The 72,089-nt window shown below is 41.2% G+C and overlaps 1 protein-coding gene across 1 annotated transcript; it reads left to right on the forward strand.

The window, feature by feature from the left end:
* The first annotated feature begins 24,207 nt into the window (after positions 1–24,207).
* KCNV1 (potassium voltage-gated channel modifier subfamily V member 1) lies at positions 24,208–34,818 on the forward strand. The gene is made up of 4 exons (XM_054815807.1): positions 24,208–24,748; positions 25,236–25,949; positions 27,705–28,231; positions 33,977–34,818. Exons 2-4 carry the CDS (start codon positions 25,468–25,470, stop codon positions 34,486–34,488), a joined length of 1,521 nt encoding a protein of 506 aa, XP_054671782.1. The 5' UTR covers positions 24,208–24,748; positions 25,236–25,467; the 3' UTR covers positions 34,489–34,818.
* Positions 34,819–72,089: the final 37,271 nt, after the last annotated feature.

A 72,089-nucleotide genomic window follows, 5' to 3' on the forward strand; every position in this document is an offset into this window, starting at 1 on the left:
ATAGGGTATCTCTGAGGCTATCTGAATTGAAGGCTACTTTTAAGACAGATGAGAAATTCTTCCTAGATTTTAAATTGGAATAAGGTATCTGGGTTTGGATGCTTAAGGAGCCTACCATGGGTCTCTGAGGTTTCATTGTTATTGTCCCTTGCTAAGATCTGCTCTAAAAAACATTTACCTAACGCTGCTCTTCCCTGCCCCTTAAGAGGCACCATTATGCATAGTGCTTCCTGATTAACTGTATCCTCACATTCGATCAGGCTAAAGAATTTTCTTTTTCAGGAGATTTTAGTTGTTATAGAAACTTGTTAAATTAAGTGAGAAAATTTCTTTCAACTGCATTCAAAACTACTGACAGCTGAGACAGATTAAATGCTAAACCGAATCTGAAATATTTAATCAATCACAAAGTAGTTTTCTGTGAATCTGGAAGAAAGCAGGAGAGGAGACTACATTATGTAACTACGATGTATTTGTGTGTTTTTATAACACACTTCAACCAACGATCTTAGAGAACTTCCTGACAACTTTCAGAAAGCTTTTAGAATACAAAAGCAGTGGCGGAGTCAAAGAAAAATAATCCTTTTCATTCCTCTTAATGCAGATTTCCTAGAATGTGGTACTTGTTATTTTCTAACCCAGACATATCAGAGACATGGATAATGAATTATTTCATAGAAATGAAATTCAGTTTTAACTGAAACTAGGCAAAATCTTCAGGAAAGAGTAATCTTCTTGGAATATATGTCACAGACTGTAGCTAGCAAAATAAAATTAATGTCAATGTCACTGGTGAAAGAACAACTGAGTTTCCTAAGAAGTTAATAAAAAATGAGATCTCATCAGCCTACATCCTGTTTAAGTTTGGAGTTATATATCCAAAAGCCACTTATTTGAAGCAACAGACTAGTCTGCCTGTTTACGAGGATATTTTGGTTTTTACATACCTACCATACTAAACCCCCTTCACATTAGCTTGGAAATCTCTTGAGTCTATCTGCCACGCACAATCCAGCGTTCACAGAGAGACCTTCTCTGGTAAGATAAGAACATTCATCACAATCCAGGCTTGGGGCAAAAAGCACAGAAGCTTCATTTACGTTCCTGGAAAAACACAGTATTTTAGATTTGGCAGGACTTACACTAATTTCATTTGACATGGTGGTGATATTTCCCTTCCATGTAATCATTTTCTGGTTAGGAAACTTATTCAGAAGAAAGTAATTTAGTAAGTTCTTATTAGAGCAGCACTCAAAAGACACAGGTCAGCTGCAAGCTGACTTGAGCTTACCATTAATTATTGTCCAGTCCTGATTTGTTTAGTTAGTGATAGCTTTTCAGGGGGACAAAAGATGAGCTGGGCAGCCCAGCCACCTGAACGTGGATAATTTCATTAGTTTGTAGACTATTGTGCAAAAAACAGGAAGCCATATCATCACGCCTTTTCAATTCTCAGGAGAAAATTAAGTCTACTGAATCCCAAATGGACGGAGGCATTTGACATATAGTATTGGTTCCCTATATTCTCAATGGATGTATCAGAAATGTATTTTAAGTAGACTGGGTTGTTTTATGGAGACATTCACATTTTCTGTACAGTCAACTGGTAGAAAGAAATGGATAGAAAAAAACACCTAAATTAATCTGAGAGTCCCCTTCAGAATTCCGCAAGCATCAACCCCTTTCCTCTCCCGTTTTAGCACAATGCTGTGTGCCATCATGACAGTACCTGTCCAGTTTTGATTAACACACATTCATCCAAAATACCAAAAGCAGCAATATGATCTTTTCTGTAGGGGATGGTGAAAATATAGTCCGTGCTATTCTATAGTGGTTTTTATCCTGTTTTGCCAAAGCAACCACCTGTTCCAACGTTGTAGTCATCCCAAATGTGCCAATTTGGAGGAAGCATGGGAAATGGAGAGGAGGTGGGACAAAAACAGTGGCTCACATGTAAGCAAGCTGTTGCAGTGCTCTTTTCTCTTTGCTCTGTGATGGGGAGTTGACTGGCTACTGAACTTCAACATGGACCAGCCAGGGCAGATAGAGCCAGGGTCAGGGCTGGAGGCTGGACAAACACAGATGTGCGTGTGCCGGTGGACGAAGAGAGTTGGGGTGAGGCAGGGAGGGAATGCCCGCTGGGGAACCCCTGCCTTGGTGAGCTGGAGGGAAGAAAGAGCACTTGCTGCCGGCACTGTTGATGTCTGCGTGAGTGCTGTTGGTGTTTGTGTGGGTATCGGGAACGGCACTGCTTTCTGAGCTGATCTCTGCAGCCAGACGTAGTGTGCACTCAGTGTGTGTGTGTGTGTGTGTGTGTGTATCTGCATGGGACAGAACTCCCCTGAGTCTTGAACTAGACTTGGCTTCCTTTAACATATCCTCATGGCTGTGGCTCAACTAATGTGGGTTTCTGCAATTTCCTTGCTTGTAACTCAAGGTCTCTGATGTCTGTTAAGAACACTGGCAGTCCACTACTGTCAACAGTTATACCACTACAAATGCTTATTGTAAATATGTTACACTGACATACATCCTGTATTTTTTCACCTGTACACAAGAGAAAATTACACCTTGCTCAAGTTTCATTGTATTAGATCAACAATTTCAACCCCATTAATGTAGTTACACCAATGGGAAAATTGCTTGGAACAGTTCTTGGCTGTGAAGAATCAGCTCCTTAAATTACTGAAAGATTTAATTTGTTCATCTTTATCATATTAGCTCTGGCCATGTTTCACATTCTTAATGGTATGTAGTTTTGCTGAAGAGAGCTGCAGAAAAGGATGCATGATCAGAATAAGTACTTCCATCAGATCATTGTGTAGTAGTCTGGAAACCCATTTGAATTGTTAATTGTCTTTTTTTTTAATGTGTTGTGCACGTCATGCATTAAATATCTGGCACAGTTTAACTAACAGATGTGGGTTTTAGGTTGCTCACTCTTTCATTATTTGACTAAGATTAGTTAGAATTATTAATCTTTTTGTGATGCGTATATATTTTTAGCAAAGAAGGAATGAACATTATTTCTTATAACTGAATGTACTTTAATTCTGGATTTCTCACCAGCTGTGAAAAAGGTTGGCTTCTTTGTGCCCTTACAAAGGAGTATCACCAGAATTTTCAATATATTCACATGGGGACTACAATTTCTATTAGGTCTACACAAGAAATAATAGATAAATATGAATCAGGAAGAGATCTATGCAAATATAGCTTTTCCTTCTACTATTTGAAGATCTCCCACAGAACATTTCTCCATATATATCTCTGCACATTATACTGCATAACAGAATACAGATTCTGTCTTGCAGGAAGATTATTTATTGACACAGATATTCATAATGTTGTACTTTGGTCCGCACTGGAAAATTACAGGGGGTGTTTTGTCACTTTGATATCCAAACATAAACCCCCTGTCTAAGAAGAGCAGAGGCAATCGCAGTGCTTCCTGCAGCAACACAGAGAGCACTGGGGGATAGCAGAGAGAAGGCAAGGCTTGTTACTGTGTGCCATAGCCCCGTTTGCCCCCTCTCAGCTGCCCTCTGGCCGCCGGCCGGTCCCTCCGCAGCAGTGTGGTCCAGCGCCTGGCCAGCACTAAGACGAGTTACGCTGGCTGACCGGAATAAAAATAATTCCGTATCTCCTCCTTTCAGAAAAGGAATGGTTTTTACCTATCTTACTGAAATATATTATGCTGATTTCACTAATGTTTGCAGGGTGCTTTGGTATCCCCCAAAAGCAGGCTGGATGGAGCTGTAAAATATAATCATCATCATCATCATTAACACCTAGTATTAAATGTGTGTAAGTCCTGTTCTTTATGGATAAAATGTTGAACTATATATAGTGTCACCTTCATTTTCCTTTTCCAGCACTGCACATATCAGGCAGCAGGCTGAATTTTTTTAGCACATGTGCACAGTGCCACCCACTGTTCCACAGAAATTTCTCTCTGCTCTGTGCTGTCCCTCTTATGCTGCATTTGTCTGGCGTCTCCATTTCCTCTTCTTTATTTGCTGTACCACAGGTATATGTCACAAAATGGCAATTTATCTCCTGTGCGTGTTCACCTCACTTGAGCTATCAGGCTAGTGCTTGTTCACGCATCTGAGCCAGTAATAAATAGTGCGGCTATTGTATCCATGCACTGATTCACGAACAGGCTGTAGACAGTTTGTGAAACAGACTTTTCAAATGGAAGTAGCTGCCTGTGTTCTAAATATGTAAAGTCTGTTTAGTTGTCTTTTTTTAATGAAATCTAAAATCCTCCCTTCATCTCTGCAGATGAAGCTGTGGAATGATGAAGAATGTTTCAGGTTTGTGGGAAATAACCAGCTCCACGAGGTATGATCCAAAATTTACTGAAGGTAACGGCGGCTTCTAACCTTGAATCTGCCCCTCTCAGGGGGAGAAATTGCCACACAACCATACATCCATTATTTTCTTCCAAACCTCCTTGTGTGCCAAACAAGAGCTATTCAGTGTTCAGCATGCAGACACTCTTACCTTGTTATCACACTTCTTCTTCGTCTGAATGTATGAAACCATAAACTTTTCTCTTCTGTGGGGTGGAAGGCTGAAGTACACTAATCTAAAAATTAATTACTAGGTTGAGGAGAACTGTTGTTTGGTATGACTTTCACCTTCTTTGGACAGTATCAGAAAAATCTGCCCATCTTAACATGCCAAACAAACAGTGATTTATTCATCATCTTGTCTCTCTCCAGAGCAAGTTTGGCAAAAATCAACAACAAACAACATGATTAAAGAAAAACAAAAATGTTGCCCTATTCTCCCTAAGTAATTAGCTAGGCGTTGTCTAGACATACACTGTGGTTTTCTCATGATTTGGCACTCTCACTACAATTTATGTCCGCACAGGGAAGTGATTCAGTTAAGGGTCAACCTGCTAAACTGGAGACAAGGCATGAGTAGAAATGAGCAAAGGGAATGAATGACTGGATAATTAATTTCCATCTTCAAAAGTGTCCTTAGCACCTAATGTTGTGGAAACCTAGAAGGAAACCAGCAAGTCTAACAAGACCCTACCGCGTGTTATGATGTTACAGAAACTATTGCTATATCCTGTAAACATAATTCATATAAGTGGAGTTACTTTAAAATGTAATCTCAGGTACTCTGTGTACTCGTGTCTGAGAATTTTAGCCAGAGCTCTCTATAGCTGCTGAGGAGAATTAAAATACTGCTAATGAAACTTCGGTAGTACAAAACCTGTGAGGACTAACACTAAAGCAGGTATGCATAAACTCCATTAGTCTGAGGCTTTTTAACACCATCAGCGACATAGGCATGCCATTAATAAGAATGAGGAATTCTGGAGATTTTACATACTGATAAATAACTGGGAAGAGTTTGTCTACAGAGTCCTAGGAACAGAGGAATATACACGTAAGAAGATAGGACAACACTTGCCTTAGTTTGAAAGCACAGACAGTGAAAAGGAGGGAAATCAGCTAATTTGTGCTTGGAGATGTCCACATTAAGGAAAAAATCTCAGGAAAACTGAACACACGAGGGTCTCTGAAGTTTCCTCAATGTGTGTCATTAGTCTCTTAAGTAACGGTACATCTATTTGACTGGTTGTGCATTAAGAAAATATGTTATTGTCCATAACTATGGTTTTAATAACAGTAAACTTCCTAATGACTACCAAAATTTTATTTGGTAAGGAAGGAAAATGGCTTTCTTACATTCATAATTTGAAATGCATCTAGATAGGTGTCTGAAAATGCAGATAAGTGCTTAACTGCATTTTCAGAAATACTCATCACTAAAGCCCACTGATTCCAAAAATCTTATTGGCACATATTTTTGCAGAGATGTTGCCGTTCCAGGACATAAATTATATGGGACAGAGAGACACTGTTGTACTAGTAACAGAGCGGTAGCTTATAAATGTTTACTTAAAGTCAAAGCAGATAAATGAATTGGCTATATCAGCTCATAACACAGAATATCTATTATAGGTAATAATATCACTATGGTATAACTGCTTGACCGAGAGAGCATCAGGTGCCATGCTGTGACATGCTACGATAGGTTTAAAAAGGTGCAAAACTAGGAGACAGAGTATGTGGGATTGCTCAAATATATAATTATGAGACATCCCTGCACAGACAATTCTGAGGCTACATTTTTAGACACTGTAAATGGAGCAGCTAGGCTGAGAAGACAGCCAAAGAGAAGCAATACAAGTTCTAAAGGAAATCAATTCACTGCCATGTGTAACCATGCACTTAAAACCGTCTCAGTCTCAAGTGTAGAAAGTAGTAAACGTGATGACGGTTTTAAAAAAGGGCTCCGGGAACTCCAGAGAAGTAAATCTGAAATTGTACCAGGCCAATTCTTAGAAAGTATAATAAACAGTAGAATTAAAGAGTTGATACATGGATAAAAATTTCTTGAGGAAGAATCAATATAGCTTTGTAAAAAGAAGCCATACCTCATGAATCAATTGGAAAAAAATCTATATTTGGTATAATCTGCTAGGATCCCCAGAAAGCATGCAACAGGGTTGTTCACCAAAGCCAGTTACAGACAATAAGCTGTTGTGAAGTAAGAGGCAAAGTCCTCACATGAATAAAAATCTACTTTAAAGCTATAAAACAAAAGACAAAAGTAAGAATAAGTTACTTTTTTTTTTTTTTAGTGGAAGGAGAATAACAACAGGATTCCCTAGATATCTGTTGAAGATTTGTACTATTCAACATGCTCAAGAATTATCTGGAAAATGGAACAAATAGATAAGTGATATGGTTTTCTTATGCCACTAGGTTATTCAGGGCTCTAACAGTAACAGTCCAGTGAGTGGGATTGGGGAAATAACAGGAGGACCTCATGACATTAAGCAATAACACATGAAAATCAGTCCAGATAAAATGTACATAGAGAAAAACAATCTTACCTTTACATTTTCATTGTAGGATTCTGAATTACCTATCACTACTCCAGAAAGAAAGATTCTGGTATTTTAGCAGCACTTATGAAAACCTGAGCTCAGTAGAGGGCAAAAACCACACAGAATGTTAAAAAGTGCAAAAATAGAAATAGAAAATAAAATAGAACAGATCATTATAAATCCAAGGTGCATCCACAATGTAAATATCACGTGCTGTTTTGGTCCCTCCCCACTCTTCACTTCATAATGGGTAGAGCAAAATTAGAGAAGGTTGAAGAGGACAATGAAGTGTGGAGAATGAGATGCTCAGCTGCTCCTGTAGGTTCTTCAGTTCAAACTCTAGCTTCTTAAAATTCCCATTCAAAGACTGTTGATTCATAGAGATGCTTAGGCATCTACAGATGCCTGTTTTATCCTGTAATGGCACCCTGAGTACCAACAGATCTGCTCTTGGTCTGTCCAGAATTGCCTAATGGTACTGTAGTAATCAAGCCAAGGAATGAAAGCTCCTCAGCTCCACCATGAGCCATGAGCCATGCTTCTGCAGACTTTGCACACTTGCAAAATACTGTGGGCACTCAGAGAGAACATGTACCAGTCGACGTCCTGAATCAAATGAGAAGGAAATGGTATGGCTTCCATACATTCTGTCAGTGAACTCCACCTTCAACAGGCCATGAAGAGATATGAATGTTCATCAGTCATCTCAGAGGAATGAGTGTGTTTCAGTCCCTCCCAATGAAGTTACTCCATTCTCCCAAATTAACTAAATAAAAGACTAATGTTAAGATAGCACCAAATACCAACCCAAGGCTACCAGCTCAGCACCACAGCTCGCTTTCCTGTGTGTTTGTCTTTTTAAAGTGGGAGTAAGTCCCTAAATTACTCAGAAAATTCTATACAAACTGCATAATGTAACAGCAGGTGGCACTGTCATGTCAAAACTTGTACAATCATCTCGTCTTCATATTTAATCAGGTTTTATTCATAGATTATGGAATGGAAAAGTGAGTGACATGCAAATTTGCACAGAATAATTAAATATGCTTTGCTAGATATTCTTATTCATCTCTGATTAACTATTTGAGTCTTGCAGTGTAATCCTGGATTTGAACTGTTACCTTTGCCAATACACTTGCACGGATTCCTTTCACTCTGTTCAGCCATGGTGGCAGTTCTACATTTCCAGTAAAAATAAGCTGAAGCATACATAATTATTTCTTCTAAAACTGCTCATCATCACATAGCTAATAAGACAACAAAACTGAAATTTCCCCTCCTTTCACATACAGTACTATCTATGACAACTGTAATGACAAAGGAAAAACAGCTTTCACTATATCTTAAAAGCAACAGCTTCTTACTGAAAGATTTATCAAATGGCTGGAAATAACTAGGCAGTTCATGAATGAGGAGCAGGAGCAGTCTGGCCATTCTGAAGCACTGATAGCTACAGCCCTAATAGTTCGTATGTAGAAGCGTCAGCTATAACCACCTCTGGAAAAGGTCCCAAAACACAAGCTCCCTGTTTGGTATCTATGAGATACTTTCGAGTGCTTCTGCTCTTTACATTTGTAATGCAAGCTGATACGTGTTTTTCAAGCCCCTTATTCCCACACTGAGGCCAAATTTCTGAAGCACAAACACAAGTCCCTTGGCCACACGATGGATAACTAACTACAGGTCATGATTATGAAGCCTAAGTCAGCTATCAGAAGAGAAACTGTCTGTTTAACTGCCAGTTCGTCTCTGCCATGCAAAACCATTCCATTTCCATTAATCACAAGGTGGGCTTCAAACATAGACTCTCTGCCTTCTCAGGGTAGGTGACTTGGACCATAATCTTGAAGACAAAACCAGTCTGTCAGAGATGACAGCTCTCCATCCAAAGAGCACTCCTGGCCCAAGGGAAGGTTTTCATATCATAGAATCATAGAATCATAGAATCATAGAACCATAGAATCATGTTGGTTGGAAAAGACTTTGAAGATCATCAAGTTGAACCGCTAACCTAACACTGCCAAGTCCAACCACTAAACCATGTCCCTAAGCACCACATCTAAGCATCTTTTAAATACATCCAGGGATGGTGACTCAACTGCTCCTTGGGCAGCCTGTTCCAGTGCTTGACAAACCTTTCAGTGAAGAAATTTTTCCTAATATCCAATCTAAACCTCCCCTGGCACAACTTGAGGCCCTTTCCTCTCATCCTATCACTTGTTACTTGGGAAAAGAGACCAACATGCACCTTGGTACAGCCTCCTTTCAGGTAGTTGTAGGGAGCGATAAGGTCTCTCCTCAGCCTCCTTTTCTCCAGGCTAAACAACCCCAGTTCCCTCAGCCGCTTCTCATAAGACTTGTGCTCTAGACCCTTCACCAGCTTTTCCAAATCAAAAGTGTGAGATTCCTGGATGGGAATGAAGGATGCTTTGGTCTATTTTTTATTGGATTGAACTAAGAAAAGTTCAGTTTCATCTTGGGTCAACCATCAGCATGTGTTTGTAAATGTGACTGATTGTGACTCCTCCCTTGTGCCATCACCATAGAGCAGGGCACCCACTCCAGCCAGCCCTCCACCATGAGGCCTCCTGGAGCAGAGCACCAAACACCACATCCTCCACCACAAGGCAGCACTACGGAGCAGGGCACCACTGCACCAATTCCTCCACCATGAGGCACCATGCAAACACCACGGCAGGCTGCTGAGGAGTGCCAGGCAAACTAAGCAAAAAGGCACGGCTGCGACCTTACATATTATGATTTTCTGTAAAATCTTAAAAGGTCCTTGAAAGTTTTCAAAGCAGAAAGCCCAAGGCAAGCCATCTCTTTCTCCTCTTTGAGGCAATGTGTGGACTGCCACCTGGTTTGGTGACAGAGGAGCAGCTGAAGAAACCTGACGCACACCTCCTCATACATCATCCCCCAACCCTGTCTCCAGTGAGGCCAGACATGGGCTAAACTACTAACGTAAGGCATTCAAATCCCATGAGATCTTTTAAGAAGCGTGTCTTTGAATACTAGTTTTTTTTAATTCTCTTTGGGGTTCAGATTATGAACAAAAGATCAACACTTTCTTAACAAACATGAAAGCCAAGACTTTTATTTTACTTTGTATTACAATAAAAAATGACATTATTGTCTAACATCACAGGAGTTCTGGAAACAAGACTTTACAGAAAACAGGAAAATAATATGAGATTTTAGAGACAGTTGTAGAACTTGAAGTAGAGATTCATAATAAATGGGTGATTATACATAAATGGAGTTGGAGGGAATCTCATCCCAGAGGAAAACCTGATATACAAACATTATCTTTGGCCTGCACAGGAAAATATAGATTAATAAAAATAGAATTCAAAATTATTTTGCTATTGAAACACTGGAAAAGTCTTACTGAAATATTTGAATCTGATAATGTAAAAATGTATTTATAACTGAAAAGCCAAGTTTGTGACTTATCTTGGTTTTTTGGTGTAATATCTTACAGTTATATTGCAGGGACCACATTACAAAAGATAAGGTCAGATCCAGGCCCAGGCTAGGTCAGGGCCCCTGTGCAGCAGCACATGCTGTGTGCCTCAGAAGGCCAAAATAGGGGAGCACAGCTCCCCTCAGCACCAAGGCAACTCCACCCCAGTGGAGGACACTGAGGGCAAGGTAGGGACTCTCATTTAAATAAAATGAGTGACATTCTCCCGTCAGGAATCCATCTTCTTGTCACTAGATGTCTCCAAACTAGGCCTACCTCTCTTCAGCAGCGTCCGCATGTTCGTTATCATGGTTCTGCTAGCAGCCAGAACATGGACTGAAGTGCAGCAAAGTGAAGCTGAGCAAGGGGGTCAGACCAGATGACCTCCAGAGGTCTCTTCCAACCTCAATCATCCTGTCATTCTGTCACTCCAAGTCTTGTCTGGTCAAGATTTGCTAAGTGAAATGAACAGATACTAGTGGCAGCAGGTAGGAACAGCAGGTAAGCTTTGGTACCCTTTTCAAGTGATTCAGTTAGATTAATTTCCCTAGGCTCTCTCTGTAGTTAATGTGTTATTCCTCCTCCCTGTCTACTGCAAGAAATCTAGAGAGACATTGTTAAAGCGAGCTGTGAGGGTACAAGGACGTGGCACAGAATTCCTTAGCAATTGCCTCCGTTCCTGGGCTGTTCAGCATCCCATATGAACGTGCTGCCTGTGGAAAAGCTGTACAGGCAAAACTCCCTGTTTGTAAGATATGGAGTGTACATGCCATTAGCGTACACACGGTGATGCACAAGTGGTACACAAGCGGACTTGTCCTCACTGGATCTCCCTGGGGAAGGCCAAATCTCACCTACGCTGCTGAGATCTGTAGCTCACAGCTGCAGACCCTTGTTCTTCATCTTCTTTTAGTGACGGTCAACTCTTTCTAGTGCTCTCAAAACTTGTTTTGTACCAAACCTCCTCTCAGAAGAAAGAAGTAAAACACTACATAGAAAACCCAGGAAAACAAGCTTTCTAACCTAAGTACTTAAGTCTGTAAAGCTAGGTCCCTTAAAAGCCACTTCATGTGGTTTCAGGAGTTTGATGTTTAGGCTATGTTCTAAGCTATTCTGCTGCCATACAGGATTAAATCAGAGTAAAAAAACACATCAATTGTTCAATTTAAATTAAAGCTAAATTAAATTCAAGCCCATGCTGTTTTAAATTCTTCAAAGAGCATATAAACTGTTTGGGTGGAACAGCAGAAACAATTATTTGCAATCAGCAAGACCTCTCCTTCAAGTATTAGCAAGCCATGTTCCCAGATGCATAAAAGCAATGCCTCAAGCCAAAGAAGCTTATTCTAATTTATTCCAACTTGTTCCGATTTATTTCAACCAAGAATCTAGCCCAGTACCTTTAAACTTGCTCATACTATTTTGTCTCCCAATTATATTTCAGTGCACTGATTATGGCATAACTACCTAGTTAGGTGATATATTTAATATGTTCACATATTTTTCGCTTTGACAACTTTAGAAAACACAGGAATATTCTTCCTCTCTTCTGTGCTCCAAAACTTGTACTGCTGTGATGCTCCTTGTACTCTGAATCATTCCACAGTGCTAAAACTGTTGAGGGTTATAACGAATCTTGTAACGTGAGAGCAAGCCATTGTGCCTGTTTCTGATTTCACTTCCACCAGTATATTTTACATAAAGCTCCAGTAAAATCAAGAGTCACTGAGGTCTTTAGGAGGAGAAACAGAAGATATAGATAGACCAGAAAAAAAATGAGCATTTGCTTATAACTCTCCCGGTGTGCTGTATTTTAAGAATTCATTAATCATTCACTAGGTGGGGCCAATACCTCACAACCAAGAAAAAGACCGAAAACAGCTGGAAAGGAATTGCTTCAGTAAAAGTAATGCTTTCATTTCAAGGAAAATCTTTGTGTAGGGTAAAAATAATAATTAGCCTTAGATGAGATTTTTCTGAGGTTTGACATTCTATATCTGAAATCTTACTCATTTAACTATAAAGTATTTGAATTCTTTTAACATGGATATTTTGGGTTTCACTCCTTTTTTAAATGCAGGTGTCTACTGCCATTTCATATTCCTAAGGGTACCTGAGATATCTGCTTAGGACTAGCAGACATGATGCAAAACGTATAAAAGATTCATGCTTCCCCCAAGGAAGCAAGAGAAGGCCAAGAAGCAGAAGCACGTTTGTACATGTAAGGTGGTATGAGATGCACACAGGTAAGTAACCTTACGGCAAGAAGCAGCTGAGCTGAATATGATGCGTCAAGTACAGGAAAACAGTAACAGGGAAAAACAATTTGAGAATGGTCCTTCTCTGACCTATCCAGACCATAAACCCTCATCTGGAGAATCTGAAAGCTAATTTGGAAAATGGGGAGGGAGGCCCTTTTTTAAAAGTCATATACAACACCGTAAGCAAAGGCCACAGACAAAATTTGTTATAAACCACTTTCCAGAAAAATGCCTTTTCTTAGATTTAGCTAATGATGTCCAATCTAGAGACTCCAGCCTGGCAGCTAGGATTTAGCCATATACCCCAGTTGAAGCCATGAAAAGGGAATGGTTATGAAGCAAATAAGCAGCAGAGGTTTCCCTCACACAGAGGCAGACTCTATCCCAGAGCAGCTTAAAGGGGCTGGCAATCGTATTGTGTTGCTGAAGCAGCTCAAAGGAGTCACCTCCAATGAACGAATTGAGCCCTGAGTCACCAAGGCTCTGGAAGTCATTAAAACAGCAGCAAGAAAGGGGCAGGAAAGAGTTGATTTATACATTTCAGCATAGCTATTAAACCTGAGGATCTCAGGACAAAAATTTGGGAAGGGAAGGGAAGGGAAGGGAAGGGAAGGGAAGGCAAAAGCCGATATAGGAAGTGGCCACAAAAACTGACATAGTGTGCAGCCACTGGCTGGTTTCATGCAGAAGGGGATTCAAGTGAAAAGAAAATAAAAACTAAATCTGAAAGAATTCCTTAAGACAATATTTGTTCCACAAATCACAGAAATATATTTAAAACTGATGAAGTGGATCAGAAGAATTTTGTTAGTCGTATGAGTGGAATTTAAAGCAAATGAAATCTAGGTGAGATCACTGAGACTGTGCTTTGTGTCAAGCAACAATAATATATAGAGAAGAACAATTCACAGTATCTATGAATTCACAGAGAATTCATTGTTCAGTAGCCTTTGTTCAATATTTCTGCTGTTTACTTTTAAAACATTTTACTCAATAACAAAAATTATTCCTTCTATAAATGATCATGTAAAACACTAATAAAGACACATACATTTAATTATACTTTCAAAGACAAATCAAAAGGGATTATTTTACAGAATCACATACCAATTATTCATCAAGCACACAATCTCTTTGATTAGGACTATTATATATGTGCAGTTACAGAAAAACATATTTATGTGCTTGAGTTAAGGCATCTCCCTGAAACAACTGAGATTATTTGCATGTTGCACATGTTTTTCTTGATGAGCATTCTTAGTTGGAGGTCCTTTTGTCAGGAATTTTTCAACTGCGTCAGAAGTTGAGAGTTATCAAAGGCAGCAGCATGATTAAGGCAAATGGAAATCAAAATAGAGTGGAAAGGAAAGAAATTATAGAGACAAAGCAGTAGTATAGGAAAGAGAAGGGAACAAGATGGCCAAGAGTCTTTCAGGCTTTCTACTGTTCCATTTAGGCAAAACCTCGGTGCAGCACAAACAGGGTTGCTGAAGAGCAGATCTGGATACTACAATTAGATTACCCTCTCTTTCTAGATTCTAATTCCCTTTCAGATGTCAACATGACTGTAGTCTTTTATGGTTACTCATGGTTATTTATGGTGTTATTGACATTTAAGGTTATTACTGCTATAATATACTTTATTACTAATGGTTTGTATTACAGTAGTGTCTAGAGGGGAATTTTGTTATACAAACTGCATTTGCTCCCAGGCAAGCTGAGAACAAGGTTTCACTTTTGATGCTCTAAATACCAACCTTAGTTCAGGACACAGAGGAGAAGGACCAAGGGAAGGAGAGACTTCCTCTCTATGGCAGTGACAGGAGTATGTGCTCACACAACCAATGTCTGCGCGCTGCCCAAAGTCTTTTGAAACCTAATTTCCATCCTCCTCCACCCCCCTAGAGATCCTCTAATATTCCACAGGCTTTAAAACCCTAAGTCAAAATCAAGTGAGGAATTAGTCAGTGTTGCAAAATTCCTTTGGAAACTGTCAGTGGAACTCAAAATCTGAGCATTTAGCCATTTAAGATTATCATCTGTGAATGCATTATTAGCACTACCTAAGGAGACTTCCTGGAGGCTGGTAGATTATGAAACTATCTCTTATTTGCGATCATTACTTGTTTGATCGAAGCTACACCAAGTCTCGTGCAGCCTGAAGAGAATAGTGAAATCGATCAGCACACCTAGGAAACGCTGTCTGACAAAAATGAAGGATTTACAAAAACTGGAGACATTAAACAGATTTTTTCTGACAGGCTCATACCCCTAAACATACACCTACTGACATCTATAAAAACACTGCCTGCTAGAGTTTTAATAAGTGAATACCACAGATATTGACACTGAAGCAACTGTAATTGGAATACTGTGCACGAGGGGAATCAATAATAATATATCTAGTTTTGTAGCTGTTTGAGGTGATTACTTTCATACATTTGCTTATATGCCATTATTTACTCTTGCTACCTGCATTCAACCAAATCATGAAGTTACTAATGCTCGGTGGGAAGCATCTGTGAGATGATTTATTCCTCACAGTAAAGCCTATGATAAAGAAGGGGGACTTTAGCTATTGAACAGAAATTATCATGATTGCTTATTACTGTTCAGATGTAATAAGATGTGACCAGATAATTTAAAATCCAGTCTTCTCTTACAAAAAAAAGTCCTGAAACATCATTAGTCCCTACTTCCACAGTCATATATGCATGTCACAGTGTATGAAACAAGGGAACTGTTCCAGTGAGTGTTCAGGTCACGTAGTTGGTCTATTTGAAAACCTTGGAAAATCTCTTATGGCTAGTTAATGAGGAACTATTTATGCCAATGTGACAGGCTGAAATTGAGAAACAAGGACTTTTTCTGTCCACGGAAGTTTTCTTAGAATTGCATTCCCAAAGATCTCCAGAGGACAAGGACTCCTTGCCCGGCACAAATAAACTCCGGCGCATGAGCTAAGAAGTCAACAAACACACTTTCTTTTCTGTGCACCCAGAAGCAGCGATGAATGTCTCCTCCAAGAAGTTCAGCACTTGATCATGCAGTCATGTATGACCCAGATCCCTCTAAACATTCACTCACCCAGAAGCATGAGGTGTCCTGGGGTAGTACAGCTTAACTGCACATGGCAGCAATTAACTATCATCATTTAATTATAATGCTACTTACTTGTTTCACAGTGATGTTGTGAGGATTAACCAAATACTGCATTTCTAAAATTGTGACATCCAGAACAAATTATGTTATTTCAAAACCACAAAGCTTTTTCATAGTTATCAAAATAAACGTGTGATACATTGGTAATAAATGCTTGCACTGGTAAGCAAAAACTAATATCTATGCTGATTTAAGTAGTAAAGAATTATTTTTTCTTTTTTTTTACAGAAACATAAAAAATACAAAAAAGTTAAAAAATCTAGTGTCAGATTCATCTGGGAAACCAGACATCTACGATGTTGATACCTTATCTCAGCTGTTGTCTAGCCTTTCCTTGCCATAAGGGGAGAAAAAGGGACCTGTGTAAGGTGTGATTCATCCCATCCTAAAGCAGAGGTGTATAAAACAAATAATGAATTGCTTCTTTGAAGCTCCTATTTGTCATCTTTGACTGAAGATGCTAAAGGTGACTGACAGGGCAAAGGAACCTCTGCTTTTCATAAGCAAAATTGTTCAATTATGCAGTCAGTCACAAACACAGGAAGTCAATTTACACATAAAAGACACTTAAGAACCACAATTCCTCTTACAAAAATGAATTATTCTTGCTATAGGATATATGTGAGCTTAGCCAATATACCCAAATTAACTTTGCAAATTTAAAGTCTCTTAATCTATTTTGAATGAATGAAAAGATGCTGAACAGTCACCTTACATACTTCGCCCGGTAGGGTTTTTTGCATTATAAATTGAAGGAAATTATTCAATATATAAAATGTAAACTGCAGGAATGTTAGGCAAAGAAACCCCACTTAAAGTCAGCAGAGAATGGCAGCAGAGATGAAATTGCCTGAACACGTTTTTCTTTTGCACTGCATGAAATCATCTAAAGTTATTTCCATGACGATGGTTTTTTCTGTATGAAGACATGCCTGTTCTGGTTCTCCTGTTTGTTATAGGATACTCAGCTATTATGCCTGTTCAGTCCTGTAGATGAAATTGTTAAGTACACAGATAGATGGAATGGATCTTGTTCTTTTAGTGCAGATGTATAAGTTATTACAATAAACGAGTTTCACGAATGACTCAATATTTTGAAGTTGCAGAGATAACTGCAATGTTGATGCTTTGCTGGTATTATACAAACTCTTAACAAATGATTAGCTTTGCCTAAAATAATCATTTCCCATACTAACTATTGCTCAGAGATCACTACTGTATAATTAATATTTTTAATAGGCTGGAATTGATCATATCACTTTTAAAGAAGATATTCTTGCTGTTGTCTGTTACACTTTGCACCAGTACAGGTTAGGGGTTGACCTGCTGGGCAGCAGCTCAGCAGAGAAGGACCTGGGAGTCCTGGTGGACAAGAAGCTCTCCATGAGCCAGCAATGTGCCCTCATGGCCAAGAAGGCCAGTGGTATCCTGGGGTGCATTAAGAAAAGTGTGGCCAGCAGGTCGAGGGAGGTTATCCTCCCCCTCTACTCTGCCCTGGTGAGGCCACATCTGGAGCTCTGTGTCCAGTTCTGGGCTCCTCAGTTCAAGAAAGACAGGGAACTACTGGAGAGGGTCCAGCCGAGGGCTACAAAGATGATGAGGAGACTGGAACATCTCTCTCATGAGGAAAGGCTGAGAGAGCTGGGACTGTTTAGCCTGGAGAAGAGAAGACTGAGAGAGAATCTCATCAATACTTATAAATATCTAAAGGGTGGATGTCTAGAGGAAGGGGCCAGACTCTTTTCAGTGGTGCCCAGTGACAGGACAAGGGGCAATGGGCACAAACTGGAACACAGAAAGTTCCATCTGAACATGAGGAAAAACTTCTTTGAGGGTGACCAAGCACTGGCACAGGCTGCCCAGAGAAGTTGTGGAGTCTCGTCTGGAGATATTCAAAACCAGCCTGGACATGATCCTGTGCAACCTGCTGTAGGTGAACCTTCTTTAGGAAGGGAGTTGGACTAGATGATCCAACCCCTACCATTCTGTGATTCTGTGATTCTATGATTCTATGAAAAAAGCCTGGCTCCATCCTGTTTGTACCCTTAAAAGAGACGAAGTGCCTGACTATATGATATTTCTGTCTTGAATTCTTCCCTTCCCAGCTATTCAACTGTTCAACTATATAGATTATTATCTTGACTGGACAACAAATTTCATAAAGTGAAATATATACATAATTCTTTTCAAGATCTTTCTGGTCATTGTCTCTGAATTCACCAGCATACAGAGGTCTCGCCACAAAAGGTAGCTTTCAGAAGTGTTTTTTTCTCGTCATAAGAGAACAATGAAAAGTCATCAGAAAGTCAATGCTGTGTAAAAAAATAACATCTGTACCAGGTTTTTTTGTTGTGAAGGGAAGAGTGTGTGTTACGTTTCATATACTTGGTTTTACTAACCAAGTACAATGTTGCAGCAGCACATCACGTTATCATACACAGTCTTCGGTGCTCCTTCCTGTGATGGGTTGACCCAACTGGCAGCTAGGCCCCCACCCAGATGCTTGCTCACTCCCTCATGGCAGGAGTGGGGAGAGAATAGGAAGGGCAAAAGCAAGAAAAACTTATGGGTCAAGATAAAGATAATTTAATGAAGGAAGGCAGAAAAAAAAAGAAAAAAAACCAAAACAACTGATGCAAAGGCAATCACTCACCACCTGTCACTAGCGGAGAGATGCCCAGCCAGTCTCCAAGCAACAGCTACTTTCAAAAGACTTCCCTCCATCAGTTTTACCACTGAGCACAACGTCACATAGTATGGAGTATCTCAGTTGGGGTCAGCTGTCCCAGCTGCATCGCCTCCCAGCCTCTTGCCCACCCCCAGCCTACGCCTTGGTGAGGCAGAGTGGGAAACAGAGAAGGTCTTGATGCTGTGTAAGCACTGTCCGGCATTAGCTAAAACATCGGTGTGTTACCAACACCATTTTGGTCACCAATTTAAAACAGAGCACCATATGGGCTGCTATGAAGAAAATTAACTCCATCCCAGCCAGACCCACTACACGTTCCTTAATTTACAAATAAATGGTACATCTTGAGAAAAAGTGTTGAGATGTTGTTAACATTAATGACGCTAAGTTATATACAGGAATGTCACAACTGTCCATGGAGAACAGCAGTGAGCATTGATGTTGGTTTGAAGTTCCTGAGGGACCCTGAAGATGGTCCAGCCAGGTTCTTTTACTGTTGACTAGAGACAAGCAACCTACAGTGCACTAAGGTAAGCACTTGCAACTCAGTTTAGATACAGCTAAAGAAATAACTTAGATAATAAGGTGTGAGTGGTGTTGAAGGAAAGAAAAAGTTTGTGTGGTAAATTAGCACAGGAAAAACTAAAGAAATACGAACAATAAAAAGTAGCTGTTGGAACAGACCACAGGACAGAATGAATACAAAATGGATTTTAAAGTTGCAAAGTTTACCTGAATTGCTAGCAGAAAGGAATTTACATTTGCCATATTAGAAGATTTCATCTGAAGAATAAGTAATTTCAAGTTTACTTAAGGAGAAGACCAAAAGCTTTGCTATCCAGCTGATAGAACAGTGAGCTTAGCTGCTGAATAAAACAAGTAATCCTGGGCAGGAACAGTAGCAGGAATAGTACATAGATTGATGTATGCATTTCACATCCAAAACTTTAGTCTGTTTTGGTGAGGAGTGAAAAGGTTTTTCTGTAGAGAAGTTGATTCTGTCTTCGATAATATGGATTTAAATCTCAGATTGATTGATTTAAATCTCATCCTGTGCTGAATGACTTCACTCTCTTTGATTTATTTTAAAATTTCTTTTGAACAAGGCATTATTTTGGATACTAAGTCATTGGAGCTTTCTTTCAGAGTATCAAACCATGTCCCTATTTAAAGAGAATTATTCTTCCGCTTGATCTTTGTATGTAATCTTTCTTGGCATTGCTGGGTTGTACCTGTTCAGTGATAGGAGAATGGAGTATTAGCTCCTAAAAAATGCATTAGGTAGGTCAACAATCAGGTCTGATTACATATCTTTTATTCATCTCTGAGAACTTTTGGCATAATGCAGCTAAAATTAAAATTAGAAAATTCTGAATAATCCCCTTCACCAATCTAATAAAACAAAAGTAGCATTCAGCCTAGCATTACACACACTGTTTACTAAACTCAGTTTTATATATTAAAGCCCATTTCCAATACAATTTCAGCAGAAAATATCAGCAACTTGCTTTCCTATGCAGTCAGTGAATGTAAAGTTAGCCCTTTGAAAATAAAACTGCTCATATGTGTAGGTTGCTCTACAGAGCTACCTCCCCAGCTACTCTTTTTTTACTTCCTACCACATTGTAAAAGGCAAGAAAATAAATAGGGTCTGAAAGTGGGTAGTGTTCAAAGATACTGAAAACAGCTTTCCTAACATAGCCCTGATTCCATACTCTCTTAAACTGTTTTCACACAATGTGGACCAAACTGTGTGTCTTCTTCTGATCTGCCTGTTCTATGCAGCTAGCTCAAAGAAAGTGAGATCTGGCTGGTTTCAGCTGGACCATTTCCACAAGAAAAGCAGAATATCTCTGGAGGGAATAAAGCTGTTCTAATAAGCTCTTATTTCACTTGCCAATGGAAACAGCAGAGAGTTGTCTAGAGAATTTCTAGGTTTCATCTTTTCTCACCTGTTACTGCAAGAGTGAGGTTACTGCAGCTCCCAGACTATATGAAAGAAAGACAGGCTTCAGATAAGTCGATTGTAAAGGAACCACAACTGCTCCCTAAGAGCACTGCTTCACACTAACCAAAGGGGAAGATTCAGCAGAGGATCTAGCCAGCACCACTGTCGTTTTCATAAAGTGACTCTTGATCTATGTCAAGGGAATTGAATTTAAGATACAGATTATGTCTAGTGTTGAATGCAATGGAGCTCAGGGCTCAGTGGCTTGTACCGAGTCCAAAATTTGCAACTGACAAATGATGGAATACTGGAATTGCCAAAATCCATTAATTTTAACCCTTGATATGATGTATTATCCACAAAGCCTGGATGCATATAAAAAACTTAAAGATATATTATCTAAAATGTTCACTTCCATAGAAACTACAGTATGGCAGGTGCCAGCAAAATCATGAATGGTGCTGGCTACATAAGCAGGACTCTATTATTCAGCAGTCACAGCACAAGAACAAAGGAAGACTTAACAGATCTGTATGGTATCTTTCACTCTGTGCACTGTTAAATTGTGGAGAACCTTGCACAGTGTTATTGACATCAAAACAGAAATGAGTTAAAAACTGGATTTGCAGCATCATGAAAGGTTACTAAACATGTTAAAGTCCATGCAACCTCATCAAGTCCCTGTGCTGCTGGAAACTATGAAGGTGTTCCTGCAGAAAGTTTTCCCTAGATATGTCCTAGCTGTCATACTCTTTTCCTACCCTTTTCCCTCTATTCTACTACATAAGGTCCAAGAGAGCCACTCTGATTTTGTATTCTCAATATAGATTAATAAATGAGATCAAAACACTTTAAAAATCTTGAAATATGTGTCAGAAACCCCAGTAATTTACAATCAGTTGATTGTGAAGCACTACTCCTGTGAGAAGAGAATCAAGGCTATTTGAAAAGATTAGGACAAATTTTGGGACCTGCACATCCTGGCTTTTTCCTGTATATCACTATATTCCAGCTGGAAAAAGTGACTGCACAATTGTCATAAAATCATAGCTTTCAACATGAGGAGTACAGAAGATCAGGAAAATATATTATAAAAGAGGTTTTTGTAACAGCTGGCTTTCTGCTGAAGCAAATTTTTCAACTCCCACAACAGACATAGTGGGTTGCAACTCATATTTCAGCATTCCAGCAAAAATTTTTTCCATACTGTCTCTTGAAAGAATGAAATCTGTTTCTTCAGTCAGTGGTATCATAGCAAGGAAATATCAGCTTCGTACAGACAGTAGTTCAGACAGATGTCACTACCACTCAGTTGTAACAGATATTCCAGACACGACAGAACAGCACCGTATAACTCGTCCGGTCTGAACCACACCTGTGAACCATGCAGACGTGTTTCTATCCAACGTTACAAATTCCATGCGTCAAACCACCTTGGAAATGTCTGTGGTTCATTTCAGCAGCAGCCCTTCACTGGCAGAGTGAGTAAGACCAAACGACTCTCTCTTTGTACTGTTATATTAGTTTTTGCCACTACTCCAGTGGCATAAGAGCATGGTTGCCTGAGCGGGTCTGCCAAGGGAATGATAAAATTATGAAAGCTGTTGCTTTGGTTCTTCATGTACAAATGAGCAGGAACAACGAATAGCTGATCTTTTAAGAGTTCCCCAGAAAATGAAAAACGCACCAGTAGTCCCTGTTTCTTGTGTCTCTAGTGGTAGAAAAATAAATCCTCTAATTTTGAGCCTTTCTACTCATAAAACATTGTTCTCATTTCCTTGAAATGTTCCAGCTTTATTTTATTGGTACATTTGAAAATAATTTTCTGAAGAGTTTTCCAAAAGTTCTTTTTTTTTTAATGAAATCTAAATTTACAAGTAGCAGAGAGCCAGAACTCAGGAGTACATCATACCCAGATCTCTTGTCTAATTGTGGTGATGTGAATTGACATTATGGAAGTTATGGACACTATGGAAGTTTGGTGGTGATGTTGCTTTCCTGCAGTCAGAAGTGAGAGTGAAGAATGCATATTAAGTGCATAAAACTAATGGAGAGCATAATCTTAACACATGGCTTTCCTCTAGCACTTTGAAGAAAACTGTCTAGGTGGAACACTTGATAATCGGACAAAAAAATTAACTTTGAAGTGACATAAATATACCTGTATACACTTATTATTCCATAAAGGACACAGGTAAACAAAAAACTGAACCTGGTCTCTCAAAGTCTTACACGTGCTGAAAATGTTACATCACAATATTTTCAGAACAAGTGATCTACAGTTTTAATGATGTTGTGAATTAGATACTCACTTTGACTAGACAAACTCAAAAATTTTAGTCAGGTTCTTAGAAACATCAGTGGATCTGGACTAACAAGGAAAGTACCTGTCCTTTAAATCATGGTGACAGGAAGGGAGTGTTTTCAGATCTCCCTTCTAACGGAGAAAATATGCCTGAAAATGTCTTTCTGGCTGACAGAAAGAATGACAACTGAAAAGAGGAGTCTGAACAATTATGGGTCTATTACAGTCAGTAAGGCGCCTTGCTGTTCTGAGGTACTTCTCACTGATGGTCTTAATGAATTGTTCTTACTGATGGTTTTAATGAATTTTTTAATTATTACTTTTAATTAAGTGCTAGGTTAAGTGCTATCCATCAGAGGGACAGCACTCCTGAATGGCAGTCCTGGACTAGAAATGGGCCATACTTGAAAGCTGGCTTCATAACAGCAGTTGCTGATTGTTTCAATGGAAAATGAACTCACATTTTTGTGATTATTCACTTGAATTATTTTTCAATTTGATTGTTTTAAGCAATAAAAAGTAGAATGTCTATGCAAATAAGTAAATATTTTGCTTTATGACATACTTGAAATACAGAATTACAGAGCCAGAAGGAGTCTCAGGAGATCATCTAACCCTTCCAGCCTGCCTCAGGAAAAGGAGCACCACACCTTCGCTATTCCTGACAGATCCTTGTCCAGTCAGTTCTTTGATGAGCAGTGACAGAGACCAATATCCCAGATGACCTCCTCCACTGCTTCACCAAAACCTTCCTAATGGCTACCCTAAATGTCCTCCCTGTCATTCAACCCCATTACTTCTACACCTGTCCAATGCATCCAAGGAGAATGGATTATACCCTTCATCTTTGCAATCAGTCTTTCACGTGTCTGAAGACTGTTACAATGCCCATTCCCCTCCACCATAGCTATCCCACACTACCTTTTCTTCTTGGGTCATGACTTCCAAACCCCACTCTTGCTGTTCTCCTCCAGACTCTCTCTGATCGGTGAACGCTTTTGCCAACAGTCACCCCGAGATTACCGTTACCCAAAAGATGAACCATTATGAGACCTTATGGAAATAAATGTGAGAAACATACATAACTGGATGCAGTTGTATGCAACAAGTGATGGGAGATCAAAAGCTGGTGGCACAACATACAAAGCCACATTTTGCATGCTACAGAACTTCCCTTCCTGGCAGGCTCCACTGCAACGCAGGCAGCTGCCCACCCTGGCGAGGAGTAAGAGGCGACAGAAAATGCAAATTTGCAACAGCAAATATTTTAAATTTGTCAGAAATAACTGTTTCAGAGGAGAAAAGTAGTAAGGAGAGCGAACATAACTCTTGCACTGTTTTACTGAGGAGCTACAAAGTCAGCACAGGACGGTGCCAAAGATATTCCAGAGTATTTTAGAAAACAGGCTGACTGTAGCTAAGTTAAAATAGGCTCTTTCACGTACATCGGCTGGCCTTTACAATGACTGTTTTACTTGAGTGACTTCAGATTTGTGGTCGTGGGAGTAACACAAGTGCAGATACATTATCTACTTAGAAACACGTTTGATTTTACGTATATTAAAGGAGGGGCGGCTTCAAAATCGCCCTGTGAACTCGCCCTGTGAAGTTTGCAGGTCCGGTTCGTCCCCGGAGGAAGCGCCCGGAGCGTGCAGGTGCGGCCGGCCGGCAGGCAGCTGGCCCCGCACCGCCCTGCCCCGCACCCCGGCCCCGGGCACTGCACCCGCCGCCCCGGGGTTCAGCGGCGCCCGGGCCGGGCCGGAGGCGGTGGCGGTTCGGCCCCGCGGCGGGGAGGGCGGTGGCCCGGCCCGGCCCGCCCCGCGTCCGCGCAGCCCCCCCGCTCCCGCCTGCCCCCCGCGGCACATGACCCGCCATGGAGGCGCGCCGACGCTGCCCAGAAGTTTGGAGCCGGGGTAGTGGGCAGAGGCTGCCTGCGAGGGGACGGCGGCAGCCGGCGCCCAGCCGCGGGCGGCACAGCCGGGCGGCGGGCAGGTAAGGCGGGGCGGCGGCGGCGGGGGGCGGCCGGCCGGGCCGGCCGAGGAGGAGGCAGCCGCGCCGAGACGCCCGGTCCGCGGCGGCTGCCCCAGCGGCGGCGGGGGGTGAGGAGGGAAACTTCAGCGGCGGCGCCGGGCGAAGCGCGATCGCGGGGCGGGCGGGGGAGGGTGCCCCGGGGCCGCGGACGGAGCTGTGGGGCCGGGCCGGGCGGGTGGGGAGGCCGGGCAAGCGGCTCAGCCCCTCGGGATGCTCTCGGGGCGCGGCGGGGCGGCCCCCGGCTGCCCGGAGACCCGCCGAAGCCCGTGTTGCGTGTTGTGTTGTCCTGGCTGGCTTCCTCCGCCCTCGACCCAGCGGCAGGAGGTGACCGCTGAAGCGGAGGGGCCGTCGCTGGCAGATGGTGCCGGGCGCTTCCCGAGGGCTGCCGGCGCGGACGGCAGGAGGTGAAGCCGTCTCAGGTACCGTCGTTCCTTCTGTATCCTCACAGGTGTAGGCAGTGTTGGGCTGTTCAGCACCCTGCCTGACCCCCGTCTCCGATGGAGGCATCGCTCGGAGGAAGTGGGGACGGTGAGGTGTCCCTGGGACGGTAGCCAAAGCAAAGCGATACATTTCTAGCTGGCCGGCCACCCCCACCCTCCCCCCCCGGCGGGGCAGTCTTCTCTGCAGCTTTGTTGTGTTTTCGATCCAGGAGAGTGTGGGCTGCTGCTGGCAGCTACAGGATGAAGTCGCCTCCCTGCTGCATGTCTCTTTCTTCCCAAGCATCCCTGGAGGAACCAGGGAGCAGCACATCCCTGGGCTCCCTGGACTCCAGTGTTTTCTCCAGTGAGGAAGAGCAGGGGCCCCTGCTCCAGAAGGTTATTCCCTCCTTGGACTGCTTTACTATCAATGTAGGAGGCAGCCGCTTTGTGATGTCCCAGCAAACTTTGTCTTGCTACCCTGACACCCGTCTTGGCAAACTGGCCGTAGTGGTCTCTGCTGCCCGGGATGTGGCCTCTGGCCTCCTTGAGCTTTGTGATGACGCCAACCTTGTGGAGAATGAGTATTTCTTTGACCGGAGCTCACAGGCATTTCACTACATCCTGAATTACTACCAGACAGGGAGGCTGCATGTGATGGAGCAGCTTTGTGCACTCTCCTTCTTACAAGAGATCCAGTACTGGGGATTGGATGAGCTCAGCATCGATTCCTGCTGCAGAGACCGGTGAGTTGTAGGAAGATGTGGCACGCAGGATTGTGGGCTGGGTCAGCTCAGTGTTTACTTGCGTGCAGGGACACTCAGGTGAGAGATCCAGCAGTGGGGATAGGTGAGGTAGCAGAGCGTTGGGAAAATCATGCTTAGAGTTGGATGAGTTCAGTCCTAAATCCTGCTGTGGAGGTGGATGGGTGTAGGGTGAGGTCGCTGTTGACCTTTGCTGAGGGACAGGTTGGTGATGGGGTCAAGATAGTGAGACCCTAACATGAGCAGGGTCTGGGTTGTCCTGTACTGGCTTCGGACTGGCCCTGGAAGCTCAAAATGTTTGAAAGGAACAATGCCACAGATGAAAAAAGGTTGTGAAAGGGGAGATGTTCCTTCAGTCATCCAGTTTGAGGTTATCGCAGCTAGAGGGATTGGATGTGGAGGGAGGGTTTGGAGCCTTCCCACCCCACGCTTTCCACTCTGGAGGATTTCAAGATCCAAGCTGGAGAGGCAGAAGAGGGGGTGGTCACCTGCCAGGCTGAGTGTGGGTGGCATGGCTCCAGGAGGAGCCGTGATGCGAAGCATCGCACATGGATGTAGCAGCTTACAGGGAGGGGGCAGCAACAGCGGGAACACGGCTCGGTGGAGACATTGTAACAGGCAGCTTAGGAACCAGGTGGGTTTCGACTGAACCACCCCCAGGACATTTCTGTTAGTTCTGTTTGCAGTTAATTTTTTCCACCATTTTTAGTGTTACTGGTTTGTTCGTTAATATTGAAGAAATGAATTCTCTAAAGAGGATAACTGCTATTTATCTAAGGCAAAATTATTAGAAAGAAACAGAAGGAACCCCACCCCAAAAGGATACTAGAGTTACCCTACCCTAGCATGGTCCAGTTGTGCAGCTGAGAGAGTTGTATCCTAGTTTTCATCCCTTTCTTCCTTCCCTGGTAGGTGTAACGGAAAGCTCCTACTTCTTTGGTGATACACGGAGCTACAGACCTCTTTGGCACATGCAGGAGTAGCTGTGTATCAAATGAAGGCAAAATTGCATAGCCCCTTTGTCTAAGGCTTGAGATTTGCAGCAGTCAGGAAATTCAGATATGAAAGAAAAGGATTCATTTTTTTTGTGTACTTTAGGAATATTTTTGTTTCATGAAATTGTTCTGTACGTATACTCTTGCTCTAACAAAACACTCAACCAGGCATTTACAATCTGTAAGTTTTAGCTGGCACAAATACTTGTGCACTTTATTGTGTGAGGACTCATATATTTAACGAAAGTAAGATAACTTGTGATCCTAGTGTGTATTGATCAGAACTTCATCCATGAACTGCATGGCTTTTATTATGCCTTCCCTTTTAATATTGCAGATTCACCCCAAAGTAGTAAAAAAGAAATATAATTAATAAAATTGAGTAAATTTAGAAACAGGGCGTCTGGTTGTGCCAGGATTGCTTGCAAGAATTCATGCTAGTTAGGCAGCAGATCCTACCGTAGTCAACATAATCCATGTAAATAACACGCTACCAGAATAAAATTACTCTCCATATACAAACTGTCACTGATGTGCAATAAGGGAATAGAAATATCAGATCAATGGAAACATGCTGCAGGGTCTCAATAAAATCATCAACCATATGCTTGACATCAGGGTTTTCTGAGCTCACCTAAGATATACTTTAATGTGTATTCTTATGCCTCACATGGTAGACCATAAGAAAAACATACACATACTTGTGTAACAGATCTCTTTGGGGGGGGGGGTTTCTGGGTAGGTACTTCAGAAGGAAGGAGCTGAGTGAAGCCTTAGACATCAAGAAAGATGCAGAAGAACTGGATGCCCAAGATGAGGAAGAAGACTTTTCTGGTAGCCTCTGTCCCAGTGTCAGACAGAAACTTTGGGAAGTTTTGGAAAAGCCCGGCTCCTCTGCGGCAGCCAGGACTTTCGGCACTCTGTCCATGGCTTTTGTTGTTGTGTCCATTGCCAACATGGCTTTGATTTCCGTAGAGCTAAGCTGGCTGGCACCACCACTACTGGATGCCCTAGAGTACCTGTGCATTGCGTGGTTCACTGTGGAGTTTGTTCTGAGGTTCCTGTGTGCACGGGATCGGTGTCGCTTCCTAAGGAGCGTGGCAAACATCATAGACCTCCTTGCTATTTTACCTTTCTACGTCACCCTGCTGGTGGAGAGCCTGTGTGGTGGGGAGAGCTCCCAAGAACTTGAGAACGTGGGGCGCATTGTCCAAGTGCTGAGGCTGCTCAGAGCCCTGCGGATGCTGAAGCTGGGAAGACATTCAACAGGTACTTTCGGCCATGGCAGTGGTACTTCTCGGTTTTGCTGTGTACAACAGTTGTTCCTGGGCACAGTCCCCCATTTTGTGTGCATTTCTGCCTAACCTTTTTACCCAATCTGATGTTAATAGTGATGGCTTTTGAAAATCTTACTTTTGTATAGTGATAATTGAGTGGCACAGGCCTTCTCCAGTGAATTTTAGTTCTTCATGAAGCCAGTGTATATTGTTTGCACAGAATATTTACAAAAAGAAGCCCCAAAGTTGCATATTGTAAATCATCCACAATGTCCTAAATCTACAAATGTATATTTGAGTTGATTTGGTTAACTGTATCCCTGCCGAAACCAGGACAGGGATGAAGCAAGAGAAGGAGCAGAGATCATTGACCCACACTTTTTGTATTATCAAAAGCCCATTAATGACAGCATATATAATTACCTGTCACAATTTGTTTTGTTAAGAACTATACGCAAAGAAATATATAATGATTTTGTCTACATCATAGATCCTAAAAACAACCAGGATAGAGAATGTTTGAAGAAAACCGTTAGAACTGAATCATACCAGGCAGTGGGTTGAGGGGCTCTCTGGCCCCGTTGAACACCCTGATACCTCTGTGCTATGTTGAGCGCAGCTGGGGGCTGTTTACTGAATGGACTTAGGTGCAGCTCAGAGCAGCAGTATCAGGTTCGGTCAGCATTCACCCATCTGTGTGGGGCCCTTCGTGTCCAGGCACTTCTGACAGGTCAGCAGGCAGATGGATGAACAGCAAGCAGGGGTAGGGTGGAAGGTGAAACGCAGTTCTGAGGACATTTTTGTTCACTCTTTCTGAGTAGTAACGTTTTCTAGTGGGAATTTATCAGAGGAAGTTGGAAATGATTGGAAGGTGTTGCATTTCCCCTTGTGTTTACCACAGTGTTATTTCTACTTCATGGCATGTGCATGCCTGGATATATGTAACAGTAAAAGGCGTACTCCCACCACACCGTCTCCATGCCATGATGTTGTCCAATGCTTGGCATTTTCAAAGTGATTTAATTACGTTCCCACTATATCCAGTGCTGGATATGGCACTGAATTTGACAGAAGAAATGTTCAGCCAACACTTGGAGCTTTGAAAACTCAGATCCTAGTCATAAGTATCTGTCCTGCAATATTAGCCTGTTCTGAAGATGGTGATGGTCATTCTTACATGGCACTCAATGTACCTGTCCAGGATTTCCTGCCATGAAGCAGGAGTGGGTTGATGCTTTTCTTTTTTGGAGAGCCATCTCCACCCTCTTTGTGATCTGGCCCAGTAGAGCCAGCAGGCATTACAGTGAGCTTGCAGCAGCAAAATGTGTCTCTATTTTTGTCCCTGCTGAAGGGGAGTGAACCTGCCTACCAATGGCAGCGAGTAGTTTTAATGCTACTGAGCATAGTCATGGTGGTTTGGGAAGTATCTTAATCTTACTCGCCTACCCTAGATTATGCCTGTGCTGATGCATAACTGTCCCTGAGAAAGCAGTTGAAAGGAAGCTTATAGTGATTCAGTCTGTCAATGAGTTTGTTTTGCTTCATTATAAGTTTTTCAGGATTTGGTGGGATATTTCTGCAAGAAAGGCAGCTACCCATTTTTGATGGTAGCTGTAATGTGAATGCATTCCTCTCTAATTGTGTTTTGAAAATAAGAAAAAGATTTGAACTCATCAAGGCTGAATTGTGCTGAATAAAAAAAACAGTGATCCAAAAGTATGTTGATTCTAGTTACAAAATTTTCAGTTTATCACATTTTACTGTTACAGAATGAATCCATGAAACTCAGCTCTAAGGCCCTTCCTATCAACTTGAAACCAGATGTTTCAGACACTTATATAATAACTGTTAACTTCAGGAATGGTCTCAACTTTTATGTCTATTCTTAAATTCATTAAAATAGTACCACAGTTTATATTACAATATTGAGTGCCACTAAGAGTTCAGTAATTCTATGTTAGGTAGAAATGAATTAATTATATCAAAATCTAGTCTACTAATCTGGAAGCGAGCTATCATATTTCTACTAGAACCAAAGTACCAATTTCAAAATATGAGAAGTAACATATGTATCTACTTAAACCATCCAGAGCAGCATTACTGTCATTGTGCTTGCTTCTTTGGTAGTTCAGAGTTGCTGTCCACTTAGACCCAGAACACTAAATCACATCTGTATAATTTAATGGTAGAAAGTCACTGTTTCAGTCTTCTCTCAGAGGAGATGCTGCTACTTACACAAAACATAGCCCTAATAAATCAAAATAGAAACATACGCCAGCAGATCTGAAGCCGTATTTTTGACCGCTAGAGGTATGTAGTGAAAGAGTTTTGTTAACGTGCTTCTAAACACATCCTTAACCACAGCTGCTAATATAAGATGAACCCCATGAGTACCATACACAGAGACCCTCCTTGCACATACCTAGGCAGTCCTGAAAAATCTGTGTTTAGGGATGGCACTCACAAGTCTTCTGCTCTCTTGCCCTGGATCTGGCAGCTGAAAGCTACCTCCCAGCGAAGCTTCTCTCTGACTCCTGCACTCTCAGACCAGACAAAGCTTTATGCACTGCTCACCTGCTCAGTGTGGCAAGAGGAGCGCGAGATCAGAAGAGACGAGAAAATTTGTGGCTGCAGGCAGCAGCTCCTCTTTCACCAAGTAGGGGTGTTCACAATCACAAGGGGACCCATAGCAAAGCTGGGATCACAACAGCAGCCTGGCTCTGCTGTCAGGGGCAGAAATGAGTTAAGAAAAAAACATATAAATTATTTTCTTCACTTTAAAGAAATGGGAACTTAATCTTTTTTAAGGGGAAGGGACAGAAAAAGAAATGAAAGAATAATTTCTCCCCCTTTGAAAGCTGAACCCAGCTAATAGGAGAGATGTGATGCCTAGAAACACCTAGGCTAGACTAGCATGAGTGTGCAACTATTTATGCAAAGTACTGTACTTCATCAAGGAACAACTGAGAAATCAGTAGTACCTCTATCCAGAAAATGTATAGCTAGAGGGTTAGACCACTCTTCTGAGATATCAAAATTATGGATTTGAGTGGCTTCAATAATAGGTGAGAACTGAACCTGCATTTCTCACATTCTCTGGTGCTCCTCAGCTGTTGGCTTCCTTCTGGGGCCCCGTTTTGTGTGAAACCTTGTTGGCCCTCCTCTGGAAGCACTTACAGATTGACTCCTTGAGGAGAAGTAGGATGTGAGTATCTTACTTGTGATGGCAATGGGCATATGTTTGAGGGAAGGCTGTAGCGTATGTCAGGATGAGATGCCTCTAGAGACATGAAAAATCAAAACTTCGATACTTTTAGTGCCAAAAATTTAGGACGATATAAACACTGTGTGTAAACTGAAGCTCCTGAGCATCAGCTTGCATTGCCAAGTCTCTGGGCAATAGAGAGGTGGAACTTGAGCTGCATGGCAGAAACACCTTCAACTTCCTCCTGCTGGCCCCAGGGCTGGGGCTGCTTGCCTGCCCCACGCCAGCCCTCTTACAGCACCTTAGCACCTTCCAGCACGCGTAAGCAAACTGTTACAGCTCTTGGCAAGGAGTTCTCATGGGAAGTCATAAGACTTGCTGAGGTGTCTGTGCTGGAACAGCCGTAGTTTGGCTGTTTGCTAGGGCTCAGAGACATTTTAAAAAGTTACAAAATAGTATAGCAGAATACCTCATTCTTTTGAATACACCGGCTGATTCCCATTTAGAATGAGCTGTGGAGTCCAATAACTTAAGTCATAGATTTGTTTAAAAATGTCTCCTGACTTCACCTGAAGACATGAAGAGCTGTATCTTTGGTTTAGATGAGGATAATAGAACTAAGAATAATTAAAAAAAATCAGACTCCTGAACAGTCAGAATAATTAACCATAGGAAAAATACTTTACTGAAGGTGTCATCAATGCGATACAAAGAGTTAGCAGTCACTACCCTGTTCCTCCTTATTTTGACCTGGTTTATACAAGAGTTGCACTGTGTTTTAGCTATAGTTTTCTCAGGATCCATCATAAGGGGCAAACCCTGGCCTTTTTTGTACTCATTTGTGCTTTGAAAAGAAGTGCTGCATAGGTAGTTTTAAATTGGAGTGCCTTCTTCCTAGGTCACCTGAAAAGACTTACTCTTCTGCATTGTTCAGTAGGAAGTTTTACAGGGCAATGGATGATAGTAACTTCCCTGGAAGATGAGAGTTTGATCGGGATCCTTGCAATTGTCTCACACAGCTTTTGTACTGCTGATTGTAGTGCGTTTTCAAAATATATCTTATTTCCCTTGTGTTGCAGATTTAAACTATATAATTATAATAAACATTCTAACCAACAGATCTTAGTTATAGTAATACAAAACCTGGATATGGGCAAGTCCTCAACTGGTAAAAGAAAACATTGAAAAAGAAAACATTCCCTATAAACTCTAGTATGTACTTCCACTGTTTGCTGTACATAAACATAAAAACCCCCAAACTTTAAAACCTATTAGACCTGAAGGAGAAAAGAAAGAGCCGAAAGCAAGAAGAAATTTTAACATCTTGTAGTTTGAGATTGAGGAAAGAAAAGCAAATCGAATTGCTTATTACCCTAATGAGCATGTGAAGTCTGCAAGCAGAGGCAGAGCTCCAATAAGCTATTTTGCAAACACTGGTTTAGTTAGAAGTGTACCCCATGAAGGATAATTCATAAGCGTTGTGTTTTTCTCATTTATTAAAGAAAAGGTAGTGCATTTTTAAAGAACAGTATTAAAAACCAATCCAAAAATCACTTGTGATTCAAAAGATAATTTCAGTCTCCCATGTGTCTCAGCTGAGTTGATCCTTGTTATTTTCCTTCTTTGTTTATGTACGCAACATTTATCCGTTGCACTGTTGGTGGACTTACTTTCCCGCTGGCTTTGTCGGGCAGTCTAGCCTTGAGGCAGCAGCTCTGAAGGGAATGTGGGGGGTTACGGCGAGCGGTCGGCTGCACACGAACTCCCTGCGCAGCTCGTGGGCACTGGGCCTGACGCAGTGCACCGGTGAGCTAGCAGGAGGATGCCGTGTTTGCACGGGGAGGCTTTGCTATCTCCGGTTTTGGCAGAAGTGCAGCTGCTGCTAGAATACTGTGTTTTGATACCTACAGATAAAGATACTGATAGGTTTTTGGGGGAAAGAGGGGTCAAGGAGAGGCTGTGAGGACTGTAAAAGGATTGAAAAGAGTGCTTAGCAAAGAAAAAGTTAGTGAGTGACTGATCTGGGTGCTAGGCCCCCACCTGCGAACACAAATTTGGTAACTAAGTGTTGCCTGGTGCAAGAGAAAAATATGACGATGGCTGGAAAATAGGAGCTTGGCACATTCAGACTGAAAGGAGGGGGCAGGTGGTTTTAGTGTGGTTCTTTAATAGTTATTTAGATAACTTATTAAAAATTGTGCTAGATCTTCTATTATAGCCAATTGCTAAATCAAGATTGGTTAGTTTTTCTAAATTATATGTGTACATAGTTCAAACAATAAGTAATGAAGCAAATTTCTATGCTCTGTGTTAAGGAAACAGAGATGATGTCAGTGGTTCAGTCTACCATTTTAATCTATTTCTTTAAATCATGTTTTCCCAGTAGCGTGAAGAGTAGCACCCCTTAAGACACATTCAGTAGCCGTCAAAGCAAAAACATAAGGCAGTCAAGCTTTCAAATAAGAGATGTTTCACAAAGTTATGACGACAGCTACATGAATCAGCCTACTGACTGCATTTCTTGTTTTTCAGGTTTGCGGTCTCTTGGGATGACTATCGCGCAGTGCTACGAGGAGGTCGGCCTTTTGCTGCTTTTCCTCTCTGTAGGAATCTCTATATTTTCCACTGTGGAGTACTTTGTTGAGCAAGGCATGCCAGGCACAACTTTCACGAGCGTACCTGGTGCTTGGTGGTGGGCAACAACTTCCATGACAACTGTTGGTTATGGTGACATTAGACCAGACACTACCATTGGTAAGGTAGTGGCCTTTATGTGTATACTATCAGGAATACTGGTTTTGGCGTTGCCGATAGCTATAATAAATGACCGTTTCTCTGCCTGTTACTTTACACTGAAGATAAAAGAAGCCGCTCTTCGGCAGCGTGAAGCTTTGAAGAAACTCACGAAGAACTCATCCAACGACTCTAATATCAATGTTAATTTGCGAGACATATATGCACGCAGTGTCATGGACATGTTACGGTTAAAAAGCAGAGAGAGAGCCAGCACAAGGAGCAGTGGAGCAGATGATTTTTGGTTTTGACTTTTAAGTTATTTAGCCTTGTATAGCAAATAGACTACTTCAAAAATGTAGTATTAAGCATCTCTTTTTTATTATTCCCCACATAGTGTATTTGTTTTTCCAACTGGAGTTTTACTTACTTGGACAGACTGAGATAACTGTTGTATACAAAAGACAGAATTCATGATATGGAGCCTCTCAAGGAGCTATGAAACTTGCTTTCAGAACTGGATCATGGTGGGTGAGGCGGGAAATTATGGGTCCATCAAAGTAAAACAGTGACACAAACACTTGTATATGAATCTTATGTCCTTGCTAATGTATAATAATAAAGTCTTAGCGAAAATTGCCATGGTGTTTTGAATTTTAAAGATCTATAAGTTTTATATTTGCATTGGAAGAACAAAAGGCAAAGACATTAAGAAAAACTGAAAAGGGAAGTCTAAGGGAGTGAAATGTTGAGTAAATTTATGATGATGTTCCTGTAACAAGTTTCATCTTGACCCCCTTTCTTATCCCCATCTTCTACTCCATTTTCATGAAAAAGAGGTTAGTAGACTCTGGGGGGAGAATTTCCTCGTTTGAAGAGAAGCAGAGGGCTACCAGATACATGGCGGGTATCAGGAGATAGGTGAAAGTATTAAGCAGATGCAAGATATGCAACTAACTATAACATAGTCATGAAATAGGTGCCATAATGTAGAGCATCCTCTGCCGTTGCTCTAGAAGTTGCAGGCACTAATACAGACTTTGCAGCACAGAAGTCATTTACAAACTTAGTTTGAATCATGCCTTTGCTGTATGTTTTGGTTCCCATAACTTATTTGTGTAGCTAAGCAGGTTTTGTGCTCAAGTAAAGTCATCGGTGGATATCAGAAGAAACAGAAATGGTAAAAGATAACAAGCTACTCATTTCTCTGTCTCCCATTAAAATTGGTAGATATTCCAAGTGGGCCAGATTTTTAAAAATATCATAATCTTCACTGATGCATTATTAGAAGAATCCTTCATCAAAATCTGTTGTTCCAAAGGAAAAATGAGCACTTCTTGGACTGGATGCTTAGTCTAATGCAGTAATCAAAGTACAAAATTAAAATAATATCAACAGTATTTTCAGTCAAATTTCCCACCACTTACTTCTCTAGTGGCCCAATATCATCATTCTTAGCAAACAAAGTTTTTCTTTAATATACTTGCACTGTCCTAGACTATCACATTGCCACAGTATGCATATAACTCAACTAGTAGGTTAAATAAAAAAATCACAAACCTCTCTCATTTCACGTTTCTTTTGGGAAATGTAAGTGCAATCATTATTTACATTTGACATGAATTCAACGTACTGAAAAGAAACATCTGTTGACCATGGATTACTTAATTTTATAAGGTATTTATGTATATAGAAGGCTTAAACTGTCTTAAACTAAACTGAATAGGTGGAATAACCTGCTTTTAATAAACACTGAATGATACTTGTTTTGAAACAACAGTGTTTTCCTCCCATTTCCTATAAATGGTGGTGTAAAGAAAAAAAAGCAAAATTTTGAAAGGCTGCAACCTTGATGCAAACTAAGTAGCATTTCAGCATGAAACTTCTGATTTGTCAGCTGGTGTCAGTCAGCATTTGGATTTGGGACCAACGCACACATGCAGCTGCCACCAGGGTCAAAAGGAAGCCAAGGAAAACACTGGAGACCAAAAGGGTGTGTCTTGCTCTACCAGAAATTGTCTAGGTGTCAAAATTTGGAGGTCATCCTCATGGTCTGTGTTACACAGGGAGCAAACTGAGTTACCACAGTGTTCCCCTCTGCCCAAATACTCTATGAATCTACCACAAAACTCCCATTGATGTTCAGGATATGAAATTAATTCTGCAGGGGAAGGTTTGATGCAGCCCACTCTAGGTTATTATTTCATCGCTCCTTGGAGCAGGAAGTCTCTCAAGCTGCATAAATTGTACAGGCTGTTTCTCATTCAAAAGTCATTCTAATTATAGAGAATTAGGAAGAAGCTTTCATTGTGGGAAGGCTGTTTTGTAATGTCTTTTGTGCTTTCTTGTACAGCATCTGATCTCTGAGAAACGAAATGCAGTTAGATAGCTGATTGATTCTCTTTAGGGGAAGGCTGCTTTTATTGCATCCTGTGCTTTTTATGAAGGACTCAAAAGAATGAGAGAAATGTTCTGGGATGTATCAGTTGATTCACTCCTTTCACCAGCTCTGGAGATAAAGTTTCCTAGAAATGCCCATGGGGAAATATGGCTGAGACTTTATCAAGTAGCTGCTTCAGATTCTATTTTCAGACCTCTTGATTTTGAATTTAAAGTCTCCCAAGAAGTGTTTGTCAATCATGTTGTTTATGCAGCAAGGTTATCTATCACATTATGGGCTGAGACTAGCAAATCATTTTGCAGATGAAGGCCAGTTCTGCTTTCAGCTCGTGCAGACACAAGAACCGGAGCATTTGTACTGAGCAACAAACGGTACAGGACATTACAACGCTAAAACATGAAGCTACACCATGTACTTACAACCACAGATTTGGAAAACAGCTCAGTCACCACTAAGGCACCAAATTAAGAATGTTACTGTGCTATCTTTAGAATATCCCACAGAAGATAAGAAAAGAAACTACCTCTTGTCCTCACATCTGTTCTGCCATTTCCATCCCACAGCAGACTTGGCAGAAAGGATCATGTGATAGAACATCAGTAACACTGGCTAAAATTTCAGCATTTTAGCTTAAAACACTAAGTACTTTCAAAAACTGGCATCAAAAGGTGTAGCTACAGCATGTAGAGCAATGTATTAACCTTGGTTCCCTAGTACAGGAAGCAATAATAGTGAAAATGCAGTGGCAGAGACTACAATGCAGACTAACAATCTGAAAAATCTGGTATATTTGTTTATAGAGGCTTAGGGGCAGCTTTTAGTTGGGGACAGTGTGGTCCAACCCCACTAGAACATTTTAAACATCACTATAATTGTTTTTTGTCACTCTTACTTTGAAGAAAGTCAACAGCCTCCTGGGGCTTGTTAGCAGAGCATTGCCAGCAGGTCAAGGGAGGTGGTCCTGCTCCTTTGTTCAGCCCTCATGAGACACATCTGGGTGATGTGTCCAGTGCTGGGCTCCCCAGTACAAGAAAGGCAGGGACATACTGGAGATAATTCAGCAAAATATTGGAGTGCCAGGTTGCAGAGAACAGCACACCGGGGAACCCCTGTGTCCAGGAGAGACGGGTCTGCTAGTAGCTGCGGAGGGATTTGTCACTTCCGGGGGTAAGTTAGAGAAAGGAATTTTGAAATTCAGGTTTTCTAATATTTTACAAGTGTCTAATATTGTGATTTACCTGTTGTATTATGGATATTGATCCTGAATTCATAGTTCTGTGATCACGGTTTAATTATGTGGCATTAGTAAGTCAATAAACCACTTCAATCTCGATTTGATATAAACTACGTAAGTTGAACAATTCCCCCCAGGACAGGAGTTTTGCTGGCCAACTCTGACCTTGTGGGATTGCCGCATGGCAAATCTGGATGAGCACAAAAAGGAGCAAAAGGAAAAGGACAAAATTATGAGGTAATGCCCATTTATTATTGTTTTCTGACATAACAAAGTATTCTCATCTTGTTATAATTACTTTGATAATGAGTGACACGCTTTTCTTATTTTCTACAGTATTATCTTCTCAACCTCCATGGAGGTATACAGGCATACACAAAGCTCTGCCAGAACGTATTCTGTTGAGATGCCCACCATCTAAACTGTACTAGGGCAGCTGTTGCTGACGCCTCCGGTACTTACTTGTCTGTGCTGTTATCCCGTAGCCTCGCTGCAGGAAGGGCAGAGCGGCGCTGGCTGTAGTCACACCTCCGACTGCAGACAAGGGGGCTCCAGGGCTCTGGGCTCTTGAAAATATCATTCACTAAAGAGAAGGGCTGCCGTCAATGATCTCTCATTGACTGAGATGCATTTTTCCATTGAAACCTCTTGTCAGTTTGGTTTCTCGAGAGTTTTAATGAGTCCTGTAATTATTACAGCTTTGCCGTTTATTTAAACACAAATATTAGAAAACACATACATCTCCAGACAAAAGCAGAGCTGCCATCCACTCGCTGTTTGTTCAGAGCTTGATGAGGCATTTAAGTTTGGTGTAAATAGTGAGCTTGACCTGATGAGCAGTTGGTAACTAAAGCCATTCCTTCAGAAAATGGATTTTCATTAAAGACTAAAGTGAAGAATTCAGTTATAATCAACTTTTTTGTTGGTTTAGCTCTATGAAATAGAATCTTTTCTGACAAAACCTTGGCCCTGATGTATAGAACTGGTGCTTCTGCTAGAAGATGGCACTGTCAGCTGGAGGGAGCGTGCAGCCCATTTTGCGTGTGCCTCTCACAGGCATGCTTGAAAAGTGTGAGCATACGCACCCCTTCTCACAGACAAACAGGAGGGAAATTTGGTGCAGGTGGGCATTGCAGTCCGCCTTCTTACAGGATTTCTACATGAGACAAAACATTTCTAGTCTAACAACAAATCCTACTTAAAGGTATTTGGGGCACTGTTTTCTATTTTCCTTACACTGAGTTTTTGCTTTGCAGACATCAGCAACTCCTTTAGCTGGGATGAGGATAAGGAGGGATCCCACCTAATGTCACAAAAGGTCCAACACTAGGTGATGTAAACGTCAGTTGCTCCCAGTCTGTCTCGGACCCCCAAGAAGTTGCCTGTGAGATGGACTTATATCAAAGAGTGAGGAACTCAGAGCAGCCTGAAGTTAGTTTGGGTCTTTTAAAAAGTCTACAGTTGTGTCCATCTAAATGATGTACAAATGCCTGTTGTGTGAGAAAAACACACCTTTGTAACAAACAGCTTCCTAAAATGAAATCACCTTCCTTATCAAGTAAAGCAAGACTCCTACAGATGTAAGGTTTTCTCTAATTATACCTAATTTCGTACAAATAATATTTGTACAAATATAATTTGTTAATAAAACTAAAAGTGCCTGTAAGTCATGTAGTATTACAGTGTAGTCCTGTAAGCTGATACACACGCTTCATTTCCTACAGCTTGACTCAGAAAGGCAGTTCTATTTCCAACTCTGTGCAGCAGAGAGAGATCTGAGAAATGGCTGAAGTGTGCATGACTCCTCACTACCTAATGCACGAACCAGTTTCTCCGGAGAACTTGGAAGAGAATTGATAATGACGTGTTGCGATTGCCATAAAAAAACAAGCACAGTGAATTGACTTGTTCTAAACGCATTTTTTCAACGCAATCAAAAAAGGCAATTGTCTTGAAAATAGTTAAAATATAACAAATTATGTCACTCTCTGCAGCTGGCCCTGTGTTACAGATTTCTGAATTGTAGCTCTCAGCCTGAGGTATGAAATATATTATGCAATCCAATCATGTTGAATTATGGAAAAATATTCCAAGATGAACATGTCTCTGCTTAAGAACTACTGTCCAGTGAAGCAACATTCATAAACTCATAGCTCTTTTGTCCAAAATTAGCAACATCATTATGGCCTTTAGAACATGATGTCAGAAACTGCCAGTTACAGGCTCCATAGGATCCCTCCATAGATTTTGTGATGTGTTAGAAGCTGCAGTGATAAAAACTGTTATTACTGAAGCCTTAAACAGACAGATTAAGCCATTATTAATGTTAAGTATATGAGAAGAAAAATAATGAAGGTAGAACAGGAAAGAGAAAATTAATTTAAATTTAAATTAATTTTAATTTAAAATAAGAAGTTGACATTCTTCAGCTGAGATTTACCAGTGACTTTTTGTGACCGACCTTGTGTATTTTACTCCTCATATCTTCTCATAAGAAATGAACAACACATGGTTCGATGCAGAGGAAGAAATTCTTTTCACCTCATTAACTGACATGCATCATACGTCCATACCACAAATTAGATCACATACTAATAATTCATACCTCATCCTGGCCATTCAGCCCTGTATATCAGACACGCCTCCCCCCTGAACCATGGGTAAGCGTGTGGCTTCATATTTGCACTGTCCTTCTGTAGATCAACACCAAGAAAAAAACTTTTTGTAAGAAGTAAACTTCAAGTTAAAGGAATAAGATCAGGTTTAATCTATTTCCAGTTCCTGCTATTCGTTATTTCTGCTGTCAGTCCTCATTTAACCCTCCCATCTTCTCTTCCTGGCAGGAATTGCTGAATAACAAATGAAAGAATCGCCTTTCAGCTTCAAAATGTATGCAAACCTATCCACAAACCTGTGTTCTGTTTTCCTATCTTAGAAACAAAATCCGAGTCAAAAGAAATGTGTGGTATTTCTCTCACAGCTACAAGGACAGCATCGATTAGGAACCAACAGAACCGCAATTTTCTAAATTACTGGAAGCTGTATGCTTACAGTTGGTCAAAACTGACCTGTCATGTAACACATCTATTTATATCACTAGGAGACCAGACTTCAGCAACAAATAAAGAAGGAAAACATTATGAGTTTATATCTGTCTTCTGACTTCAGAGAGTTAATATAATTGGTACTGCAAACACGCCCAAGAGGCAAAATCCCATTGTGCAAGTGTTGCATTAAAGAAAGCGCAGCCCTTTCCTAAAGATCCGTCCATCCAAATGTGTAGGAGAAACCGAACCCTGTATTCAATTTGACAGGGTAAAGGAGATAAGCTTGTCTAAAAAGCCTTCATATGGGTTTGTTGTAGAAATAATGCGACATGTTCCCCATAGCAAATCTACTGATGTGACGGAATCACACCGGGGTGAATTTGGCCCACTTTCCAGCAAACACTCTGCATAAGAGGCTTAGTTGTGTGAAAGCGGGATATGTGGTTGGGCCACAACAGGGACCAAAACCAACATCCAAATTATGGCCTCTGTGATGCAGACTGCCTCCTTCCATATGGAGATGAATGCAGTTTGCTTGTGCCAAGCATCACAATGGAAATACTGGCAGACTGAGCTAACAAAATGCCACTGGCCATCACTGTAATACGGAGGCTGCATTATGCTGCAAATGCTCCCATCAGCTGTCCAGCAGGAGACTTCATTAGAACAGATGTGACAATACACAGGCCAAAAAAAAAAAAATGAAAAGGGAAAGCTCTTGTCCTCACCTATCACCAGGATTTCAGTCGGGTTCAGAGCTGGTGTATTCACTATCAGTTATTGAATGGTCTTAGAGTTTGACACTAGAGTAAGCAAAATATTCAGTGCAAAAATGATGGATGTTATTTATGCAGTATCTTTCTGTATCAAGAATGTCACTTTCCAATGACAATTCAGTACTTCAGTAATCGTTGCTTACATTGCCTATCACATACACCATCACAAACTGCAGACCGGTCTCCAGCTGGTGGATAGAGACAGTTTCATTTATTCTTGGTATGCTTCTGTTCACATTATCTCTTCAGGTTCTTCAGATCAAGTGTGCTATTCTCGCCTGCATTCTTTCATAAGTCTCAGATCAGAGCTACATATGCCAGAGAGACATGGTCCTTCAGATGATTCATGCTAGAATGATGTGGTCTGTGCTACAGGCACCAGTAATAAGCAGGAGAACAGAGTACAGGTGCAGTAACAGGATGGAAAGTTGCACAAGTGCCTGTTCGCACAAGCAGAAGATGGTATGTGGGATGCAGTAAGCAAGCCACAACTTTTCACATGGCATCCTGCAACCCAAGTTCAGCCTGTGAGGCAAAACTGAGCGGTCATTAAATGAGCCCAGTGAAATGCAGACCCATAAGGGGCGCAGGCACCTCTACACAGCCTCAGGTCCCTCTCCAGCTTGCCTATTCCTCATATTTTTCCCAGCCAGCCCCCCAAAACTGTGGGAGAGGCCCCAGTAGGCCAACTGCACCTGGACAGATGCATTCAATGCCACTAAACTCATCCAGGGAACAAATATTCTAGAATTTGAATGTGTTGAGTGACAAAGCATTATTTGCACATTTGATTCTAGCCAGTGCAATATGCTTTTTTTCCCAGACAGTTTCATTTCCTCACCTAACCTTCCTGTGTTGAGGTGTTCAATTAGCATGGTAAAATATAATCTGCTAATTAAAGGGAAGATTTTAGCAAAAACAATTGGGAATCTAAGTAAGGCAGGCAAGCTGACAATAATGATAGTTTGTTACATGTAAAAATAATTAAAAGGAAAAGAAAATCTTAAAAGCCTGAATTACAGTTTAAACCTGGGCAAAGAAAGCCAGAAAAATCAGAAACTAGTAGAAGAGATAAGACATGTCCAGAATATGAGATCCAGTTTCAGATACTAAATATTTCCAAATATCTAGCATATGGCAGGTCCCATGCAAACTCCTAACTGTTATGAAATGCACTTCATCCTGTACTCTGGGCAAAGATTAGAAATTTCTCATGTAGGATTCTGGCTTACCAGGTTAGGTATGTAAACTCAAACACTGTTAATCTGGTTTTGAATGAGAGAAAAAGCACTGTAGCTGGATGTATGCTTTCCTTTTGGAAACTGGATAGTTATTAATCCTTCCCACTTTAAAAAATCTTTTTTTTTTTCCTTTTTTTTGAATAAAAAAATCTGAAGCATTTGTTTAAAACTCAAAACAACTGAACACTCATAGCGTTGCAGAAACAGGTTAATGCTCTGCCAGGTTCACCTCCTCCATTCCCATTCCAGTGTACAGAGAACAGGCTCTTTTCCAGGAAAAGGCTCCTGAAAAAACTTGGAGACATTACAGAAAGAATATTTTGAGTTTGTTGCTGCATGCTTGGGACAAATGTCACATCAGGACAAAGGCTAAGTGGTAGGTTTGCTTCAGATATCTGAGAAGTGTTAGTATCTGCAGCACAGTCCCAGCATTACGATAAGGGGATGAGAGAAAAAGAAAACAAATAATCATATTAGTGAACCAGCTGGTTGCTTCTGACCTGAGCATAACATGATACAATCCACAAAACAGAAGGGAAACCACAAAAGAGTGACAATCCATTTTCTCCATTGGTTGCACTCCTCATCTCCAGCAACCAACCTAAGGACAGGGATTGTAGCATATGAAATAAATCTCCCATGCTTATTCAAGCTATATAAAAATTGACAGGCACAGTCCTGTCCTTCCAGGGAGGAGGCTAGCAATGGTCAGTCCTGGTGCTCAAAATGGCTTTGGAGCAGCAGCACTTAACTGCGGCAAGTGGCCTAAATCAATGGGATGCGCTGACTAGCAGGATGCCCAGCAGGAAAGGTATGTATCCCTTCTAGCAGCTGCAGGGAAGTTTCAGAGCTCACATCCACACCTGAGAGAGTGGATCAGTGCTGGGATGCTGGAGAAGGTATCACTGCTGATGGACCTTGGTTTCTGACTCAACAAAGTGTGTTGATGCTTACTTTATGGGGTTTCTGGAGTCACACCAAACTCTGGCTCAATGACAGGGGCTGCAGGTCTGCGACACGTAGAGGTGCCTCTCTGTGGTGGGTTGAGCCTGGCTGGAGGCCAGGTGCCCACCAGAGCCGCTCTCTCACTCCCCTCATTCACTAAACAGGGGAGAAAAGGCATAACGAAATGCTTGTAGGTTGAGATAAGGACAGGGAGAGATCACTCACTAATTATCGTCACGAGCAAAACAGGCCGAACTTAGAGAGGGAATTCATCTAATTTATTACTAGGCAAAACAGAGTAGAGGAATGAGAAAATAAAATCAACTCTTAAAACACCTCCCCCCACCCCTCCCATCTTCCCAGGCTCAACTTCACTCCCGGCTTCAACCTTCCCCCCCTCAGCGGCACAGGGGGACAGGGAGTGGGGGTTACGGTCAGTTCATCACACGGTGTTTCTGCCACTTCTTCATCCTCAGGGGGAGGACTCCTCTCATCGTTCCCCTGCTCCAGCATGGAGTCCCTCTCAGGGGGTACAGACCTTCAGGAGCAAACTGCTCCAGCGTGGGGTCCCCCACGGGGTCACAAGTCCTGCCAGCAAACCTGCCCTGGCGTGGGCTCCCCTCTTCACGGGTCCACCGGTCCGGCCTGGAACTTGCTCCAGCATGGGCTTCCCACGGGCCACAGCCTCCTTCAGGTGCCTCCACCTGCTCCGGCGTGGGGTCCTCCACGGGCTGCAGGTGGAATCTCTACACCCCCTCATCCTTCCTCCATGGGCTGCAGGGGGACAGCCTGCCTCACCATGGCCTTCACCACGGGTTGCAGGGGGATCTCTGCTCCGGCGCCTGGAGCTCCTCCTCCCCCTCCATTTGCACTGACCTTGGTGTCTGCAGAGTTTCTTACATCTTCTCACTCCTCTCTCCGGCTGCAAAAGCTCGCTCTCTCGCTAAGTGTTTTTCTTCTTCTTAAATATGTTATCACAGAGGCGCTGATTGGCTTGGCCTTGGCCAGCAGCGGGCCCGTCTTAGAGCCGGCTGGCATTGGCTCTACCAGACACAGGGGGAGCTTCTAGCAGCTTCTCACAGAAGCCACCCCTGTAGCCCCCCCGCTACCAAAAACTTGCCACGCAAACCCAACACACTCTCCCAGGGCGTCTCAGGGCTGCTCTGGGGCCCAGCAGTGCAGAGGCCACTCTCCAGCTCCTGCCTGTGCAGCTGCAGGGCAGGAGCAGCCATACCAGCGAGCATCTGATTGAGCTGGCTTTTTTTTTTTTCCTTTGTTATTCTGTACAGTGGAATCAGTTTCTCTGCTCTATACAGAAAGATGACACTGGAGACTTTCTATAGGTCTACTCCTAATTTTTTGGGCTGTGTGCTCAGAAAACCAGAGAGGATTTTGTAAACAAGCAATTTAAAGCTGCTCAAAAAACAATTCTGCTGCTGGAAGGATTCAGTCTCAATTGCAGTATTCATATGATGCTATCACTACAGCAACCAAGCCTGTAATCAATACTGGTGGTCACAGATAACACATCAGTACTTGTCTTAGCAATTAGAATCAAAACCCTTGTCACACTGTACTTTTTTCATAGAATCATAGAATCATTTAGGTTGGAAAAGACCCTTAAGATCAGGATTCCTGATGGTAATACTATTTCAAGGTCTTTGCTGTGAAGTATAAGTACATTAGTCTTTGTGACATAAGATCTAAGAAGGCTAAACTGCGATGCTCCATCAGGTCATCTGGCAACTTCTCCTTTACATTTCATTGTTATGATCTGACGTCTTACTCATGCATTACCAATGCATACCTATTAGCACAATGACAACACATTTACTAACACACGTGGGTCCTGTTCCTTCTGAAGTAAGACAAAACTATTGTTCGATTCTGGTAGCTACAGAGTGAGAAGAGTCTTTTGAATTCCTTGTGAAAGGCACCTCTGGGTTTCTGCAAAACCCATGTTATATAATGCAGTACACAAATATTTAACTCGCATCCTAAAAACTAGATAAATCTAAAGAAGTGATCTTTGTAGAGCAAGATTACTAAATCCAGAACAACATGCCCAATCTGTGCTTTATTACTGAGAACAAAGAGTTATTTTGGCACTGTCTCCTGCAGGGCATTAATATGCCTGAGGCAGCTACACAGTACTGATGAAAAAGCCTTAAAAAGTTGAGGGTCTAATCTGCTGCCTTAAAACTCACAGCAAAACTCCCAGTGTGGATGAGCTGTATTACAACCAAGAGTGAGAGTCATCTAACTCCCTAGATAAGCATGGTGTAGAAAAACTTACACTGAAACAGGTCATCTTATTGAGTCTTTGCAGTCATTTCATCTAAAATAGGATGTCTGAAATAGAATCATGTATTATTCTCCATTGGCTGAAGGGACCTTTAGAGTGACTAGCTCCAGTTTAAACACTTACATCTTAGAACTCAAAATCATGGAGAGATGAATCATTCCTCTTGAGCCCTTTATGGCATCAGCAAGTTTATTGTCTAAGCATTCAACACACAGATTTCGGGAAAGTTCTTCACTCTGGATCCACATAGGACTGCTTTGAATCAAACTAATCAGGCTACACCTGGAGAGCTATGCATGACTTGGGTGATGGTCCTTTCTGAGAAGATTTATTGAATTGGAAATAATAATGAAAATTATTTTCTCCTTCTGTTGCTCAGTGAATCTATCAAAAATACTTCTTCAGCTCTCTTAGTGCTCCCTTCCCTTAGTGCAAGTAAATCCAAGAATGAAATGCCTAAACTTTGGTGGAATGAATCTGGGCATAATTATTTGGTATGCATTACAGGACATCTTTTTAACTCCAGTTCCATGTAGCTCATGTCTTCCAGATGGAGGCATTCTTGGGATAAACCAGATAAAAAGTCTGAAAGACTTGAAGAATGAAAAGAATTCAACACCACAAACTTTGAGACCACCCAGAGCAAACTGTATCACCTCTGGATTGTTTAGGAACTAACGATTAAATATTTATGATCTTACTTCTTCAGTCTTGCTTGTTTTCTATGACTATGTAAGCACGCATCAGATAATTTTTACAGTTGTTGAAACTTGATGTTTTCATAAATTTTAGTTCTATTTCTTCCATCCATACATTTGCCATTTCATGTCTTCCTCTAATAGAAAGGGAACAATGCCATGTGCCTTGAGTGATCAGCTACAAAACATGAATCACAATTACTGAATCATCGAAGTGAGCATTTCACAAACAGCCTTGATTCTGAAACTTATTTATGCAAAACTATTCCACAACTTCTTGTGAATAACAAATAATTGAGAAAGAGAAAAACTCAGTTTTTAATTGCAAATGAAATGCAGGGCTGCTTTAAACCTGAACGCTAATTGTAATAACCACTTTAAGCTACCACGTGAATCTACTGTGGGCTCCCTTCCAGCAGGAAAAAAGATATTCTTATATTTTAACTGATTTTTTTCATGATTTACATGTTAAACATGTTAAACACCTGTAAAAGACTGATCATACATACCTGATGTTCATTTTACTTGTAAGAATATATAATCTAGCAAGCAGCATCTGTTACAGCTATATCTTACTAAAGGCCATCAACTCAATGACAGAGAGACTTCTTTTAAATTATCTCTCATGTCTCACGTATCTGTTCCACAAACATTATTACTCTTTCTGATCTGAACATCAAGCATATGTGACATTCACACAATGACTTTAAAGTTGTGATTCTTAACTGAAAAGGGGACGTGAATAGAAAAAGGAAGGATCACGCTATAGAAATGCATGAAATAGTTAATTTGTATTTTTTTAGTGGCTCCTAACGTAATTCCATTCCAGATGGCAGTAAGAGTGCAAATCTGTTCTGTTCTGTGAGGATATGGATGTTATAATAGGCTCCAATGGATCAGATTTATTTTTTAATGTTTTTTCACAGAACACTTTAACCATTTCAGTCAATTGCTGTTTGGTTTTATATGCTCAGTACAAATTATTCATGTAAGATATTGTGTGTCATTACTCTCCACAAAATGCCATACCATGGAGACTTTTCTAAACAAATGATTCTTGCCAGGGGCACTTCCTCTTAGAAGCCAATAATTTAATTAGTCTACTCCACAGAGGATCTTACCTTAAAGCCAGTCAGTTTAGGAACCAGACTCTCTCAATTACCATAGCCTTTTTCCTTGGTTGACTCCTTCACTGATGTTCCACCTTAAAAGGTGGTTTTCTTCTGTATCAGGACTCCAATGTCTTCACACTTAGAAAACTAAGAAAGTTTATGGATCACATCTTCTTCACTCTGTGATGCTGCTCAGTCCCTCTGGCTGGTAGGATCTCTGCAGCTTTACAACTAGGACATTGGTCTGGCAGTCTACACTTGAAGCCTTGGTACCGAAGTCCTAGGGAAATCATGATACTATTAGATAGCCTGGGGTAGATGAGTGTCTTTCATTGCTTTTCAGCCAGTTCTTTCATATTTCAATGCAGAACAAAACTTGATACCTTGAAGTTCCAAATTTAAGGGCATACGGATTTTGACGCACACGTCCCAGCACTCTGCTCTGGGAATCTGCCCACAGCTACACAGTCCAACCCCTCAGCACCTGGCACTGCGTGAAGGGGAGTGCTGCTTTCAGGGGCCCCAACAGTCAGCAGTGCCCTCCCAAACCTTCCTACGTATCCCCTAGCCTAATTGATGACATTATTTCTTTTAGGAAAGCCCTTTTCAACAGACCCCAGAGCACGGTGTTGTTTGCCTCAGGAGCTTTAATGAAGCATCACAGAGTGGAATACGTTTGATACAGCCTCTGGACTACCTACTTCATTGCAAGAACCAAGAATTTGACAAATACCTTACATATGTATTGAGAGGGACAAAGAAGAAATAAGAACTGTCTCCGTTCCTTCCAGTTAGCTGCACTTCACTAATCAAAAACAATTTTTGAGGTTTCAAAATTTCATTTGTATTTTGTGTCCTGCTTTTCTTTGTTTTACTGAGGTTTTCTATTGGTGTTGTAAGCCAGTTATCCAAAACTTGGTTTAGAATTGCCCTCAAAAGGAACTTCTCTCATATAAGAAAGAAGAACTGCAGTCTCGATCACTGTTTGTTCTGCTTTTGAATGGCACATTAGAGACATAATTCTTTAATCCACTGTAAGATAACCTGAAGAGTCTTCAAGAAAAATAGTTGGCTATTTTGTTTCAGCCTATTAACATTTGACATTAAAGACCAACTACATTGAGTTAACAGAATATCTATTCAAGCTAAGAAGCAAAAATAAAACTAGTTTGCTTTAAGGTAACATCTTGCTCTGATACAAGGTGAATAATGATACTAAGAGATGAATAAATGGGTCTGTAAGCACTGGAACTTGAAATCATGGCTGTGTAAAAACAAAACTGGGAGTAGAAGACAGCTCCCATGCTCTAGATCTGCTCAGTAATAATGAAGAGATATTACTTTCCAATAATTGTGATGTACTGATATTTCGGTTTATTTTGTAATTTGCATTTCCTTCATCACTTTTTCAAATTTGCAACATTGCTTAAGCATGTATGGATTTTTGTTCAGAAATTAAGCTGCCCGTAATGACCAGAACACTAAAGGATTAAAGGATAATGTTCTCACTATACTGAAGCTCAAACAAGGAAGTAGACTGTCAAAACAGTGAGAAATCTTGGGTGTCCACTTAAATAAATAGAAATAAGGAAAGCACAACCACCCACACCCAACTTCCCCCTTAGGACTGTATAACTGTACTGGCAATTTTCATTATAAAACTTCAAGCAAGTCTTTTCTTATTTTAAAAAAAAAAAAGACACCACTGAAAGTGGGTGGCTGGTACTGAAAATGTACCTATCCTACACAGTTTATGCCATACTACTAAGGATCTATTTCGTCTTCCTTTAATGGAGTCTTTCAATTGACTTAAAGTGATTTAAATCTTCTAAGTAAAGTTCAGGATATGTCTATGGCATAGCAGTTGTTTACAGACTGAATATTCTCATGTGCATATGGTTGTACCTAGATTCTGGTCCTGACTCAGACATTGAGTGTTACTTATTCCCTTATAAAGCCAAATTCAGGTAGTAAATCTGACTGTCTGCAGATGATGAGATAATTGGCATTGATTTCTAAATAAGACTATACAAAGCAAATGGAAAGAAAAATGGAAACATTTCTCTCAAGTACCAGTTGAAATTTCTGAAATCCTTCATTGCAATGAGACCTGAGATATATGTATTTAATATATAAAAGAAATACTATATGTGGCTAGTTCGGATGTAGTACATGCTTTCAAACAAGGTTAAAATGGTTTTGATAATGGGAATTGTAGGGCAATGTATTGTAACTAACCAATCAATTATTCTGCTTCTCTGCAACTTGTCCTTTTGTTACACTCCAGAAAACACATTTGCATTTTAGTATCTGTTCATCCATTTCATTGCTAGGATGCTCAGATGCCTTCTAAAATACCAGTCATTGTTTACAGAAATAAAAATGATGATTTCTGATAGCTGCCAAGTGGCTAATTAACTACACAAGTATACCCTACACAAGTATACCCTTTTTTTTTTTTTTTTGGTCAAATGTCTGTTTGTTTATTTGTAGTATAATTACTTCTTAAATACTAATTTGAAAAGAACAAATTCTCATTGTGGAGAAGACTGTTCTCAGTATACCTTCAAAAATCTAAATGCAGTGTCCTTCCTCTTGGTTTACAACATTGCAGAAACGTATCTAAGGGATGAATGTGCTTATGTTGTGATCAGATATGATCCTGGAAAATGGTAATTATGTAGAGGAAAAAAAATCTTTCAGACCTAAATATATCTGTAAAAAGAAACCAGAGATGTCATAGAAGACTTATTAGAAGACCTGTTGCATGAGAGGAACCATTTGCCTCCCCAGGGATACTAAGCAGCACCACGCTGAGTAATACTCCAAGGAATGGGACTCGATATGGGTGCAACATCAGTTCTCTCTGGACAGGGTGTTAGAGATGACATTGATTAACTCATACAACATAGACATTATGAGTTGCAGGATTTCATTTTTCTCCATACAAAATAATGTTATTGTAAAAATGCATGCAAAGCAAGTTGGACTTTCTTGGCAATTACTTCAAATTATGTTTAAAGTTGTTTAAAATGGAGAAGAGGATTTATTTAATTAACTGAACATGATTCTCAGCAAGACATTCTAAAAAACAAGAACAAATTTTTTGGAAAAAGAAAAATCCTGTTTTAGTTGCCTACTCTGCTGAGCTCTTACCTCCTTTTCTTTAACTGAGGATACATCTCATTCTCACCTCACATCACAAGCAGGCAAGTGCAATCAGTGGCATATAGTGAAGATTAGGGAACAAGTATACTTAGAGGGCATGGAAAAATCTTGCTATTCTGCTTTTTTTTGCAAATGGGTAGTGAGAAAGGGGAAAGCAGTGGGAAATAGCACTGAATGACTAGCAGTGATTCAGCAGCACTGAGGAGCTATTTTCATGTTAGAAATTGTGAAATATTAATCAGAATAACGTGATTTAAACCATAATGTATTAAGTTGTCCAGCTCCTATATGTAATATTGCAAATACTCAATACATGGAGGATTCAGGGGCTCTAAAACACTGTGACCTGGCTGTTGGGTTTCAGGAGTTTTTATGGACTGAGTGAATTATTCAGGATTGGCGACCTCACATTTCTATGTGGGCAAAAGAAATTATTTGCAGGGCTTATTGACCTGGAGGTCAATAGGCTGCAGTTGTAGATAGATGCCTTCAGATGGGATGGGCAGTGGCATTTGTATTATTGCCATTTGTTCTCCTCCGACTTCAGTGGACTTTTGCTGTGCTAGAGAAAGTAATTTTCACTCCAGCACCACAGACTATGATTTTGAGCTACAGCACAATAAATAAGCTTGATCAAAACTGGGGCTTCTGGGCATTACTGTAATGCAAATAAATATTTCTCCACACACTTACAAAAATCTCCTAAAAAAAAGATATTAAGGTTGTATATTCAAGTACACAAAGGTTAAGATCAGTTAAATTTATTGTTTCTCATGTACTTTTAATTCTACCACATTGAATTGCCACCTGGTATAATGAATGAGTTCTTCAGGAAAAAGAAAAAAACAGCTATGTAAACATGCTGAATTTTATTATATATCACAAGCCTGACATTACTTAATATTTGTGAGTTTGTTTTTCAGAATTAAACCATGGGCTTTCAGAGCATTTTATTATCTTGTGGATGAAAAAAAAAAAAAAGGAGGGGGGGGGCAGAATTTATATTTAAAAGTAATATTCCTTCCCTCTCACAAATCAGCAGTTTGTCTCTTAGCCCTTAATAACCCCAAGACAACACAGGCTTCCATATCATCTGGAAGGTTTACTACTTTTTACCACCTCCACCAGAAAAGTTCCATTATAAGGAAAAAAGAAGAAAACCATCTAGATCCAGAGCTGAGTATGACCCAATTTTGTTGCTGCTCCATAATGAGAACTGCTGTGGACTGGGCTGAACTGGTGGCAATGCTTTAGCATGAGGGAAGGGCGCTGGCCTGTGGCTGGTCATGCACATGCCTCTGGAGGACAAGGGGGACAAAGCCAGCCAGAGGACAGAGGATGGATGCCCATACCATCCCTGATTTCTTCGTCTCCAAGGACTTGCACAGCTGCACCATCTCCGTCCATGGAAAGAAGCCATCAGGACCAGCAGAAGATCCTGCCTGTGAAACACACGAGTGTGTGTTGTCTATAAGAAGCTGTCATTCTCTCTCGCTTTCCTTCATAGCTTGTTACTGTGATCCCAGACATAGCTCTGGAGAGCCAGGGAGCAACTGGATCCCTGAGACCAGGACAGCAAACCCCTGAAGGGTTGTGTTGTGTCCAGTATAAGGTGGAGACTTCTGCCGAGCTCAGGGCCCAGCCGTTCCTAGTCTCTGATGGGGGTTGGAACTAGTCATAGGATGTTCCTCTGTTCAGTTATTTTGCTGATCTTTCTAGAGGAATCCTGAGAGAAAGGAGTTGAGTGGCACATCCTAACAAAAACTGAGTTAAGTCTTCAGGGACCAGGAAAAAAGTGCTTTCTGGAGTCTGTGTGTTCCCACTGTTGGGTATCAATGGTGGGAATCTTCTCCAAAACAACATCTTCTCAAAACAGAAGATACGGAGGAGTGAGTACTGGCAGCCTTGCCTTGCTATGTAACATACTCTCCCCGAGTCATCCACTTGGTTACATTCAGAGACAAGACCTTAGGTCTAGACCAGAATGGTCACTCTAATATTCTTACAGTGTGGGAGGTGGTTATGTAAAATTTGGTCTTCTGACAATGTTGATCTTGTCATTTGGCCATCAGTGGCAGAGCAGAAGCCCTTGGCAGGGTATACTGTCTCTATAAATCAAAAGTCTTGAAAAGTGTGAGTTGTGTAGCTATGCTGCCTACCATCCAAGTGACTCTCAGCTAGTCATTTAAGAGGAGGGCAGTTTCTGGCTGAAGCTATAGTTGTGCATGTGGTCCTCCCTTATTAAAGTCTTTCAGTGGGATTCCTTTTAGATTCAGGAGAGCAACCCTTCTGGCACACAACTCGCTGGTAAAACACCCTTGTCCTTTGATGAACTAAGGAGGCTAGACATTCACGAGGGTCTAGCCGGTGAAGAGACATGTTAACCCTTGCACTTAACTCCATAGGTGTTGAGGACCCTACTGTGCCTGGCTTTTTGGTTTATGTATTTAAAGGGTGCGCAGTGAGGAGCAGCAGCTCCCTGTGAAGCTTTCTCAGGGGTTCCAGCTTCCCTAGACCATACATAGGAGGCCCTTGACATTTCACAGGATCAAAACAGTCTGGATAGTTGAAGAATTCATCTTTGAGGGGCTTCGGTGGGCACTTAAATAAGAACGCAGACAGAGTCTTGTGGATTATCTCTGCTGAACTGGGAAATATTAATCAATTTTCACTCCTCTAAATGCTCAATGGGCCTGATCTTCAACCGGCTGAAACAAGTTGCCTTAGGTTACTTCCTTCAAATACATTCTCTTTAATTTATTACAAAGTAATTGAAATTCTGCATTAGGAAGAGATCTTTTAACATAATGTTACAGCTAGTAACTCCAAAAACTCCCAAATTAAAAGACCTTACTTAAAGAAAAAGCTTTCAAAAAGATCAGTGGCTTTTATTATGTTTGCCTGTTTCTTCCCCTCATTAATAGCCCCCCCGTGGATTATTAAAAGCTGCTAAATATTGCCACAAGGTCATTTGACCATATAATCTGAAGCCACATTTAGCTAAAGACATATCTCCTCCTGAAAGTCAAAGTTGCCCCAGTAATATAAGGAGCATAACCTAGCCAGAAACTGTCTGGGTTTTTTTTAATGTGAACACATATTTGTGGTGTTGACTGTTTTTAATAGGACTTCAGAGATTACAGCATTAAATTAAACACAATAGATAGAAATGTTAATGAGACATACAGGGAAAAAAGAAAAGTTATATCAGAATGTACCACACAAAGAAGAAATATTAAAATATAATACACTTTTCTGGCTGTAAAATATGTTAAGCATAATAGCACTTCACAGAGAAACTGCTTACAATTACTCATCCAAATGAGTGAGATAGTCTTGTCTCAGAAGTAAATAACTTATGTGCAAAAGCTTTCATCAGTGCTGAATTTGTTGATAAGATCCTTTTGTCCAATATATATTCAACCTGATATCTCCAGAGTGATGAATGTCTTACAGCCATGTATATTCTCAGCTTTATAGGTTCTGATGCTTGGATCTCATTATAAAAGATTAAACTTTCAAGGATTAAATCCTCCTGTATGCATTCAAGACTGTATCCATTTATATATTGCCATTGAGGGGGTAACAGTAATTGCTTTTGGCTTAGTTGCTTACTTGGAGGGGGGCTGAATTTTTGGAAAGGAGGTATTTCAGCAAACTGTCAGTGGAAGAATTGCCGGTTCAGACCTTTGTGACATTAGTATACCCATTCTGAGATACAAAGGAAAAATACTATCACTAAGAGGTAAGAATATTTCTCATTAATGTGCTTTTTCATGAAGTATGGGTCTCAGAAATCACACTACAAAGCTTGTAGTTGAGAAATTCATAGAGCAAAAATAAAAGTTGACTCTACTCTGAATGAGACTTTGAAGCAATAGCAAAATAAACTATACTCTCAGGTTTTATTCATACTTTGTAGATTTTACAGGCAAAGCTTATCCCCGACATAAAAGCGTGACATTTCTCTAACTCCTTTTCTCTCAAAACACTTACCCAGTTATGTGATGGTGATGGATCACATACAAGAAGTAAGACTGCCACCCAAGGTAGGGCAAGGACAATCATGAAATTCCCTGAGACAATAACAGGGGGAAGGTCTGAGCAGCTATTCACTGAGTTTGATAAGAATTAAGAAACCAAAAATAGAAGTGTCTCAAAATTAGGGGATCTGGAACATCAGTGGTAAGATCATGGAAATAGCGATGGGTACAGTGAAGAGGGATAAGGGAAATACAGGGGGAGTGTAAGGAAGATTAAAGCAGTGGAAATAATGAGCTACCACAATAGAAAGAACAAAAGAAATGTAAGGAGTTAGAATGGGAGAAAGGAAAATAGACAATAAAACAAGGAAAAGAGAAAAAAAATAAAGAGCAAGGAAGCTGAAATAGAGTGAAGAGAATAGGATGATGTCTCACATCCGTAAAAAGGCAATGTTGACTAGAGGAAAATGTGAATGCACACTTGGGAAGGCAGCTCAGAAAAATGAACATTTAGACAAAACCTAGTCTTTTTCCAGGGGGAAATTCTTTTTTTATGGATTTCTCTTTGCCATCTATCCAGCAGCTACCACACAATCACTTTACAGGAGTCTTCATCTGGGAAGGCCAACCTCAGTGATTTACTATTGGGAGGAGCTCATTTAACTCAAGATATTAAACTACCAGCTGGAAGCTGGGATGTGGTGAAGGGAGAAACTGCTCATGAAACCATAGGAATAGGACTGGATAAAACCACTGAGGAAATTCAGCACTACGCTCGTGGCTACCTTTTCTGTCATGGGCTCTCTAGGTGCTGTCTCTAACTATGCAATCTCACAGCTGGATTTAAGACCAGTCAGTTATTTGATTTTAAAAGCTTTTTTGCTTTTAAAAAGAATGTAGGGCACTTCCAGTGCCTTTCAATCCACTTAGCAGACCTTGTTATTTCTCTTTCCTAGACAATCAGAGCAACAAGTCTGAAATAACAAGTGACAAGAGCATTTTAGCAAACGGGAAAAAAAAGCCAACCAGTGCAGAACCATCAGTCCTGACAGTTTTAGTGCCATAGATACAAACGGTAATAAAGTTTTAGGAACATAGTAGTTGCATGCAGGCTTATTTTCAGAAATTACTTTGAATTATAAGTACCTTAATGAACGCACTAAAGCAAAGGCATAGCATTATATAAGAAATGCCAGATGGGAACCATAATGAAATTTGCAGATGAAATCATTTAAGAGAGAAAACAATAATCCCAAAGGTGAGTGCACTGAAATAATGACTTGTGTTCATGGAAAAGAGGTATGAACTCTCATATCCTAAATTATAACAAGGGCTTTATGGCTTTTTATCTGAATGTATCACTGATATGTACTTTAATTGTTTGGGTTTTGTTTTGTTTTGTTTTCAGAAAATAGGATCTATTGAGTTCTTATAGTGTGCATTTCTCTGTAGTATCTTACCATATATTGTGTTGTTTCTTTTTTTCTCTCAGCTTAGCCTAGCTGAGTGTAAAAGAAAAAAAAATATAGTCAGTGAATATTAAGGGAATGCTCAAAGATATTTTGAAAATGAGATTTTTAATTCACTTACAATTGCACCTTTATCCTTCTATTTACAGTTTAATTTAAGCAAGTAAGAGGAAAATTAACCAAGTCATGAGCTGATTGTCAACTAATTAAAGATCAAGAAGAATAAAAAATATTCCATAAATAGATCAAAAGTATTTATGGAAATCAGAATTGGTTGTTGAACTGTTCACAAAAGAATGCAATATGTTATATCTTTCTACTATGAATTATCTGCACCTGTTTACATTAATTTGCCAGAGACATATACTTTAAACAGTTACACCTTTAAGCTTCTTTAATGTATGACCATGCAACCCAATGTCTCACAAAATATACCTTAAAATTCATCTTGGTGTTATCTTGCTACGCGAAGAAGGTAAAAGACATAGAAATCAAGAAAAAATTGACAGCTCTGGAGCCTTTAACCTGGCAGTCCCTCTACCTTAAGCAGTGCTTTTTCACTTTTACAAGTTTTTACAAGATCAGGAATTTTAGTTTGGAATCTGAAAGAATCTGATCTAACAGGAGTAATTTTCAGTTCCCTTTTTAACTGCAGCCTCTAATTTACCTCATTGAGAGCTGAGTGGTTTTTACTCATAGGGCATTTCATTACAAAGTATGAAGCAAGATGGTCATCTGCAGTCATCAGATTCGTTTCAGTTTGCCAGTGTCCTAAAACCCCTCAGAAAGTTTCCAGCATACCAAACGCACTTGAGCCTTCCTGCACTCATTAGTGTTACCAAAGCCGAGCATGAAAACACAGACCTTGAGAACTGCAAAGAAAAGCAGGCAGAAAATAGATATGAAATGCTCTGGAGCTCTAAACATAATGGTAAGGTTGCTGCCCATGAAAACTGGGTCTAAACAGACAAAAAAGATAAGGTTCAGTCAGAGATCATGCTTGCCCCACCCAGGCAACCCAGGTCAGACATCAGATGTGGCTGGTCCCGGTCTCATACCCCAGGCAGTACCTAAGGTCAGCCTGCAAGCTCACCCAGGGGAAGGGACAGGAGCAGGACACAGATCCTAGCTAAAAAGCTCTCTCCAGCAGGGCTCCTCCTCTGCACAGGGTCTCCCCTACTCCTTGGCCCCCTCCACACCCCCCACCACCACCAATGCCAAGTGCGAGGAGCCAGTGGATCCTGAGGATCCTGGAACCATGGGCTGGAGACCTGCTGAGAAGGCAGCTGACTGTTTTGTAGAGAATCAGAGGAGGGGAGACCTGAGAGCTCTGACAGCATCCATGGAAAAGGAACACGCAGGTGCAAATCACCAACTTCCCCTTAGAAGGGCACGCAGGGAGGACCACAGGAGAAGTGCTGAGGGCATCCAAGCAGCACATTGATTCAAAATGTGCCATGACAGACCTCCCTTCTTGAAGGTGAGACCTGAGTCATAGCTTTCTTGGAGGTACACGTGAGAAACGCAGTGGCACAAACACCACCTGCTCTACCCAGGAATTGCTTTGATCGGTGTCAGCTGTTATATTGCCCATATTCTAAAATTTTTTAAACTGCAATTCAGTGACTTAAACTGGATCGGAACAACAGAGAAAATGTTATCAAGTGAGAAGCTTTGTTTACAAAGCCCCACTCTGACTACCAGCAGCCCAGCTGCTCTGCCAGTGACTCTGATCCCCTCTCCCTGCTGTGAGTAAACCTCTGAAACTCTTCCACCCTCAAGGCAGAGGAACCAAATGCAGTCACTGCACGTCCTCCTGTTTCGTGTGCTCATCACTCTGTTACACTCAAAGTCTTGCTATGGGCAGAAGGGATTGCATCACGTGGCTCACTGGCTGGTCCAGCTTGATAGTCACTGCCGATCGCATGCAGTGAATACAACACATGCACCCATGCACCATGCACACACTCCGGTGTCTCCAGGTGCTGGCACCATGGACACAGAGATGCCTCTGGCCCCTGGTCTGACTCCAGTGCGCCACGCTCAGATCCCAAACATGCACATGCACAGAGAATAGAGCCCTCACCAAGCAAAGAGTTGGAAATGGAGTTTAACGAGATGACAGGACAGACCACTCTGACCCGGCACAGGGCATAGCCAGACAAATGTATCAACCAGCGAACTGTTTACAGGCAGATGGCCCCTTTTGTCCCCTTATCCCTCTATTCTCCCATGCTTGTTTTCCCCTAATCCATTTCAGTCCCTCCTTTTCCCCACCTTAAGCATCCCACGATAAGTCTTGCACAATCCCAGAATGATCCTCTCAGCACCCCATCATGAGCCTCATCACTCAGGGCAGAGACCCCCCAAGTCTGTGCAGTGCCCCAGAGACCACCCCAGGGACCCACCGTGCTGGGTCTCACCCACCCTATGGTGCTGATGGTCTCTGGGACAGCCCTGGGGGCTGGGGCAGGGGCTCGTGTCTCTGACTGGGGCACTGGGGCTCCCCCGCTGCCCTCTGCCTCGGTGTGCTGGGGGATGAGCCTTTAGCACATTCCCTAATGAACACCAGCACCACCAATGGGAAATAAAATTTTGACTGCTACTGAGTCAAAACAGGAAGGTGCATTGTAGTCATTGATTCTACTGTTCTTATACAGCAGAAAGGAAAAGAAAGGAAAAGAAAAAAGGAAGGAAGGAAGGAAGGAAGGAAGGAAGGAAGGAAGGAAGGAAGGCAGGCTGACAGCACTTTCTCTGCTACAGAAAATAATGTTTGAAAGTGGAAAAAGGAGGAGGGAGTGGAAGGACCTGTCGTTGGTCCAGATACATCCCCACAAACTGGAATCCCTTGGCAGTACTGGCAAGACACAGCTAACTGCTAGCACTGCACCAATGCCCCTAGGTAAAATGGTCTCATATGGCACCAAACTACTGGTGCAGCTATGGAAGAAGGACCCTGAATCAACCACTGAAGATGAAAGTCTGCAAGGGCGTCCACGAAAAACTCTTATCCCGACTCTCCTGTGCTCAGGTCCCAGTCAGACTGGCTCCTCAGCCCGTGCTCCTTTACATGTAGGCTATACCCCCAGGCACCACCATCCTGAGATGGAGAAATGGAGCTAAGCCTAACCATATGGAGAGGCAGAAAGGAGCAGGTGCCCCCTTGACTCTTTTCAAGGAAATATCAGAAGGGGGTGCTCAGGGATTGTGTCCCAACACTAAAAATGCACAGAATGGGCCACTGAATCCCAGAAAAAGGATGAGAGTCAGCAGCAAGGCCAGGCCCACTCTGAGGAAGAGAAATAGTGCTATTTAGTGAAGATTTGGCTACAGCCTAGCTTCTGAGCCTCAAGCCTTATTGCCCTACAACCTTCCTGATTGTGAAGGGGCACCCAATGGAAGTCATGTTGCCAGCTGCGCTAAAAAGATGCTTCAAATACATGTTGGAGAGGGAACAAATGGAGAGAATAGCAGCCAGACGATTCAATGCTGGCTGCACATCTTTTCTCAGCTGCCAATAGCACAGGATCTGAGTCAATGGTCTGCAACAGCCTGTCTTGTAAATAATCCTCCATCTTTTTTCTCCGGTGCAGAACTCCTCACAGCAAAAAAAAAAGAGATGGCATAAACCAGTCCATAGTCCTCTCTCCTTTGTAAGAAACAGGACCGTTCTTACTACCTCCTTTTTCATCCCTAATAGCAGGTCTTTGTGTTGCAGCACAGTATTGGGGTGTCAATGTCCTCCTGTGTTATTCTGGACAATTATTTCAGGTATCATGTGATAGATTGTTGTTAGAAACTTTTTAATCAAATCATCCACATCTCAGTATTCCCTTCTGAGAGGGGAGGTTATGATGGTTTTAAATCTAAGGCCTGGATAAGACGCTACAGATAAGGTTCCCTAGTGCTTCAGAGATGGCAAGATACAGCCTACTCTTTTCAATAACTCACAACATCGTTTCTTCTTCTTCGTGGCACAGGTAGCAAGACCTCCAGGAGGTGCTGAGGATGCACTCTTACAGCAACTGTCATGGCCACATTGTCCTTGGATTCACGTTTTTGCTTCCTCTGCAAAAACATTTGAAGTCATTTGTTTTTTACTACTAAAACAAGCCAATATAATTGCAGAAAGAAGTCATAGCATCCAGTGCAATTCTCTAGAGCAGGATTCAGCTGCAAGGTGCACCAGGGTATCAGTCCTCATTAGGGAACAGCAAAAGTGGGGGCTGCTTGCTAAGGAAAGTTGAGCCAAGAGCCAAATGGAGCCCAGGGCCAGCAGCCAAGAGCCTTGCCAGCCAGGCCTCATCCCACAGTATCCAAGCAGAACAGACCCAGAGATGGTGGCCAGGTCCAATCAAGAGTCCAGATGATAAAGTAAGTATCACAGCAATGATGCAGGGCCAAGGTCAAGTCAGCCCATAGGTTGAGATCCAAATCAAGGGACTACCTGGTCAGGCAGGGCTAAGCTGTGGCTGAGCTGGAGACCAGCACTCCCTAATGTAGCTCAGGCAGGGAATGACACCCCAAAACTGAGGTTAAATAATGCCCCTGGGCCCGTGGGTGCGAGTGGAGGTCTTAGGTGACGCTGATCAAGGCCACTAAGACTCATTGATGCACCTAGGCTCCTGACACACGTGGCCTCCAGCTGCCACTTGAGAAAGGTAGTGCTCTCTCAGAGACCCTGTGTCATATCTGCAGCTTCACCTGCATGTCTTAGGTACCCTATGGGTCCTCAGGTGTTACTGGCCACCTACATGTAGCCAGCTGAGTTAAACCTGTCAATGGATGGGATTCACCTGCAGATTAAGAGATCAAAACCCACATATCACACACATGTGCCAAGCTTTAAACTTTTGCTGTGTCAGTGGCCTTCTAGGACTTGTATTCATTTGCCTAATAAGCAGGATCTAGTGCCATTTGAGATGCTCTTGGGTATCCAGGGTATCTCTAGGGCATCTCTACAGGACTGACAGATATGACAGGAGGGATGAGACTCAAAGATCTTTTGCAACAAATACTGCAGGAGGCCAGGCAGGATACTTTGGGGCACCTTAATGATAGGACACTCATATTTAGACAATCAAATCACAAGTTATTACTGTCAGTGTAATCTAAAGAGTTATTTGGACAACTAGGTGTTGGGTGTTTACATTAAGGTGGTGTGAATAGTGGTTTTGATTTTACTGACTAGACCTCCATTACTCATACTACCTTAGGTGTGAATTTTGAGCTAAATCCTAACAAATCCATGAGTCCCCTTCCTCTTGAGTTAGCAGTCAGAAGCACATTTGCTCTATAGTTGTGTTTTACAGCACAATGTCTTGGCTTTCTGGGATTGCTGTCCAGACTGACTTTGCCTTGGCATAGCTGAAGACAGAAGCACGATTGTTCCCAGAAGTAATTTTTAAATGTTTCCACATCGACAAGCCAGATAAACAGAATTCTTATAGGAGGTCAACACTGTAAGGAGTGACAACTGATTTTGCATGTCTCAGAGTCCAGAGGTGCAACACCTTGGAACGGTGCGGTGTTCAAAACTCGCTAAAACCAGCCACCTTCTGAAAACCCCCTCCTTTAAGGCATTGCAAGTCAGAACTCAAAAAATGCCGTGCAAATGAAACATTAGATCAATGTTGCCTGAAAGAACCTGGTTTAAGCCATTCCAGCATGTCTTCAGTTTCAAGTATACTTGGATGTTATATTTCAACCACTGAAACACTTCCCAGAAACCTACGGGTTTTACAATAATTATGACATTGTGAATGCTATGTTAATTCTCCTCTTCCTCAGAAGATTCTAATTATCTTTGGTTTTTATTTAAAGATATATTATCACCCACATCCCAGGATATATTTTTGATTTACTTTTTATCAATTAAATTTTCTCTTTTCAATTTATCCAAAACTGTATGTGAGCATTTCATAATTGTTTTTAACTTCATTTTAAGCTCTGCCAGTTAAAATTGTCTCCAAGCACTTAATTAAATTTCATTCTCAGGAGACAGTTATTCCATCTAGATTTTGTAATAGTTTATCATATAGTTTATAATAGATTTGATAATAGTTATTTAAATGCATGGGGCTGTGCAATTTCCCTTAGAAATATGACTAACATACTTCATACTTTTATCTCCCATAGCTCTCAAAACAAGTTGATTCTAGCTGTCACAAAAACTAGATTTTAAATACATGGGGAGAGGTACAGCTATGTGGGGAATGCCAAAACCAGAGTTACGCTCAATTTCTGTTCAAAACCCACCAAGAACCTTGGTCAGAAGGGACCAGCCATGACAAACTGCATTTTTTCTGATGGTCCATGTTGATGCAGGATGCTTGGCTGGAGTGCATCCTGCGGGGGCGGGGGGGATACACTAAGCACCAGGCTACAGCCTGCGTCGGGTCGGGCTCTCTCCTCTCCTCTCCCTGCAGGTGGGAGCCCCCGCTGCCAGGGCGGTCACTTAGCAGGGAGGAGGGTTCTGTGTCTTACCTGGTTCCCCAAGGAACAGGTAGGTGTGCTTACGGCACTGAAGCACTTTGACGGTGGTGATTAGAAAGACCTGTTGTTTCATCTCCTGTCACTTATAGATTAGGACACATTTCTTTGGTACAGGTTCCAGGTTTTTAGGGAGAGAATGTGTTTCTACCCAAGTGTCTAGAAAACCTGCTGAACTCTCTAATCATCAGTCTACTGGCTAAAGGAGACTTTTCTTTCTGATTAAGTTTTGTGGAAGGTAAACCATACATGGGGTAGTCAGTAGATTTTAACGTTAGCTCTGCAACTCACAGAGCAGATTTTCTTACCTGAAACTGGAATGCAGAAACAACATGAGTAATGTTGGCTGCACACTCTCAAGCTTCCATTAAGAAACTTTTATTTTAAAATAATAAATGATCTAGATACTAATTGTGAAGAAGTAGCTATCAGAAAACATTTAAATATGCTTTCTCAGCTGTCTGTAAATTATTTACATTGGGCTTTTATCCAGTCCAGCTGAACCTGCAGAATTAATGGTATTATCAAAAAGGAAAATAAAGTATTAAAAACTATATCTATATCATGCCCAGAAAAAAAGTCAAAGTAAATCACTACTCCACTGAACAATACCCAAGAGAAAATGCATCATTCAATGCATCGCCTCACAACCTATGATAACCTGGCATGAATCAGGCAATAGGTGTCTTACAATGGTTCTGTTAATTCGGGATGAGCCCGTATTTTGGGACCATAGTTTTTGTCTCTGAGGTTTGAGGAGGCAGGCGGGTCTGGCACAGAAGCAGCATGTGCCTTTCAGGATTTGTCCTCCTGAGCTCCTCACCCCATTTATGACCCCTCGCTTCAGGGCAGCTGTTGGTGTGGTGTGGGGGGCACTGCAGGGAAAATGCAGCTTCCCTAATTTTACTGCTCGTTCAGAAAATGTCCTGCTGCGTGGCCATGGACAAGTTAGTCTTTCGTGCCACATTAGGTGGCCACATCCTGCAAGTACTAATTACCCTTGAAAGGTATTAATTTATCAGCACAGTGAGCCTCTTGCCTCCTCACTTGGAGTTTCTAGACAGAATTTACCTTCCCAAACTAAAAAATTAAGGTTTCATTTCTGCCAGCTGCTGTCAGGAGTGGAAAGACATTCAAATATTCAGTCCAGGACTGCCTGGATGTGAGCATCCACTACCCTTTCTCTTTCCTCTAGACAATTTTTGTGGTCACTAAATTTCTTCCACTATTACTGGAAATGTATTATAGAAATATTGGAACATCAGAAATATTTTGCCCCTTGTATAAGTGGAGAGACATGTTAAAATGGATTAAATTCCATTTATGTACGGAGCCCACTGCTGGCAAAGCCTTTCTGGAAGCACTTAGGTAGAATTTAGCCTGTAAAAACATAAGTCTTCACAAGAAATTTTTTTGGGGACAAGGAAATGTCAACTCCAAATTTGGGGAGCCAAAGCAACAATACACACACGTTATGTAATTCAGTAACTTAAACAGTAGTTTATCAAATAGTCAGCTTTTTTAATTATATTTTTCCTTTTTCCAGAATCTTCCAAACTACCCTCACAGGCCATGTGAAGAGATTGCATAATCCCAAGATAATGAAGTTTACAAAAACAAGGAAATCTCCAATCCCTTGAAAACTTTGTATTGTCCTGCGATAAATTACATCCAGGTATTTGAAGCAGTGAGTAGCAAAACTATTACAGAAAGGCACTCAATCCTCCTACTGCTCTGTACAACTTCTAAAATAATTTTTAATCATCTGCAGCCAGTTCATACACAGTAGAGAAAGATTTAAAATCTAGCAAGATTTTTCCAGTTGTGCCTCACCAATTTCTGATGTACTATGGTGACTGCCAACAGTCACTGGAGGAATTCCAGGTAAAAATGCTATACATAAGGGCACATTGTAATCCTGAATCTTGCAATATTTCTCCTGTTTAACAATAGATGAGGAAAAAAAAATTAATTTCCAGCACCTCTGGATACACTATTAAAGATATTTTCCCATTTTTTTTAGCATTTTCAGTGTTACTTATAAAAAAAAAAACCCTGAAGAAACCTGAAATGGCATTTCACACATCAAACAAAATAAAACATTAAGTTTAATTAAATAGCACATTGAAATGTGTATGGTACAGTTCCCATTGGTGCACTGATTAAAACTTCCTTCACCTGAAGCTCTGCAGATTTTGTTAGGTGCGGAGCATCTTTGATGCCTAAAACTACCAGTCAGGCTCAGAGCCAGAGAGGTCTGGCTTCCTCACTATTTTTTCTCTTTTTTTTAGTTGGGGAGCTCCCCACTTCTTGCCCACTCTCTGGGCTAAGCCTGTCCTCTCTGCAGCTACTCACAGTCCTTCTTGGTATTTGCTTGGTGGAACAGATTTATCTGCAATATACACTGGTCAGTCAGTGAGCCTGCTCCTCTCTGTGCCAAGTCTGAATTATAGCAAAAGCATTTTCATCCAGTTTTCACACTGAAACTTTATAAAATATAATTAACGAGTTTTATTGCACAGTTGCTCATAAGTAGATCTTGACAAACATTATTAAACTAATTGGCAACACAGATTTCTCATTCAAGTGCACAGCAAGATAACTGCCAAAGTGATAAAATGTTAAGTTTTCTGTCCACAAGGAATTTTCAAGAATAAGCCTGAGACATTTCTATAGTCTGAGCTATTCTAAAATCCTGATGACATCCCTGTGCAATGACATTCATAAGACTGTCAGTCAAGATAAACATTCTTCAATGCAAACAGGACAAATTAGGATCATTAGTGGTAAAGTTGTGTTAAAAGAAGTTATAATCATTTACTGAACATCACATTGCTTTCAAAAGTCTTATCTGCGCCAAAGCTAAAACAGGTGTTTCTGATCTTATTTTGCTCACCTTGCAATGCTTATATGTGGAAATAATAGTATCTGGCATGGGCTTTAAGAATAACAGAGGAGACACAGAGCTTTGGGGTTTTGTCCTGGGTTGAAGAAACCACCGTGCAGACAGTGTGCTGCCTTTGGAGCCATCCAGGACAGGCAGGAGACTGCTCAACGAGGCAGAGCCACGAAAGATCTCCGATGACTCTGCGGGACTTAGGCACACTAAGACACCAAAGTCAAAACCTGAAACCTTCAAAATTACTGAGCTGGCTCTCTTTCAGGAAGAACACATCATCATCTTACACGCTGAGGAGTAACAGTTCAAATGCATCACCTTCTTGCCATGGAGAGTCTGGGGAATCGCTGCCAAGCACAGTGTGTGAATTGAGTCGCAGTGCACTAATTGTCACAGGGAGCAACATATAGGGAGACCTGGCAGGGCTATGGTTTCCACAGCTGGTTCTCAGGAGTTAGTCCTGAATACATTTAAAACAATAGGAGGTTGTGTCAGTGATGAGTGGGGACAGAGCTACGCCCTGTCACAAGTTATGGGAATAAGTAATTTCCATCTCCTTGTCCTCTGCCTCACAAAGTTCAGTTACAGACTTGCTGGGAGAAGGAGCAGTGCTGCTCTCGCTGGAGTTCCCACTCCTTTCCGTCATTCCCCAAGCACAGCGTGAAGGAAACAGGCAGGACCAGACTGCAGCAGTGCACAGGAGATGGCACAAATGGTGAAGCTTGGGCAGGTCCTTGTTACTGTGGTGCCCCAGGTAGTCCTGCTCTCCCCAAGCCTGTCCTTCTGCAGGATCAGATTCAGGAGCATGGTGAACTTCAGCCCTGCAGAGGGCAACATGGTAATCCCTCACTGGGGTACATATTTGTGGGGCAGGGCATCCACCAGACTTCTCCCAGATAACTCCCACATGGAATAGTTGTTGTGATTAGGTTGGGTATAGGGCTTAGACAGCCTGGGGCTGGCTATTTGTTGGGTGTGAGACATTTGGTATTCATAAATAACAGTGAGAACTAAGTTTCTTCCATGGGTTTGAAAACCGAACTGAATGGAAATGCAGTTGGATGTGATTTCAAGTTGCAGCTGGACAGGGTGCTAGATAATCTGGTCTGGGGTCCCTTTCCCACAAAGGGTTGGAACAGATGATCTTTGGATCTCGCCTTCCAACCTGGGCTGTTCTATGGTTCTATGAAGCTTCAACTTAGCCTTCTTTGTAAGGATAACATATAATCTTTGAACTCAGGAGACTAATTGAAAAATTTTAATTACAGAGATCCTCATATAGTATAACTTGTTTTAGTAAAAAAAAAATAATAAATTAAGCATATGCTAGAAATAGAAATCAAAATAATGGATCAAGGGAAAATATATTTCAGGTTCTCTGTGAAGACTAGAAAACTTTTTCCTACAGCGATAGTTTTTGTAATGTAGATAGAAAAGGACATGCTGTTATGGTTTTTCAGTTGTAGTATAAAGTTTTAGGCCTATCTGAAAAAACATCTTTTTTTCAACTCTGCTCAGGTCACTTCATATTTCTCAGAAACTGATTATCCACACAAAAAGCTAAAACCTGATGCACAAAAGTACCACTTATGGAATTCAAATGTTCCCTGATGCCCAAGTGAGTGGTATAAATCCATCTTGTTAAATTGCTCATATTGTCTTTGCATCTTGTGTCTGGAAGAGAATGTCCTTAACCTGGAATCACACTGCCAAGTGCAGAAACTGCCCTTCACAGTCAGGTTTCTCTGCCCTGTTCTTTGCTTTCAACTACTATAAGAAAGAAGAAAATCAGTAGCGGTTTGAAGGATTTGGGGGGGGGGAGGTGTTGGTTTTTTTGTTTTTTGGGTTTTTTTTAAGAATGGAAGAGTCATATTTCTCTAAATTCCCCAGTTTTATTTGAGATAGGAGGGAGGAAACATGAATAGATTAGGTAAAATGTTATGAAAAAAGAATCACTTCACTAAATGAAGAAAAGTTAGGAATGATTACCAGAAGGCATTTCATTCCAGCAATGTAATTTTCCAACTGTATTAGCCCTAGGCAATAACTAGTTAAATTGCCACTTCAGTAAGCAATATTAACCATTTTTCCTTTCTATCATTTGCCTTTACTTCAGTTTTGCTTTTAGCTACTCAGCTCCAAGCACTGTTTATTAATAGTGTTTGCACTGGAGGTGCGTGCAACGGGTAACACTTGTACAGTGTCCTTTTTCCTTTTTCCTCTGAGTGCTTCAGCAAAAAGCAATATTTGATGCACGTCTCGAGAAGCATCCTGAAAGCCAGAAGACAGCTTCTGCTAACAGTGATTTACTCTCATGTGTAAATAAGAAAATTTTGACAACTGAAAGCATGTTTTAAGAACTTACATTTCACTATTGTAAGTCTCTCTATAAGTTTCTGAAGAAAAAACTCACAGGTACTGGGCCTACCTTGGAGCAGCACATTGCTTTATTTCTCGTCCTGCTTGCTTGCTTTCCTCTAGGGAGCAACTCCTAGAAAATCCAGCTACTTTATTCCATACTTTGAATGAGTGAATCAAACACAAATGTGTTAGCTAATTATTAAAAATCATCTTTTAAAATCCTCTCAAATTACTACAGGTTTCTAGAATCTCTTGTACAGTCAAAAATAACTGATTTTTTATGAGAAAGGTAAGACTACATCAATAGCACTCATCATGGACAATCAGAAGCTATACAACTACCAGGATACAAGACAGGTTCTTCCAATATTTACTTAAGGGAGCAGCATTTATCTCACTGATTGATAACTGATATACGAACATGAGCTGTGGGCTAATGTCTCCAGAACTTCTGGCAGCCTTTGAGACAGTTGTCCATCTAGTTACGCATTTCTGGAGCAGCACTGGACAAAATCATACCATATAGGTTCCCCTCCATTTCTGCAGAACTACTGGGTCCCACAAGTATTTCGACGACTGTCCAGTGAGTTCTGAATGCAGAAAAGTAGTTGACAAAAGGTGAGACTTCTGCTACCTTCTGTTACATTGGTGCATGTGGCTTGGTTGAAATTCAAGACTCTCATACCCAATTTCATAACACACAAACTAGCCAGGGAGAGTCTGATCACCTCTGAGACAGACTTTCAATCTCTGACCATCCAGAAAATTTGCAGACACTAGAGGAATCACATGGACCTGCAGGACATGAGGAGGATGTCTCTACAGATTGTCCATGGTCTTTTAGAAATATGGCCACTTTCAAGACTGCATTCTGAGAAGCACTTAGGCCAAGTTTGAAGCCGCAAATACCATCTAGTCTACTGAGGGACAGCATGGGGTTTTTTTCCTTCAGTATAGTGAAGATTAAGGACAAAGTCTGGAGAATTATTTTGCTATTCATGTCATTTGAGAAGAAAAAATATAACGTAATCATGTAGCATCTCTGTATACATCATGGATATTCAGGTGTCTGCACTGGTTAAACAACAAGATCAATGACTAACTTTCAGTCCATTTGTGATAGCTACCGCAGCTAGCCAGCCTCACTGAAACAGAAATAGCAGATCACAAGGGTAAACCTGGGCCATAAGTCATAGTTTTTTCAAATAGTACTCTAATCCACATCCATACTCCATGTTCCGTGAGACCTTCTTTACAGTAATCTTAGTGTTGTATTTGACTTGTATTATCGTCTCAGGTAAATCATAAAACTAAGTTGGATTTGTAGGGGCTTTCCATTTAGGTAAAATTACACTCACTGAACCAAATCAAGACCAAATGCATATTTTGAAATGAAAAATTAGTAAATAAAAATTTACCAAAAATTAAAAGTACAATTTCTGAATGCTTTGAATTGTAAATACAAGCTAGTGCAATTAAAATATGCAGCAGTGTATAATACAGTATTTGCTTGGCAATGTGTTAATAGCCACGTTCTTCTGCTTAGGTGCAGCTGGCAGCTGTTCAGCAGTCTCAGGAGCACTAAAGAGAAAAAAATCATCCCTAACACAAGCTTCGTAATGTATTTAAACACAGACGGCCCTTCACATGCAAAACACAAAAGTTATTAATTTCCTTATAATTAATATGGGGATATGATCACTCAGTGATAAATTTACTATTAGCATGCATCTTCACATCTTTCTAAAACCGCAGCTACACGTTAAGCTCATTCTGGCCGTGTATAATAGTCACAACACCAGGCTGGATCAGCTGACGTAATTCCACTGAGATGAAGGCTGCTTCTCCAGCTGGCATCAGGTAAGGACAGACAAACAGTGGTTTCTCCTTAGCACACAGTTTCAGAGGCAATGGTAATTCACACTGAAGCTTTCATGTGAAAACAAGTTCCACGGTAAGGCAGTTGTTAGTAATTGATAAAAATTTGGTATCTATTGAAGGTGATCCCATGAGGGTGGCAAAGTCATCTGCAGTGCTTGCTCTGCAAGACAGTCCCAAGGTGGGGCAGATGTGAAGACTTAGGTTAAGGTCCTTAAAGTATGGCAAAGCACCCAGCTTCTGCATGCAGGAGCTCTCTGCTGGAGAGATCTGTGGAGCCTCTGTGGTTTAGGGTGGTCTAGGCTAGTAAGGAGCTGGTAACAAACTGGCAACAAGCTGTGATTGCTAGGTGCCCTTTTCTGTTCTAAGCTTTAGCTTGTGCATAGCTTCAGTAGCTTTGTTTAGACACAAGGCAGGTATTGGATAAAATATATTTTACTTAATATAGGAAATGTGCCCATGTTATGATTAGGACACTGACAACCACCCTGTCCCCTACCCAGGAACACGAGCAGGACATGGGGTTAGGGCCACGCGAAACAGGGAGAACACAGCAGGCTGGTGGGGTCTGTGGGGACAAGGAGGAGCACGGCCAGGCAGAAGGTTTGGAACCCTGTGCAGAGGGGTCCATGGATGAGGCAATGGAGCCAGGCATGCCAGGTGATGACGAGGAAGAAGACAGTGTTCAGGTACCTGGCTCAGGACAAGGACTCTTTCAGCAGTAGGAAGCGGAGCTGGGCCGTTTGCGGGTTCCTGGGGAGTCTTTGCAACTACAGATTTGTGCTGGCAGCAGATCCCCTCTCCTGTGCACACACAGGGACGAGGTGGCCCCAGCAAGGGCTCATTACAGCTGTACCTGCGTGCTCTGAAAGCTGCTTTGAAAGAGTCCCGTACGTTTGCGAAAACATATACAACACTGTTGTTATTAGTAATAGAGGGGGGAAATTCTGGTAACGTTTATGGAAGAAAACTTTAGCAGGTGTTCCAGTCTGGCCAAAAACGTTTTCCAATCAGTGCAAATATTTCTGTAAAAGAGGAGAGAGTTCAGATCAGGCCCAAGGGAACAGGGGAGTTTGTGGAGCCTCATATTAATCGTTATAAGCAACTAGTCCTTACTGTGGAATGAACACGGCAGTGAATACAAGAGCAGGGATGAGAGGTCTTCATGAATTCAGGGTCCCTATTTTGAAAAGTGCTGAGGACTTCCGCTTTAATAATGTTTGTTTGTATTTCGTGTTATGGTTGCATACGAAAGATGCTACAGTCCAACAGGCAAATCCTACTTCTGATCTTCTTACCACACCTAATGGAATATTAATATATTTTATCTTTGTATTAGGATCAAACCAGTTATCCACATTAATTCAACAGGACATGGATCTTTAACATCTTTATCAGACTTTGAGGGAGTTACGGTGAGTCAGCCTGCTGGATCCAGTTTGTGAGAAATAACCTTTTGATGGCCCTTACAAAACCGATGACCTTCCTCCCTCATTCTAAAAACAGGTTTCATACTTGTCTTATCTATAGATAGATTGTTTTTCCAATCATAATAAAAGTAATATTTTTCAAAATAGAAAAGATATACAACAAAATAAATTTAAAAAATTAACTATGACTTATCAAAGAAATAACTGGGATATGTACCTTTTTTAATTGACTCCTGTCAATACTTTAAAGACAGTTCTAGTCACAATTATTTACGGTATAACAGTGATTGTTTTCTTGTAAGGCACGGTGTAGACTATTTAACACTCTAATTTGATCTTTAAAGATACTAGTTTGTATATCGATGAATGAAAATGTTACTTCATTTCTTAAAAGGTAAATTTAATGTTAGAAGGAGGTTTTCTTTGTACTCCCTTAAATCCCATTGAATTCCCAGTTGGAATAGCTTACATAT

Source organism: Grus americana, chromosome 2, assembly GCF_028858705.1.
Source record: "Grus americana isolate bGruAme1 chromosome 2, bGruAme1.mat, whole genome shotgun sequence".
In the NCBI taxonomy this organism is placed as follows: Eukaryota; Metazoa; Chordata; class Aves; order Gruiformes; family Gruidae; genus Grus; species Grus americana.

Coding starts and splice junctions, on each gene's coding strand:
- KCNV1 (XM_054815807.1), top strand. CDS start 25,468: ATGAAGTCGCCTCCCTGCTGCATGTCTCTTTCTTCCCAAGCATCCCTG. Junction 25,950..27,704: donor GATTCCTGCTGCAGAGACCG/GTGAGTTGTAGG, acceptor GTTTCTGGGTAG/GTACTTCAGAAGGAAGGAGC. Junction 28,232..33,976: donor GCTGGGAAGACATTCAACAG/GTACTTTCGGCC, acceptor CTTGTTTTTCAG/GTTTGCGGTCTCTTGGGATG.